At 37.8% G+C, this 72,089-nt stretch overlaps 3 protein-coding genes across 7 annotated transcripts in view; 1 reads left to right on the top strand and 2 right to left on the bottom strand.

The window, feature by feature from the left end:
- Positions 1–23,330: 23,330 nt before the first annotated feature.
- Positions 23,331–59,357, bottom strand: fndc1 (fibronectin type III domain containing 1). Of its 2 annotated transcripts, XM_058379050.1 has the most exons (22): positions 59,200–59,357; positions 49,844–50,038; positions 49,608–49,694; positions 48,614–48,682; positions 42,862–43,071; positions 42,501–42,599; positions 41,101–41,221; positions 40,725–40,912; positions 40,153–40,260; positions 39,718–39,906; positions 37,199–39,199; positions 36,993–37,108; positions 36,721–36,832; positions 36,265–36,624; positions 35,693–35,833; positions 32,305–32,541; positions 31,056–31,164; positions 26,972–27,051; positions 26,817–26,846; positions 26,494–26,655; positions 25,160–25,282; positions 23,331–25,065 (listed from the first exon to the last, which is right to left on the bottom strand). In XM_058379050.1, the coding sequence occupies exons 1-22, from the start codon at positions 59,270–59,272 to the stop codon at positions 24,950–24,952; spliced, it is 4,926 nt and encodes a 1,641-aa protein (XP_058235033.1). In that variant the 5' UTR covers positions 59,273–59,357; the 3' UTR covers positions 23,331–24,949. The 2 variants fall into 2 exon arrangements, with proteins under 2 accessions (XP_058235033.1, XP_058235034.1); XM_058379051.1 differs by lacking the exon at positions 49,608–49,694.
- A 2,240-nt stretch (positions 59,358–61,597) lies between these two features.
- Positions 61,598–65,367, bottom strand: cimip2c (ciliary microtubule inner protein 2C). The gene is made up of 3 exons (XM_058379728.1): positions 65,241–65,367; positions 63,160–63,433; positions 61,598–62,793 (listed from the first exon to the last, which is right to left on the bottom strand). Exons 1-3 carry the CDS (start codon positions 65,309–65,311, stop codon positions 62,692–62,694), a joined length of 447 nt encoding a protein of 148 aa, XP_058235711.1. The 5' UTR covers positions 65,312–65,367; the 3' UTR covers positions 61,598–62,691.
- Positions 65,368–66,326: 959 nt separating this feature from the next.
- Positions 66,327–72,089, top strand: part of otofa (otoferlin a) — a 57,724-nt gene continuing 51,961 nt past the window's right edge. For all 4 annotated transcript variants that reach the window (XM_058378556.1, XM_058378553.1, XM_058378555.1 and 1 more), the window contains exons 1-2: positions 66,327–66,659; positions 71,298–71,356. In XM_058378556.1, coding sequence (XP_058234539.1) covers positions 66,581–66,659; positions 71,298–71,356 — 138 coding nt within the window. In that variant the 5' untranslated portion in view covers positions 66,327–66,580. The remainder of the gene's footprint in view (positions 66,660–71,297; positions 71,357–72,089) is intronic.

The following is a 72,089-nucleotide window of genomic DNA, read 5'->3' as shown; positions in this document are numbered from 1 at the left end:
TCCTTCTGATCAGTAGGCCAATATTTTAACTGCTGAGCTGAGCTACTGTTTCCCAGTAAGCTGTCACTGAACATTCATTCGAACTCACAGTCTAACTCAGATCATTCAACATAAATCTTTTTCAGTTGGGAGCTATTACAGTCACGTAATGACATTTTGCTTTCATACAAGTACAAGATGGATCAAGACAAGATAACATATGACTTGCAAACATTTCCAAACAGATTCAAGCATTTGGACAAAGGCAGAATGGTGTGAAAGTACTTCTCAATTTCTCTTTAATTCGAGCAAGGCAAAAAAAACAGTAGTCTTTATTCACTGACATGCCTCAATGTGGTGTACTTTTTTCCTATTAAATGTTTCTGTCAACAGTTAGAGTTATTTTTGTTCAGAAATGCTTCCATGCTTTTGTTTTCAAGTGTAGCATGCCTTACTCCTTGCCATTGTCTATAATTATGTTAGCCAACATCCTGTTCTTTTTATTCAAGTTGGAGATGCATTAAACCCCCTCACCAGAGTGATTGTGCATTGTCCTTTTCAAGTCATTCCACACCATTTCTCTGTTGCGTTTAGCTCTGGGCTCTGACTAAGCCTTTCCAAAATGTTGTTTTTTTTATTTATTTATTAGGAACATGTGTACACCTGCTCATTTCTGCAATTATACAATTAGCCAGTTGCAGTCATGTTGCAGCAGCACAAGGTATAATATCATGCAACTACATCTCCAGATCTTTAATGAAATTTTCACCTCAAACATGAAATAAAAAGAAAAAGTTCCAAAAAATGGGATGTCACTGATGTTTGTGCTGTGACTTTTGCTGCCAGAAAGGCTGGTTTGAGTATTTCAGAAACTGCTGATCTGCTGGAATTTTCTGGAAGTTTACACAGTAGCCTTGGATTGCTGTTGTTATATGCTTCAATTTCCATAAAATCTTTCAACCCGGCATTAGAAGGAACTACCTTTTAGAGCTTACAATAAAGTAAAAAGTAAAGAGAATACCAGGATGCGTTACTTTCCGCCTGCTTCTGTGAGGACTCCAAACGTTCTTTTATTCCTGGAACAGAAAATCAGTGGAAAATATCTGTTCTGAATATGGAGCATATTTTGATTTCTGCCCATTTGCCCAGCCAGCTGCTACATTTCCCTGCTAAAGAAATGTATGACTTTGTAGGGCAAAAATAAACCACCGAATCACCACAGCCAACGTCGGCATAATCCAAAATCAAAATACGACGGTTGATTTATCTGTTTCTGGAGCAGAAATATATATTTTTAAAGACACTGCTTAAAGATCCTGCTCCAGAAAGAAGCTACAATACCAGACACATTTTTTAAAAATATTACACACATTATTATATTACCTAGCTGTCTTGCCCATTCTCCTGAGGTATCCACAAAATGAGAAGCAACTGTAGTAAGAGAGGATTGGTAGGCAGAGTTCATACTGAGATAGATGCAAAAAGACATAAATGTAGAGAGAATATGTTAAATTAAAAACATATGGTAAAATGCTTGCTGTGTTGACTCATACTGTTGGATAATTCCAAATTACTTGTAGGATCATTAAGAAGAATATTGCCTGGTCCTAGTGAAACGTCACTGAAATATTCTCTCTTGAAAAGAAATCCAAATTTTGGCTCCCAGTTCTCATGCTTGTTATGGGGTAGCACAAATACTTGTGTCATTTCCATACACCTGGAAGTGGAATTGTCTAAGGAGGCTGTAATATGAACGGAAAAAATGGATGGATCGCCTGCACTGGCATTATGAATTCGTCTGCACTGGCATTATCTCAGTCTGGGACTGTTGACTCTTCACATGGCAGTGTATTTGGGAGGTTCCACAGCTAAGGATCAACAACCACAGAGTCTCTTTGTCTCACTCACTTGGATCAATCTTTCCTGTTTTTATCCTGGCAAATCAAGCTGGAGATATAATCCCTTTAGATTTAATCATGAGGGGGAAATTAGGTGGATTTGGCAGCCTTTTTGAATCCAGCAGTACAACTTATGATAGAGGCCCCAGTCTCAATCAGACAGCGTAGACTGAGGAAAATGAAAAGGACAAGAAAATGGCATATACACTGTGAAGATGCTGAAACAGGATATGACGATTCCCAAGATGTCACACGCATGATGCTAGGACTCTGCCAAAGAATTTCTGTTTATATCTCTCATGAGGATTAGCTTAGAAACATCACCTAGTTTTGTAACTGTTGGGTTCAATTTAAATAATGTTTATGTCTAGTGGAAACACAGACCTCTTCTAAGTGAAATCTCAGTTCCAGGGCATGTAGACATTTTATATTTGGTGAGCACTGATTGAGTGGAAGTTCATTTTGTATTTTTGAAATACATGTCCAAATGATTTGGGAAAATCCGTCCAATGTCACTGTGGCTGAATTCTCTGGTTCTTCTTTGCCAATATTTAGAAGAAAATAAATATATGTGCTTTTTTGGCATCTGCCAACATCGTGTTGGGTATGGAGCCTGATTTAACAAGCATGGTGGTAGAAACCAGTAGTCTAAAACTTAAAGCCGTCTTAAACCTGGCTCGCTAAGAGAGTTGTTGGAGTGCTGTGTACAATATCAACACAGGCTTAAACCTTAATCAGTTCACTTTAGAATCAGTTGCAGGCTGTCAAAATAGTTATGTTACTATGCTTCCACATCGGCAGAGCAAAGAAGATAAAAGTTAGAGGATAAAGATGAATAAAGAGAATAAAGTTGTAAAAATGTTGACATAATCTGATAAAACATTTCAATAACAAGAAATTTAGCAAGCAGATTGGAACTGAGTGAATTAATCAGAGGATATTTCCCAGTGATGAGCGTGAACAGAGACCAGTCGAGTGAAGAAATGATGACAAGGCTTATGTTTAAATACTGCCAGTAAATTTTACCTCATGTGATGAGACAGATGCTGATAATCAAAGTGATTACTCATTTCCTTTTGTCCATTTTTTTTATCCGTATAAAGAGAGTACTTAAGCTATATAAGCACAAGCCAGCTTTCTGCAATAAAATATTGAAGCATTATCATTGTAATACTGGCCCTCTGAAAAACGTTGCTGTATTTAGCAGTAAATAAATGTTTCTTCTTGTTTTAAACTAGTTCCTTGCTAGTTCATTCAGAAGCGTACCACACAGACGGTGATCAATAATGAGGAAATGACAACTATTTCACATTTCTAACAAGTTTCTAACAATGATGCTCCATCATATCTATCACACGTGTGTTGTTTCACTCCAATGCAGGGCAGAATCATGGAGTTGATGGATATACAGACATAGGTGCAAATCCTGAAAAGAACCATTCCTGAAAAGAAACTTTCCCAACCCTTTGTCCTGGAACACCCGTTGTCCTGCATATTTTCTTATTTTCTTTCAATCCAAGACACCTGATTCAACTTACAAGCTAATTAACAGCCATTCCTGAGTTGAAGTGGGTGTGTTAGAGCAGGGAAAACACTCAAATATGCAGGACACAGGGTACTCCAGACCATGGTTGGGAACCTGTGGACTAACCTCATAAAAAGGAGATACTGGATTATTAATTCTGCAATTTCTAAAGGAAAATTCTGCAACGACTTGGCACATTTTAACACCTTGGCCCCAGGACTCTGTATTTATTATTGTCTACATACTGATATCAGTTGTTTCTTGTTCTCTCTGGCAGCTCAAAGCAAACATCTGTCCTGGCCAGAGGTGCAAGTTGAGGTGGATCTTGAGTCCACTAGAGACAGATAAAAACATGCACACACAATGGACAGGGATGCATGTGATCTAGGTGTGTTTAGCTCATCTCCTAGGTTATGTACTAAACTATGTATTAACCTTGTATAATAATACAAATGTATTTTAAATAAATAAAGATATAAGACTTTTTTTGACTGGTAATACTGGTGTCTCTGAAGAGACAAGAGAAGCTGGTAAGATTTGGCTCATTTCACTTCTTTTATGCATTGCTTTATGCAGGTTTAAAAAATAAATGTTATAATCAAGTGTGGTTGCTATAAATGGTCCCTGTGCCTAAGTTTATTGTTTTTCCTTTAGAAAAAAACTGGTACATCCTTTCTGTTTATGATGTTTGGTATTCAGAGGAAACATGACATGAACCCCAGAGCAGTACAAAAGGGAAAAAAAGGGAAAAAAAAAAGAAAAAGAAAAGGAAAAAACTTTAATTGTTTCATTGTTCTGCTGTTGATAGAATCGACATTTTTGCCTGGGTAGAACACATCTTTATGCTCATAAATAGATACTTTTTTTTGGGTTAAGTACAAAGTCAAACAACATTATGAGTGTAACGCGGAACGGATACATGCCTCACAAGTTAAATAATATTAACTTACAAAAAAATAGAATATAGAAAAATTTTTATATATTTTTCTTGCAATTGTGACTTATAATAGTGATTTCATTTTTATTCAGTTGAGTTATTTCATGCTTTCACTTATTAGGTTATTCCTAACCACTTTTTGTTTATTCATTGCGATTGTGAAATAAATCTTTTCTCAAAATGTTCCAAACATGTGAATAGTGGAAAAGCAAGAAGAAAGAGACACTAAATAGAAAGCATTCCTGTTTTCTTATAATCGTTTAATCTACTCCACTAACATCTTCACAAAAGACCATAGTGTAACTTCCTCATAAAATTGTTAATCATAAAACAAGTGTAAAGTAAACCAAAGAAATCTGAAGGACCTCCATGCAGAACAGTAAGCAGGATATTCCCACCTGACAGAAAGACAAGAAACGCAGATTTCATTACAAATAAATATTATCAAATGAAGTCGGATGGGGATTTATTTTTGAAGCCAAGCTACATATGTGAAAACTAAAAAGCTTTAGCTAATAAACTGCCGGGTTTTTGACATGGAGCCATATTCTTTAAGGTAGTGAAGCTTGGCCAAGCTTTCCTGTACAAATTACTCTTTTCCCTTAAGTGGAAAAAAGAACCTCAGCCTGAAAAACACTGGTGCTTACAGGTCACTGCAGAAAAAAGTGTAAAAAGAAAAATTTATATGCCAAGTTGTTTGAGTTTTTTGTTCTCAGTTTGGAGTTTATTTACTGTATTTAACTGGAACATATTAAGTGATTTATTTCATGTTACTGAATATCAAAGTATCTTTTACAAACAGGCACATAGGCACTTGATGGAAAAATGCTAACAATAGTCTTTCAATCCCTCTTTATTTCTCTGGATCGTCACAACCATCGAATTCATTTGTCTCTCTATTTCAGCAGTAGCCCTCCCCTTTTTCCAGTGCATTTGACGTTGACTATAAATATGGCTGTCAGTCCAGGTTAAAAGTTTTCCACAGGCTTCTGGAGTGGTCAAATTGCCCTCTGGAGTTTTTAAGTGTTTGGAAAACGAACTCATCTCCCAACTACATTTACCTATTTCCTTAGTAAGTCTCTCTCTCTCTCTCTCTCTCTCTCTCATTTTCTTTAAGGAATTCCATTTTAACTTAAGGGGATGAGAACATTTTATTAACCGTGCGCCAGGAAAAGAGTCACACATTACTGCAGGGTGTTGAGTAGAAAACAGACAGTGAAATTGAAACCATGCAGTCAAACATGTATTGAGTCAAACATACTTCATCATAATTTGCTCTAACACTGCCTTTGGTTTGTTGCCAAAATTCATATAAAAACGTTTGCACACTCTTTGTTGTAAGAGTACCAATTAATAATCCAGAGAAACATGGCCATTTTCAAAAAGGCTAGTTTCTCTTAGTATCTGTCGTCCAAGTGGGTATTCAGATCTGGACCTGGAAGTCAGGTGACATGATGATTCTAACCTTTGTATCCTTACCCTTGCATGATTTCACTATGGATTTGTTAATCTGTAAAGCAGTCATTTCACTCACAAGACCTGTCAGTAAGTGTCACTGCTAATGCATGCAAGCTTGTCTCTTTACCTGAGAATGTCAGGGTCAAGTGTTGTCTTGGGATGATTTACGATCCTGCTTGTGGTTCCTGCATGTTGTAACTTTGTGTGTATATCTATTTGTGTGTGAGTGTGTGATAGGGATTCTTCTTCACTGCCAGGGGATTTTCCATCAGCAGAACATTAGACAGAAACAGATGCTCTTCTAGCTCAAAAGCCAGGACATTGGAGTGGAGTATCAAAAATAACCCCTCAAAGCATTACAAATTTCTTTTTTCCTTTATGTTTTCTGCTGGCTTGGCTGTTTCTTGGTTTACCCATGTTAGTATTACTGGCTCTTCCATTTTATGTTTTATCAACTGGTGCGCTTAAACCTTCCTGTCTCCAGATTTTGCATTTCAGATTAATATTGCGATGTAGACTAGACATTTCCTGTTCTTGTTTGCACAAAGCATCAATTCCGTTCATATAGTATTAGAGAATTGGAGAAACCAACCTCACCTGCTAAATGACCCATTATTACCACTGGGCCCCATGACGCAGCTATGACTTCAGTTTGCTATTTCAGGTTTCTAAACATTTATGTCGTTTCTCATAAAGATTTATGCTCTGAGTAATATCACACCTATTGGGCACAGAGAAAATTTTTTTAGGGGTTGTTTCAAGCCATTCCAGAAACTAATTTATCTGGATAAAATATGTATTGATATAAACATTAATCGGTTCTTATGTTGCTGTAATATTCTGGCATCTGGCTCAAATATGGTATCTGAAGTTTTTTGCTCTATGCACTGTATAACTTTAATTGTACAAACATTTATATTATAAATACACAACCAAATGTTATTGAGTCCCTGTAATTATTGTTCTTCATTTTAAGTATGTTATGCAGCTACCTTCATGAAACTACAACTAAGAAACTAATAGGAAAGATATGTCGTTGCCAGAGTGAGGACCCATCAAAGAGTCCTTGGAGTTTAGGGGGTTAAACACCCAAAAGCGTACTATATCTAATGACCTAATTATCTCACATGTTGATATTGTGCCATACTGAAGACTCATTTCGGTTCACTCTAATTCATGATTTTCCAACAGCCATGTCCAGAGGTTAATGTGAGTCCAACCTGTACTCATAAAACGTAAAGCTGTTGTTCAAAGCCAGGCCTTGGGCCATACTCCAAGCAGTTAAACAAACCATCTTACAATTAAACCATCAGAGTTGTAGTTTAGGTTACGTTGAAGGCCATGGGTAAGATTAAGGGTGACATTTTCAGAACCAGAGGAGTGCCGACTGATACACGCTCTGTGCTATAAGTACCATAATTACTCAAGAGTTACACTTGATTATTAACATGTTGAACATGTTGAACTAGTTAAGCAACTGGCAGAAATGAAGTTGTGTCCTGGGTAGGTGACGTATCCGGGTCCAGCACCTAACATATTTCAGCACACAGCACTTGCTCAATCAAATTCTTTCCTTCTCCTAGTAACTAACTGATTTAGTTTTTGTTTTCTGTCCACTGTGTCTGGAGTGAGTCTGTTGGCCAGCTGGGAGCAAGATCTGCTTCAATCACACATTGTTCCAACACCTTGGTTCAGGATGTTTTCTAATGTGTGGATAATCGTTATTATGTTGTATATTACTTTTGAAACCTGTCTGCCAGGAAATGAAATGAATGTGTGACACTTTTATATTTTTCCATGTACCCTATGACGTTCCCGAAACTTAATGAGTTTTCAAGATGCTTTTCTGAAAGGAATTTTTCAAATTTAATAACTCTCAGCCATAGCCAAGACAGAGAAAGAGCACTGGGCTCCCAATGTCTATGTTAGGTATTATAAAGTATTGTCTTAATGTATTCCTAAAAGTTTAAATCACACAAAAACAGTGCCATATGTGACCATTTCATTTAGTCTCTGTGGAACCACTATTTTTAAACCACCTAATTTTATATTTCTGTGTATTACCAAGTATGATTCACTAACTGCTACTGTTATTCTTCCATTGCCATCAGATCACCAGGAACCTCTCAGGGAAAAATATGTGAGGTCCAGCGTTTCCCAGAATGTTTATCCGTCTGTCTCTCTGTCTGTCTGTCCTTTTCTCGATCACTCTTATCACCCTCTTTCTCCATCTTGCTCCCTCTTGCAATTTGTCATGGTCCATCTGTCTCCATGCACTTGACCGTAATTCTGGCACAGAAGCAAATCCTGATGGAAAACATTAAAATATAATTCATGGTGTGTGATGAGTCTGCAAGCATGCAGATAAGACTAATGTCTCTGCTACGTAACCGTCTGTCTGTCCAGATGTTTTTCACTCTTTTTTCTTCTCTATTTTAGCATCTGTTTTTCTCGGCTGTCCTCTGAACAGGATTATCATGAGTATCATTTGTATCTTGAGAGCGGAATGGTTTCATCATTAGATGATGCAAGATGATGCAAGTGGTGATTTCTACTCAGTGACTTCCTCACAGCTATATAAATATAAATATTTTTGTATTTTCCAAAAGCATTGTTTCAGTAAATATTACTACAGCGACTACAGTGGAAATACAGAGACTACAGTGATCATACATAAGTTATGTAGATTTGAAAGTAATTAATATAAGACTAGAGTCTCTGATCAGAGTTTATGGGGTTAAAACCTCTATGATTATATAATGCTTGTAGATGTTAAAAAATGGATGTGTACATTACACACTTAAGGGCTCTTTAGTGGTTCCTAAAGTTGTTACACTAGGCATCCTGTGGTTAACTCTCAGTAGGCCTCTATACAGAACTGTTATGAGAGAGAGAGAGAGAGAGAGAGAGAGAGAGAGAGAGTTTATTTACCACATATACATTTTCAGTGAAATTTCCAGTTCAGTGAAATTAGAAAAAGCTGGGGTCAGAGTGCAGGGTCAGACATGACAACAGAGGGGGTTAAGGCTCAAGGGTCCAATGGTGACAGCTTGGCAGGACTGGGCTTAAATCATCTGATCAGTTACCCAGAACCTTAAGCACCACTTAAGCCCCCACTGTCCCAGAGGCACAAGTGAAAATTCCTTCAGGGAATTTTTAAAAAGATTGTATAGAGAGTAAAAACAAGCAGTGATTTTAATAGTTAGTAATGAAGTCTATTGAAAACCAATATGTATTATTTTTCTATTAATTAATCTAATATTTGGTAGCATCTATATTTAATTTTCTCCGTAAAATATATAATCACATAAAATATGTCATTGCTCAAATAATGTTTCATATAAATGCCATAAAAATGTTACAACCTTTGCATCAACCCACAGCTTTTAATGATTTAAATTCTAATTTAAGATGTGCCTGATTCAGTTAATTTACTGTATATCCATCAGAATATGGTAATTGTGTGTGTGTATAGAGTTAAGGCGTCATAAAAAAAACAGTGTAATTTTGATGTTTATATGTTTGTTATTTCTTGAAAAATTTCCTCCCACCTCCCAAAAACATGACACTAGATGGATTGTTTACTTTAAATGGCCTGAGGTGTGAATAAGTATGGAGAGTACATGGTGCCATGCAATGGACTGGTGTCCCATCCCTGGTGTATTTCCTCCACACAGCTCGTGTTCCTTAGATAGGCTTCAAATCCACTACAGTTCCAGTGGTTACTGAAGATGAACAAATGAATCTCTTATGTTTTTCCCCCAAATATAGTTTTAGTAGTGCATTTATCCTGCAGTGTTCTTTTGCATTCTATGAAATTGCATTTTTGTTCATTCCATTTGGTTTTGTCAGGTGATTTTCCTCGTCATTTCTAAATAGCAACATTCTGTAGAGGGTTAACTGAAACATGAATGGAACACATAGCTAAAGCTGCTAAAGCTGGTTTGATACAGAACAGTGATTCCCTGCTGGGCCAGTTCATTCACCAGAAATGCTTCTGTAAATTAAATCATCTATAAGTGTCTAATCTGATCTACACCATTCAACAGTAACCACAGAGTACCTCAAGGGCAAGTAGCTCAGCCTGCAGAAATCTTACTTACAGGAAAGCCAAATGTACAGCAGTTCAGTTGCTCTGTTTCCACAAAGTTTAATATTTGATGTGTTAATGTCTGTGTGGTTTTGATAGAGCAGCCACCACTGTCCGTAAATCATTAATATGTTTTGGCTCTATATCACAGCACATTGTATTCATCATCAAACCAAGACATACAAGACAAGTAGCAAGTTCATTTAAACTTTTATTTCCAAATCGACTGAACCATAAACTAATTAAATACCATACAAAATAAGCAATAAGTAAAATAAGCAAATTTTTTAAAAAGAAAAAAAAAATCTGACTGCCAAATAAACAATATGAAACAGCACATACAATAAAGAGCCTTAATCACTGCAATGTGGTTTAGACAAACTAACACATTTCACATTACAAAACACATACATACTACACATCATATGCAGTATATAATATACATATTATATGGTCAGGATTGTGTTGACCTCACATTCTTTTGAGTTTGTTGAACATCCCATTAAAGATTTAGTCTCCGCTATGCTGTTATAATAGCCTCCAATCTTCTGGGATGGCTTTCTAATAGATTTTGGAGTGTGGCTTATAACAAACACTTCTAAAAAATTTTTTGTTGGTTTTTGTCCTTCTGTGACAACATTTATATAGATAGTTTCACTTTCAGAGATGATTTCATGCTAACAAACATATCCAATGTAAGAAGTACAATTTTTGTATAAGATTGCAGTCTGTGGTAAATTATACATTTTCTCAGGTATTTTTTTCACTCTTAGATTCATTGACACTGTACCTTGCAGTGTATTTCAGCATGTGAATATTTTCCTCTCTGATGTTATTATTTCAATTGATTTTGTTCACCTGTTCAATGATTCCTTATTTCCCGGACTGAGTTCACATGTCCCCTAATACCTTGTCTCCTTGAATGCACTCTCCCCATTCTTTGATTCCTTGTGGTCACCTGTTCGTTTATTCCTTTATTCCCTGACATGTTCACTTGTTCCCTGAGTTCTTGCTTCCCTGTTTATGTTCACCTGTTTCCCTTGATCAATTTAAACAGTTCCTCCCTCTGTGGTACTCCATGTCTCTTGTCAAATACTGTCTATTCCTAGTACTGTTTAGGTTTCTGAGTTCCTTGTGGGTTTTTTGAACCTGGCATGTTCCTTTGTTTTTTGAGCATGGATTATTCTGTTATCTCTGTCTGTATGTTTTTGACCTTTGCACTGAAATCTGGCTTCGATTTTTGGATTGCTTCAATAAAGCTTATGGAAAGTCTACACACACATCTTGTCTCTAGAGAGTGCACGTGGTAAATGTGCAATGAATGCATACGCTAATCTATTGCCTGCTTCTACATATTAGAACAAGGACAAGAAAATCTCTTTGTGGCTAAGGTGCAAACAGCTCAGTTCATTTTTTATTCCTGATAGACAAGTATGATGATGGACAGTGTGTGTGGAAAGTGACGTATAAGGCTAAGGGTGTTTGTAACTAAACACGTGGAAGAACTTTATGACATAATTATACTCCTGCCACTGAATGTTTAGGAATCCACCCACTAACACCTCCTAACTCTGTGAGGTTGATTCATTCTCAAAGGCCTGTTAAATTAGTTGACATGACATGTAAGAAATGGAACAGGATATACACCTTTTGTGTGCTGATGGCATGAGACTCTGAAGAAGGAGCGAGTGGTAACTGTGGGGCTCATGTGATTTACTGGGCAGTAACGCTAATATTCCACCTGCAATGCATTTAAGCTATGGGCAGGCATTTTGTTGGCCACTCCTGTGTTTTATTACTCTGACAAAGACCAAGGCAGAAAGAGGGCAGCCTGTGAGTTTTTCCATTTCTCCTTACAAAGAACCGGCATCTGTGTTATGCATCTGCTTGTCATCAGATTACTAGAACTAGAAAGTGGAAAAAAAAACCCTGATTAAAACCAGTCATATGATCTTTAGTGGAGTGCTTCATGCTTTTTTATTTTGCAGAGAAGATCTATTTCCAATAATAATAATTATTTCAGGGGTCAAATGAAGGCAATTCATTATTTAATTAGACTGTGTTAAATAAAACCAGTAGACAAGTATATATCAGCTAAGGTGTCTTTTAATACTATTTTATGACAAATTGAGCTACATAATTAGTTCAACTTGAGGGAAAAATACACAGTTTCTGACATTATTATTATGGTTATTATGAGATATTATACACACGCACATACACACACACACACACACACACACACGATTCACTAAATATCTTTTCTCTCTCTCTCTCTCTCACACACACACACACACACATACACACACTTTCTTTTTTTCAGTCAAATAACACACAATAGGTCCAATGAAATATCATGCCTTTCTTCATCCTTCATGGACTCTTAAGTTATAAAGCTGCTCTCTCTTTCTCTCTTTCACTCACTTTCTCTCTCTCTCTGTCTCTCTCTCTCTCTCTCCTTCTCTTCTTACTCATAAAATAAACATACATGCCAAAATCAGGTAGTGTTGAAGGAGATTCTTTTAAGGTTTTTATGTCTCTGTAATGTCTGCTGTAGGTCTACAGGGATCCAGAATATGGCTGTGTTGCCACTATCTCACTCATGATTTCAGAGCATCACATTGTGATGACATAAGGATTTCCAATTTCCTTGAGAAAAGTTACTGTGACTGAGGTAATGAGCAGCTATTACAGGACTCTTTGGGAGGCATAAAGGCTCCATTTCAGGGCTAAAGTGACAAGACCACAGCAGACATCATTTTATTTGACCATTATATGACATTGACCATTAGGGTCTGAGCTTATTATACAGTTTTTCATTCTAAGGCATATTTTTAAACAATGATTATGAATTATTCCATGCAGTGAAACAAATAGAAAAAGTATGTCATTGTGAGTGTGAGGAATTCTCGACCACCAAAAGATCTTGAGAGTTTAAAGGGATAAATTATACAAATCTATTAAAATATATTCAAATAATTGGGGGAAAAAAAGCTCTGCAGGAAAGCGGAGGTTCACTGTGTAGTCTGTCTGCTTTTGTGTTGGGGTTATTAAGGACAGCTACTTCACAGTTAAGCCTGCTGGAGTTGGGCTGGCCCTCATTACAGAGAGGCTGTCATTCCTTCCTAATGATTTATAGCAGTTGTTAAAGAGAGTAAAAAATGAGCCTCAGATCAAAGTTAAATAATAAGAAAAGGTGAAATGAAATAAAAGGGGGACAAGAATACGAATTTTCTTGTATGTGTTTCCCAATCTGAGCGAAGTTTAAAGTAAACTGTCAGCATGAATTCCCAACCAAAACATCTTTTCTTTTCTTTTTTTTTACAGCTCTCTCACAGTCCATTGTGCTATGATTCATAATTTATTGTGCTTTAATGCCACATTTCAGTTTTGTAGATCCTCACACTAAAATCTTTATTTTCCATCACTTGATTAATATCTGGTCTTAGAAAGGATAACATCTTGGTAGAAAATGAGGTGCAGGATGGAAGTAAAGCCAGAGCAGAAGTCATCCACAACTATTTTATGAGACCATAAAGAAGCGGTAGTGCCCCGCTGGTCCCTGTATCTCATGTTGTAGGTCTTGTGCCGGATTTTCCTCATACACAGCACCACCAGAGTAGAGACAATATGTAGACGAAAGTAAACAATGGAAAAGTTGGGGGTGAAATTAGTCAAACATTATACTCTTAATTCTAATTTAATTTTTATTCTTTTAACCCCTTGTAGTAGCACATACACAGATCAGCCTTAACATTATGACCACCTACCTAATATTGTCTTGGTCCCCCCTTTGCTGCCAAAACAGCCCTGACCCGTTGAAGAATGGACTCCACTAGATCCCTGAAGGTGTGCTGTGGTATCTGGCGCCAAGATGTTAGCAGCAGATCCTTTAAGTCCTGTAAGTTGCGAGGTGGGGCCTCCATGGATCGGACTTGTTTGTTCAGCACATCCCACAGTTGCTCGATTGGATTGAGATCTGAGGAATTTGGAGGCAACACCTCAAACACATTGTTGTGCTCATCAAACCATTCCTGAACTATTTTTGATTTGTGGCATGGCGCATTATCCTGCTGAAAGAAGCCACAGCCATCAGGGAATACCGTTTCCATGAAAGGGTGTACATGGTCTGCAACAATGCTTGTCAATGTAACATCCACATGGATGGCAGGACCAAGGATTCACAGCAGAACATTACCCAAAGCATGACACTGCATCTGCCGGCTTGCCTTCTTCTTCTCATAGTGCATCCTGGTGCCATGTGTTCCTCAGGTAAATGATGCACACACACCTGGCCATCCACATGATGTAAAAGAAAACGTGATTCATCAGACTAGGCCACCTTCTACCATTGCTTCTGGTTCACCACTGTTCCTTCCTTGGACCACTTTTAATAGATACTGACCACTGCAGATCGGGAACAATCCACAAGAGCTGCAGTTTCAGATGCTCTGATCCAGTCGTCTAGCCATCACAATTGTGAAACTTGCTCAAATCCTTACTATTTTTCCTGCTTCTAACACATCAACTTTGAGGACAAAATGTTCACTTGCTGCCTAATATATCCCAGTGGTCATAATGTTATGGCTGATCTGTGTATATTTACCAGTGGTTTTTTATTCTCTATATATAGCATCACACAGTCAGTGGTCATAATGTTATGGCTGATCTGTGTATATTTACCAGTGGTTTTTTATTCTCTATATATAGCATCACACAGTCAGTGGTCATAATGTTATGGCTGATCAGTATACAGTTACCAGTATTTTTGACTCTTTCTATATAGCATCACACAAGTTCTAAGGTATTTTCAGCAAATTTATTTTAAACTATATTAAATTTATTTTTATTTATTTTTATAACATATGTTATACGAAATTGAATTGGTATTCAAATGGTATCTCATTTACCCTTTTAAAATTAAAATTGTCTTTTGATTTGCAGGAATTTTGGGAGCTTGGTGATGCAGCAGGTTACTGTGCACTGTTTTCTCCTCCCCCAAAATCAATACAATCAAGCATTGGTTGGATGTTCAGGGCAAACAAGTCAGATCCATAGAGGCCCCACCTTGCTTCAGAGGTCTTGTGGAGTCTGTGCTTCGATGTTTTTTAAAGGCACAAGGGAGACCTACATTATTACATTAGCATTACTACATTAGCAGGTGGTTTTAATGTTATGGCTGATCAGTATATGGCACCATTTTTCTGTTAATAAAAGAAAACACAGCCTTTTAACACATGTGTGAGAAGGTGGAAATTTAAATGGCCTAAACAACTGAGCTAATTATACATGTATTTATTTGAACCTTATTATTTATAAATATTTATTTTAGATAGTTATGAGCTAATTAGGTGAATTTGGAAATAGAACTAATTCAAGCACACAGAAAGCTTATGTCTCATGGGAAAACTGTGCAGATGTTGTCTGTGTGTCCCACCTAATAACACAATAATAAATAGCCATCTGTCTACTGACTGTAGTGCAGTGCTTATATCCATGTGTCTGGCAGCTGTGTTAGGGAGGGGGCAGTTGGTCGATTATGTAACACAGCACATAATATCAGTATCGCTGTGTGTACACAGACACAGTGCCTCCACATTATGAACATCCATCTAAATGAATCTGTTGGTGCGCTTTCCTACAGCGTATAGGAAAACATATCTGAAACAGAGTTCTTTCAGTCCAGGTTCCTTTTCATGTTGCATTACTAAGTTGGACAAGTGTTTCTAAAAGTTGACATTGTCCTGGAAAAATATCTGGATGGAAAATATCTACAAGCATAAACATGAGGAAACATTGTCCATCATTTTTGTTTTTCGAGGAAGAAATGGTTACATGCTTTTCTGTTTGAAATAATCATTTAAAAATAGATATAAAACATATGAGGTTTGAAAACAAAGATAGATAAATAGAGATATGTAGCAGAGAAAAGAATAAATCAAGTGTGAAAACAACATTTTATGAATGCAATGTTTTATCTGCAGTGTTTAAAATGACATAGTTTTTCCCATTGCTTGGCCCAACTTTCTGATCCTATTTGGCCATCATCTTGTGTCATCTAGCCTCAGTCCAGGGTAGCCATATATTTTTCACTCTGAGACCCTACGTAATTATTTCAAGCCTGAGAATCTAATTTCTGCACTTGTGGATGCTTGTAGACTGGACAACAATGGAAAAAAGTGGAAATAGACTGCAAGGAAGGAACAGAAAAGCAATGATGGCAGAACTAAATAAAATATGCAATAAGTAAATGAACCTTATAGATCGGCTGCTGGTGATACTCGGTGTTGAGAAAACAAATACTCAGTGGCATCGACTAATAAGCTAAGTAAGGCTGAAGAATGATTATTGTTTTTTTGTAGCTATGAGGAGTGAAGGTACCAAAAGTGAAATGATTAAAATCACTTAAATCGGTGCAATAGTGCTATTTTATACAATATTCTAGAAATAAAGATTTATATTTTCTATCAGAACTTTTTTTTTTCATATTTATATGATATATATGATATATATTCAACCTAAAGCATAATATTGAATGAAAGGTTTAGGTATTTTCTTTCAGCTCTTATCTGAAAATTGTAGTGCAGTCTTTTTCGGTTTCATCCTTATGCAACTAATTTATGGAGAAGCAGTGGTTTGAATTTTGGTCATAGGGCAGCACATGGGGAGGTGGTAGCTCATGTGGCTAATGCTCCGGGTTGTTGATGGGAAGATTGGGGTTCAAACCCCAGCACCGGCAAGCTGCCACTTTTGGGCACTCTTTGGGCAAAGGGACGCTGCATCATGGCTGACCTCCAAGGATGGGATATGCGAAGAAAGAATTCCACTGTGCAGTAATGTATATGTGACAAATAAAGACAACCCATTTAGCTCAGAAGAGATCTTATGGCACATAGGAGTAAAATGGGAAATGCAACAAGCACTAATGGAGAAGAATCTAGCCAGCTATGTATCTTGTGAGCTGTGTGTCACAAACAGAGCAGAAACACAGGTGCAACTGCAGGTCAAAGCTTTAAGGAAGATAAAGGCAGAAAAATCCAAAACTCAGGTGTGGGTCTGTCATTGTGCAAACTGAGTGTACTAAGCAGAAACAAACCAGAAACAGGCAAAGATTTTAAAAATAATCAGAATAGAGGAAACACAGGCAAAACATCTTGGTTAAGTCAGATACAGAACACAAACTGTTTACCTTGAGGAGAGGAAATTTTGCTGAGGGAAAATTCTGCTGAGGGAAATTTTCTTGTTTAGTGAGTGTGACAGGAAACCGGTGCTCAGGTGAGTATGAATGTGCAGGTGGAGGGTGATGCTGAGGATTGTAGCCTGTATTGGCCATGTCTGTAGACCTCATTGTGCACTGAAAAGTGGAGTTTGTGGCATCTACAGACCTGGCACTGTGCAACTAGCTAGCCATGTCTTTGGAGTGGCCCAGTGATCAGTCCCAGAAAGCATTAGATTGCATTTACATTTCTGGCATTTGGCAGATGCCTTTATCCAGAGTCACTAACAATTTATCATTTTTTTTATACAACTGAGCAATTGAGGGTTAAGAGCCTGGTGTATCTGGGATTTAACTCACAACCTTCTGATCAGCAGTCCAATGCCTAAACCACTAAGCTACCACATCACCACGTTGTGGCAATTATTTATAAATTTATAACATTTGATTAAAAGTTTTGATTTAATTTTTTTTATATCTGAAAGGACTGTGGGGTACATTACTTTATTAGACATTTCTGGAGGCAAATGAAACAGTAAGGCGATAGTGTTATATCAGAAAAGTTTGGTTCATTTTGTTCTTGAATTTTTTTGGCCTATTCATCTGTTCCAGGTGGTTGCTGTCTGTTAGACCAGACAACTGTACCTTTTTCTGTTTTCTTATTGAATTAATGCACCTACTTATATTGTAGATGATTATAGAAGTTCATTCAAGTCTTTGACTTTTTATTTCCTATTACAAGGCTAAAATTAAATCTATAGTAGCCTATATGTCAAGTCAAAGTGTGAAAGACTCTTAATTTCATTTTATTTCAAAGATGTCATTATATAATGTTGCCCTGACCTATCACTATGCCCTTCCCCCTGCTATGCTAAATCTATGGTCATCCAATAATTCTGTCATTCAGAGTGCACCAAATATGTGAAACAGCAGGTATTTGACATAAAAATATAAAGATGGTACTTTGCACTTACAAAAGGGGTTGAGTAGCCTAAAACACATGCATTGTGGTATATCATGATATTGCGGCATGTAAAATCCATAACAGCATTTGGCTGTTTACCTACCAAGTACTGGAGCTGAAGCTCAGCAAAACCCTGAAATGTTGCCATTTGATTTGCCACCCTTGCACACTTTAGAGGCATCATAAATATTATATAGTGCGTGACATGCCGTGTTCCACTACGTTTCACTGTGCAGTGGAACAATTCATTCCCATGGTATCGCTTAAGTGCCACAGAAAACAACTGACACATAAACATGATTCACATGCAGCTGGCATAAACTATAATTTTACAGACTAGTTTATATACTTAAACATAACTTGAATAAAAAATTAACACTTCATTCTTATCCACTAATGTGGTTAGTTATATCTTAAGCAGAGTTAAAAAGCAAGTAAACACACAGATGTCAGGGAGCACAAAAGGTTTAATTATTTTATTCAAATAAAATAAATGTAAATAAATAAATAAATAAATGCCTGAACACAACTGCTGAAATAACAGACTCCTCTTTGTCTATCTCTCTTTCTGTCTTTACTTGCCTCTCTCACTTTTGACCTGAAACTTTCTTTCTATGATTTAATCCTCTCAAAACGAATGGTAAGATTTTCCAGGCATGGTGCATGACCTACTTTTAAAAGACATAGTTAAGTAGCATGTGGAAAACAGTTAGGATCCTGCTTGAGTTTATCATGCCGGACTGCACATGTGAAGTGACACTGTGGTTATATATTTTAGTGCGTTTTTAGAAAATGCACGTAACATCCTCGACACTTTGGTGATACAAGGAAACAGTGAGTACCGCATCGTTGTGCTTTTACCTGGAAGACTTGCATGTGACTCAGCTATGCAGTATGTTGGAACAGAAAATGGCCTTGTCGTTTGTCTTCAGAGAATGTCATTAGTGAATAAATCCATGCACCCAGTTACCAAGAGAGTCCTGGTGTGTCCTTTACCTTCTCCCTCTCTCTCTCTCTCACGTCATGATGATGTGATATGGACAGACATGCATGTTTTCTGCTTTTATTAAAAGCTAGGCAGCACAAGGGCTAGGCAATACTCAAAACATGAGACCGGCAAACAAGAATACAGTAACAAGACAAGATTAAATCAGTGTAGGCACAAAACAAAGGCCTACAGCTACCACAGGAAAGATGCAGGAGCAAGGCTTTTACGCAAAAAATGATTTAGTTTTCCTGTGAGGAAAATGATTTTCATAAGAACTGTTTTTAATTAATAGTATTTAATAAATACAAACACATTTCTATTGTTGAAACATATAAAATCCCATGAACTCTGCTGTTGACTTTGTCTAAATATGATTTTGAACAAAAATATAAATTCTTTTGTCATTCATCACCAAGGGGAAAAACAGAATGCTCTGCCAGGAAGGTAATGGATATAAAATAAAGTTGAGTGTACTATTACTGAAAACCTGGCCTGTAACGAATAAATACAATTTCAAAAGTCTGGTAAGCAAGCTCCTTTGGACTAAGCAAACTCCTTTGGATGGAATGTTCCGGTGTGATTATTACCTTTGCCTACTTCCTCACCTCGTTAGTGGTTTTCACTCTGTTGTGTCTGATCTTCATTAAAAACCTTTATCCTCCATGATATTTTACAATGGATTATTGAAGCTTTTTGGCTATATTGTGATTAGCGGTGGACGGGCCCTTCTGAAGATTAATGGCATCAGGAACTTTGCTAATTACCCTGATGTTTTTATCCTGAAGATTTGGTTTAGAGTTGTCTACAGATGCATTTTTATAAAACATTATGACACTCAAATAAACACATGGAACAAATCATCACTGGTTTGTAATGACTGAATCACTCGGTGGAATTAAACCTGTGGACTGAACTGAAGAGGGAGTTCACTTTTAGCAAATCCAGTGCGAATGTGTGAAGTGAAGTGTGAAATGTTTTACATTGTTGAGTGGACTAAAATTCATCTCTAAGCATCTCCCACCTTGTTAGAGACACATTAAAAAAAGATGATTAATTGTAGGCTTATGGTTTTGAACAAAACAAAACATGTGAGTTTCTGGTTGGCGCAACACAAAACCTTCACAAATATGACTCCTGACTGTGGCACAGTCATTAGTGGTTGGGAGTACAAAAGGGAAAAACTCACCAAGCTCCTTGGGTGGAATCCCTTCTTTTTAGTTTCTCCCCTGTTGAATAGAGTGACACTAGCAAATCACAGCAGTGTGATCATGTACAGTATCTCACAAAAGTGAGTACACCCCTCACATTTTAGTAAATATTTTATTATATCTTTTAATATGACAACACTGAAGAAATGCCACTCTGCTACAATGTAAAGTAGTGAGTGTACAGTTTGTATAACAGTGTAAATTTGCTGTCCCCTCAAAATAACTCAACACACAGCCATTAATGTCTAAACCGTTGGCAACAAAAGTGAGTACACCCCTAAGTGGAAATGTCCAAATTGGGCCCAAAGTGTCAATATTTTGTTTGGCCACCATTATTTTCCAGCACTGCCTTAACCCTCTTGGGCATGGAGTTCACCAGAGCTTCACAGGTTGCCACTGGAGGCCTCTTCCACTCCTCCATGATGACATCACAGAGCTGGTGGATGTTAGAGACCTTGCACTCCCCCACCTTAGGGTTTAGGTCTGGAGACATGCTTGGCCAGTCCATCACCTTTAACCTCAGCTTCTTCTTACCCTTGCGGCCCAGTCTCTGAAGGGAGGAGATCATGCTCTGCTTCAGTATGTCACAGTACATGTTGGCATTCATGGTTCCCTCAATGAACTGTAGCTCCCCAGTGCCGGCAACACTCATGCATGCCCAGACCATGACACTCCCACCACCATGCTTGACTGCAGGCAAGACACACTTGTCTTTGTACTCCTCACCTGGTTGCCGCCACACACGCTTGACACCATCTGAACCACATAAGTTTATCTTGGTCTCATCGGACCACAGGTCATGGTTCCAGTAATGTCCTTAGTCTGCTTGTCTTCAGCAAACTGTATGCGGGCTTTCTTGTGCATCATCTTTAGTAGAGGCTTCCTTCTGGGATGACAGCCATGCAGACCAATTTGATGCAGTGTGCAGCGTATGGTCTGAGCACTGACAGGCTGACCCCCCCAACCCTTCAACCTCGGCAGCAATGCCGGCAGCACTCATACGTCTATTTCCCAAAGACAACCTCCGGATATGACTCTGAGCACGTGCACTCAACTTCTTCGGTGGATCATGGCGAGGCCTGTTCTGAGTGGAATCTGTCCTGTAAAACCACTGTATGGTCTTGCCCACCGTGCTGCAGCTCAGTTTCAGGGTCTTGGCAATCTTCTTATAGCCTAGGCCATCTTTATATAGAGCAACAATTCTTTTTTTCAGATCCTCAGAGAGTTCTTTTTTCAGATCCTCAGAGAACTTCCAGTGACCAGTATGAGAGAGTGTGAGAGCAATAACACCAAATTTAACACACCTGCTCCCCATTCACACCTGAGACCTTGTAACACTAACAAGTCACATGACACCGGGGAGGGTAAATGGCTAATTGGGCCCAATTTCCACTTAGGGGTGTACTCACTTTTGTTGCCAACAGTTTAGACATTAATGGCTGTGTGTTGAGTTATTTTGAGGGGACAGCAAATTTACACTGTTATACAGGCTGTACACTCACTACTTTACATTGGAGCAGAGTGTCATTTCTTCAGTGTTGTCACATGAAAAGATATAATAAAATATTTACAAAAATGTACTCACTTTTGTGAGATACTGTATGTAGAAGAGGGATGTGGTAGCTCACTGAAAATGTTGGGTTAATGTCACATGCTCTTGTCGGTTTCTTCTGTACAGCATTAGAAGGATTTGGCCATTTCTGTCCACACAGGCTACTCAGGTGCTTGTTCAGTCTCTTGTCATTTCGAGACTGGACTACTAAAACTCTCTACTGGCAGGTCTACCTCTGAATGCAATTTGTCCTCTGCTAATGATCTAAAATGCATCTGCATGACTTGTTTTCAAGCTGCCTTGTGAGTTCTCACACACCACCCCACTGCTGCTTTTCCTCCCCTGGCTTCCGGTAGCTGCGTTAGATTCAAAACTCTGACGCTTGTGCAAAAAGCCAAGAATGGCCCAGTGCCCTCGCTCCCTCAGATCTACTAGCACTGCTCGACTGGTCCCACCATCTCTCAGGGTAAGAGGCAGGTATACATCAAGACACTGTTCTGTTCAGGCACCGGGATGGTGGAATGAACTTCCCCCTAGATGTCCATACAGCCGAGTCACTGGATGTCTTCACACGACAGATGAAGACTTACCTCTTCCTGAAACTAGCTCTTATTTTCCCGGTTTGTTTTGTGTATTGTGTATCCTGGGATCCAAATCCCAGGATCACCAGGCTGCCACTGCTGAGTTCTTGAGCAAGGCCCTTAACCCTCAACTGCTCAGTTGTTTAAAAAAACAAGAGAAAAATGTAAGACGCTAAAGCTGTAAGCTTGGAAAACATTCGATTGCTTCATGTGTCTTGGAAAAATATTGCTTTGATATAAAACTATGCTGATTTCTCATATGTTTAATCTCAGAATATCAGTAAAAACATCTGCTATTCACTTCATACGTTACGTTTAGTTCTGTTCATGAGACATGCCAAGAATTCATGAGCTGGCAAACAGACAGAGGAAAAGTTTAATGCAGGAAAGTATGCAAAGTGTTGACATATTAGAGACAAATAAAAAGGTTTCAGCTATAGTAATAGGTTGATATTACAGATTAATTAGAGCCTACATGATTATGGAGGATGAAAATAATATACCTGACCTGTCTGGGAATAACAAGTGTTTTTATACTCTGCATGCAAGTTTGAAACCCTAAACAAACTGATTCACCAATGTCCTCTGTGTGTCTCGTTATCTTAATGAGCAAAACTCTTGAATCGTATTTAAAGATGGCTGCAAAGCTGTTGGCTGCCAAAGTTTTGAGATTATTGCCTAAGTTTTTGAGATTATTGGGATATTGTCTGGATGTAATTTTAACGTTTCATCCTATTCATCATTAAAGTTTAAGCCTATTTCTTCACAATAATATAATAAAATTAATTGCATTAGAAAGATTTGTTTGGATTCTTTAATCGAAATTTTGCTCCATTTTAACCAGAAAACTTTATCTTTTATTTAAATATTTCAATTTGTAGCCCCAGCTAACTGCAAAGGTTGCTGTACAGTACACTTTGACACTCTTACATCATAGAATCGTGAGGTTTTATTCATTACTGGAGGTTGATGTGATTATCTCCAGTATTTTTTTCTTTTACATGGATTGATTGATAGTGACAAGCAGCACATGTAGTATTATGTAACACAAGTTGTTAACTATTCCAAACCATGCTGTGCTTCATAATAGCAATATGGTCCCAGACAACCTGTTTAAACAAAGCGGGATAAGAAACAGATTACCTCTGGAGCATGTCTTTATTCTGGAGTTGAAATTAGTGCAAAATATGCTCCATTTTTCTATGGCCCATCCTTGAAACAAAACAATTACTGTCACCAAAACCAACGGAAACAACGGCTGTCCAAAAAAAAGATGATTGAGCTAGTTAACCTCCGATTTCCCCTTTGTATGAACTGCTGGATACATATTTTCCCAAAATTCCATGTAAAACACAAATGTTTTTGACTTACGAGTTAACAAACTGCTGGTCCTTGAGATAATATTTTCCACACAGAAGTATGAATATCAAACAATTCATAAACTACATGATTGCATGGGAGTAAATATAGAAAATTGTTTCTGTATGTGGTAGAAATGGTGTCTATAGACAGTATGAAATATATTTGAGATATTATTTGAGATGCCTATACTGCTAAATATCAATACATTTTAATCTCTAATAAATTAAATATATACTATTCTTCTTACAATTTGGGCACATGTGAAAATAAATGACTTGCAATATTAGTTTAACAACTTGCCGTTAATGATGATGTTATAACCTTATCATTTCATTATTGTGTGTTCAATACAACCAGAACATATAAACATCATTGTGTTAATGACCGACTTGTGAACTTTTCTCCCACTTGTTCAAATTACTTGATAATTCATTTATGTAATGAGTACAAAACACACACATCAGTAATTTTGGCAAATGTCAGATGCTAGATGATCAGCAACATGCAGACATATAATTGTATCAAGCGTCCACATGAACATTTCCCTTCACTAAAGTAGTATTTTGCTCACATTTTGATATGGTAACATTATTTTGTCTATGTAACATAAAACTTTAGCGACGTACATGTATCTTTATTCAGTATTTGACCTTTCCTGAGCATAATAAAATTACCTTTGTTTATCTGCCCTAATATGGGCAATATTTCTAAGCCAACTGCCATCCAAGATAAGAGGATAGAAAACATGAGTACAAAATTTGCAAAAGTTATTACCCAAAAAATAATCACAGACAATTTGTTACATCATTATTGTATAAGTCATTGCAATTGTAAGGCTTGTGGTTTGTATCAAACTACTTAATATTACAAGCAGTAATAAGAAGCCATCACAGCCATTGTCACTGACAATTATTCAGGATACAATGTTCCTGATAATGTTGTTAATAATTTGAACACACATGCTTGTATTTCCTTATATACAGACCGCTTTTAAAAAGTGCTTGATATTGGAACAGTTATAATAAAAAATGTTACTTTAAGTATTATATCCTCTCGGAGAGAAACCGTATGTTGGTTTAGGCTGTAGTTGCTGCGGTTGGCAAAAGTTCATTTATTGACTTGGCAAACAGAGAGGTTGAAGTAGGATGAAATGTAGCTGCCAGTGATAACTGGCATTCAGAATGTCCTCTGTTACCATTTCCCAGGGATTGGGACCCCACACTCATACCAGCCCACAAACTGATGAGGCGTACGTCTGCCGATGGACCCAAAATTTACAGGCTCTTGCCTATATGAGCGATAGTAACCTGAAATACAGAAAAGGTTACATGGTTTGTGCTTCTGCTGGAAAATATGTACTGATGCCAGAATAAAAAGCAGTGAATGTTGAGAGATCTGTACCTTGAGCTTGGGGTAGGTAAGTGGAAAGGGTTTGTGGTCCTGTTCTTCCATCCATATGTGAGTCTACAAACTGACAATGGTCTTCTCCATTGCCAAAAGAATCAGCAATACTGTAGAACGTTTCTGAAAAGGTAGGAAAGAGAATAAGTATTGGTGCCTGAAATGCAACAATTGCAAGCTGAAGGTGATACAGGCATGGGAATTTAAATGTTATTGAAATATGAAATGTACAGACCTGACTAGATCAGTGGTGTCAAACTTTGCAAACAAAATTTGTCTGGGCCACATCTATTTGTCTATTATTTGGCATATTATCTAGTCTATCCAATAAAATAATCCAAGTTCTGAATGTGATTGAATTTACAATGCTGACTAAAGTTTTTTAATATGTATATGCTAGAAAATACATAATAATAAGAAACAGATTTGAAAAGAAATACAATAAGCACATCTCTGCATACAAGTCTCCATTTCTCTTGTCTTTGAGCTTCAGCCATTTCCTTGTACAACACAAGGGTGATACATTTGGAATCGATTAGTGAATCATAGCACAAGCCAACACCCAGAGGCATAGGGATGGATTTTAGGTGTTGACTATTTTAAAATATTTTTCTCAACATTGTCAGTCAAATATTGTCATGATATATATATATATATATACATATACAGTCTTATGCAAAAGTTTAGGCACCCCTTGATAAATAACAGATTTTGGTGATTTTTTAATTGAAAAGATGTTAACACAGTCTCTCTTGGAAATGGAAAAAATGCACAATATTTTCAGCAAACATTGATGCATAGTTACTTCTTATGCCATAAATTGAACAAAAATAAAAAATAAAAACATTATTGTGTATTTTATGAATACCTATATTCATAAAAGCTATATATTTAACTCCCCCAAACATAAAATGAATGTTTCTTTAATAATATTTCTTTGTTTAATCAGATTTTGAGAGAGTCTAGAGGTAGCTAGAGCACAGAGATTGATATTTTCCTTATTACTGAATGTTACTAGTGCTAATGTTTAATGTGAAAAGGTTCTAAAGGTATTGTATGTATTAGCTGATAGCTGATGCTACATATACCATTGCTAATACTTCTGTCTGGCTTTCAGCCAAAATACATGAGTGTGTTTCCCTTATCATTATAATTGGGTTTACATAGAGTCACACTTTTTGTATGAAATAAAACTGAATAAAATGAGGAAGCAGGTCTTGAGCTTTAAACTAGATGCCTGTAGACTAAAGGTTTGGTCAATGCAGGTGAAATAAATTGTATTGCAGTAGAGATGTAAACATGTGCAAATAAAAAAAAATAATCATCAGTAGTACCCTTCAGTCCATCTCCCATAAAGATCTTGTAGCGCAGTGAGTTGCACAGGACCACACCCACAAACTTCCTGTACCAGGTACGCTTGACAAATTGACTTCCTTTACAGGAACTGTGGGCAGGGTTGTACCTAAAGGAAAAAGGTATCCAAATAGGCTCGCCACCTAGGAGGAAAACAGGAATAATGTATTCAACAACAAACTTGAGTTTGTTAGAGACATGAGACTTGAATTATTGTGCTAAAAATATCATAGGGTTTTTATGTTAAATAGCATCCTTTTATAGATCCCTAGAGTGCTGTTTCTGTGCAATAGATGTCTTGTACCTGGGGGTCTCTCTATTAGAAGGGGGTCATCTGTAAAAAGGACAAAATAATAGTTATAGACATTTAAATAAAGATAAATGTTTTCTATTTACAAAATAGTAAAATAAATAAAATAATAAAGACAAAGCTTTCCCAAACCTGGAGAGAATACTGACCTGATTCCGTAACATAACTTATTGTTTCGCTGATCGGCCCCAGACCAAAAACATTCTTTGCTTGAACTCTGAAGTAATACCTAAAAGAAAACAAAAAAAAAAACATGCTCAATGATACACTTGGGTAGTCAACAGTTGTTATTTATTTATTTATTAATTTATTTATTTGTTAATTTAATTTAATTTAATTTAATTTAATTTAATTTAATTTAATTTAATTTAATTTAATTTGATTTGACTTTTAATTTTTTTATTTGTGGCAGGTAGCAATTATTGTCACATAGCTCGGGGGTCCCAAGTTTGAACCTGAGCTTGGGTTGCTGTCTGTGTGGTGTTTTACAATTTTTCGCCATATTTGTGTCACTTTACTGCAGATTTTTCTGTTTCCTCTCAACACCAATATGAATTAATGAATGATTGTTTATAGTCATGTGTGGCTAAAGAGAATAAAGTCCAACTAGAGGAGCATGAAGAAGAAGGAAAAGGGAAAACTGACAAATGTCTTGATTCAATTTACTTGATCGAGTAGATAAAGATTTCATACAGGAAGCAGAGAAAAGAAAAACCCAGTGAGGTTTAAGACACACACACTGAAAGACGAATAAGAAAATCAACCACTTTCCAGTGTAGTGTGTGTGTGTGTGTGTGTGTGCAGAAGGTCACTACCTTCACGCTTCGCCTCTTTTTATTTGAGACTCATTAAATGACATAATATCTGTGTGGCTGGATCAGATTAGAGAAGCTGGAAACTCTGACCAAAATAAAGTGGGAATTACAGGGACAATTCCAGACAGCCTGGGATACAGAGACTTGGGGAAGTGTATGTTTGTGACTGTGTATTTTACCTCATTCACTTGACAGTAAATCTGAGTACTAAATTAAAGTTTTACAAAGTCTCCGACATCTGTATTTAAAAAAAAAAAAAATTCACTACTCTGTGTTTTCTTAAGTCAATATTTCCCTATGCTTTATTTTTTAAAGGTGGCAGCTGCTATCGTCAATCACGGGGTTCTGAGGACATGCAAAGAAAACATAATCTACACATACACACACACAAACGCAAAATCAAGCAAAAACACTCTTCATTTCTACATTCCAATCTTGTGAACTATCCACATTCTGACATCTGTAATGACTGTGTGCAAGCACATCATTTTTAAAATAGTCACCAGATCAGACAACTGCCGTCGGCTGATCAGCTTAAGTCTCGATTGCCTGTTTTTGTGTGCACAAGGAGCTTAATGTGAAGGAATGTTACACACGTGCATTCTCTTGGAGTGGATGATGTGTTTTAGGTCAGATCTGGTCACGTAACATCTGGGAGAAATGTCCATGCGGGCCATAAACATATTTCAGATCTACAGCAGCCATGACTATAAAGCACTTCTATGGCCACCTTAGAAATCAGAATTTTGACAGGACAATGGTGCGTTCCTGTTTGTGTGCACTTGTAGGGCTCATAAGAGAGACACAACTCATAGATCAGTGAGTCTGAGTAGAAAAAAGCCTGTTCTAAAGGAGCTGCCAAGGCCTAGCGAATGGGACATATGCTCCATATTAGCCACTTTCTGCAACATAAAATGCCAGTATTCTTTAGCTCGTTTGAAGTGAATCACACGTGTAATCTTGTTCCTTTTCAATTACGCAGAGGTGAACTGACTGCTGTCCTCTCTCGATCATGACAGACAGATCTATTATCAACATATGCTATGCCTAAAGACATTTATACTGGCAGCTTGTACATGTGATGTAAATCTCGCACCTTTAGACATGGTGAGCGAAGCACTGCGCTGAAATCTCCATTGCTTTTACTGTTAAGTGCTATACTCTATAGCGATGCCTGAAAATTAAACACAAACACCCACTCCAGGACACCAATCAAAACAGTTTATCACCATGTTGACTCTCTCTCATCGAAAGGTGAGTGGGTGCTTCAAAATATTTGCATGGAACCAGATGATGTTTAGGCTGAGGTTTGATCAGAGAATCATGGGTTTGATGTGCCATAAGATGACATCAGCTCTACCTCAGTGTTGATATGACCGAGATCCGTGAGTCATCTGAAACTTTAATTCTCCGCTCATTCTGTGCCATGCTCAATGAATTGTGGGACATTTGTTTGTCCATCAATCATTACAACTGTTGAATGTTTTATACCTCCAACCTTGAGACTAGTAAAAAATGTCTCAGTGCTGATCACTGCTGCTTAGGCATAAAAGCCAGAAAGAAAAAGAAAAAGAAAATAGCTCAGTTACCAAATAAAGTGACAATCCCAGTACACGTCTGATTCCGAGTAACTTAGCACTTGAGAAAGCAATGCTCAGGAAACATCTCCAATGTCTCCGTAATCTGAATAGACACTATATATAATTATTATGGCATTTTAATGACATTGTCCTAATGGTTTTTTATTTTATTTTAGCTAGACTATGAGCTATTTATTTCTAGTGAAACTAAGCAACAGAAATCATGCACTGGCAATGTAGGAGTGAGCTCAAAAGTGCTTTAGATGCAAAACGTTAGGTGGTATTTAAGCTAAATCACATTAAATAATGTAACTCACTAATACATTAGCCATACATCTATGAGACTGACTATTAATCATAAAGCCTATTTTTTAAGTACTTTTCAAATCTGTTATTGTCTGTTATTAATGTTCCTTAGAAAAGTATGTAATGTAAATACTCCACCAGCTTAAGATCAGCAGCTTTCCTCAGCAGAGTGAAGGGTTCAGCATGGGCTATATTGTTTCGGGAGTTCAGAAAGATATAGCCGAGCTAAACTATTTAGAGTTTTAAATGTCATGAGCAGTACTCAAACCGACTCATTGTGCTCGCATTTGCCAAGCAGCTGATGTAGATTAAATAAGACTGGGGTAATGTGCTGTTTTTTTCTGATAAGGACATGGGCTGCTGCTTTTGAGCAAGGATCAGTCAGCAGGGCGGTTTGTCCAATCTAGAGGTTATGAAAGCATGCACTAGTTTCTAAGCTCTGTTCTTTGTGTAGGGTTACACTATTACTTCTGTTTCTGAGATGTTAACAAATGTTTTATAGAGAGTTATGTAAGAATGACAAACCAGAATATAGGGTTACTCCTAGGGATTTAACTGACAAATTATCGTCCTTATTGTGGACCGATTAAATATTATTTTTGAAGAATGTAGTTTCCATGTATCTAAGTTGTATGTCTTTTACACAAGGCCAAACTGACAAATATAATTGTATCAGTATAAATGAAAAAGCCATCATATGTTTACGAATTAAATGTACAAGAGGTTAGATGGTATAAACAGAAAATATGGCACTTAAAAACAATATATGAATGTATACAATATAAATATGTATTGTTTTAGGTTTAGTTTATGTTGCTTATGTTTGTGTAACTAATTGGTAACAGCCTTTCAAATAAAATGTAATCCAGGCAAGAACTTGTCTATCTACTCTGACTGTTTTTTTTTTATACGCCTTTCCATTAAAATATGTCCATTAAGAATGTCCTAGTTCTGATATTTGATGTGAATGTTCATTGAACCTCTTGATTTGAATCTACATGGGTCTGCGTGTATCTGCATGCATTGTTCTGCTTCCGGATGACTGGCTGATTAAATTATTGCATGAATGAGCAGGTGTACAGGTTCCTATTATAGTGGCCGGTGGGTGTATATTTAGTCATTATCTGAGTGAAGGTGCATATTTAATTTAGATTCGTGAATACTCACAAAAACTGTTTATAAGAAATGGGATAGGAAACGTTTGCATTGTGTTTACCAAGAAGGGGTTTTGTTCGGTAGTAACCCAAAATGTGGACCAAAGCAGTTTCCAAAATACCACTATTACACAAGACTACTGTGACTGAACCAGAACAGTTTATCATTTATCAGTTAAGCAAAATATTTATACAGGCTAATTGTGATTTTCTACGCATGAACATACACCACGATGGAGGCATCCTTACACCATAATGCTTTTCAGAACCTTGACCAAACACTGGCCAAACCAGTCATAGCTATGTATATACATAAGACTTATCTCTACTCATGAAAAAATCTTGATCCGAGCCATTTACATAAGAAATAAAGTTCACCTGGAGTTTGGCTTGAGGTTCTCCACAGCAAGGTGTGTGCCAGATGAGAGACTAGATGACCATCTGTTGTTTAGGACATCATCATAGGAGGCACTATGCACCATGTACCCTGTAGAGAGTGATGTATAGAACAGAGCCATGAGTGATAAATAGAACAGAGCAAACGTCTTTCAATCAAATGAATAGGTTTGAAAATATTATTGTTTCCACATCCTAGAAAGTCACTACAGCTATGCATTATTCTAATGCTGATGGAGTTGTTGATAACCAAGCACCAGCTCTGTGCAGAGAAATGTGTCTCTCAAATGATGCCACCTATAAGTATTAAATTTCACTTCAGGTTAAGGCAAAGGCCTACTGAACTGTATATGTTTTTAAGACATTAAGTGTGTGTGTGTGTGTGTGTGTGTGGTCATATGTGTGTATTTATGTCAGTATGGTACTAAATTAGACAGAGCTGGAGTTGCAAAAAAGAAAGAGGAAAGGGGGAGAGAAACAGTATGGAATGAAGTTATGCGGGGGAGAGGAGAGGGTGAGGAAAACAACTACTATCTGTTTTAGACATCATGCAGTCTCATGGCTGCTTCAGATCTCTGCTCCTCTAGTCTCCTTAAAGCGCACCGGGACTCTCAGTGATTAATTCTGACAACGAAATCCCGTAATCTTCTAGACTCCTGAGCTTACCTGGTCTCATAAGTCATAAGAGGGACTGGCCCTGTTTATAAACTAAAGGTGAATCAATGATACTGTTTAGTTTACTGGTAGCAGTGAAACATATAAAGCCCATACAGTTTTCATAGAACCATTTGATGGAGTGTCTAAATGAGTACTTAGGTGTACTTTTACACTCCTTGAAAGTCTCTCCAAAAGGTAAACACACTGTTACAGCAGTTCTAAACAGAAGCTTTTATGGATCTACCTATAAAATTAAGTGTGTGCTTACTTACAGACTATTTTATAGACAATGACACATTCATAGCTTCTTAAAGAGGTTTCTCCCAGAGAGACAAATCCTTAAGTGCTATAGAAAGTTGTTCTGAGGGTAGCATCATGGATTCCTAAATGGTTTCTACTCCGTCTGTGATATGGATACTGGATACTGTGATATAGATGTTGAGGTTGATCTACAGCCTCTTTCCAGAGAGACAGCTGAAGGATTCTATATAGATCTGAAGTACATATTTGCTTTACATTAATCAGAACCAAAATGTATTTGTAGGGTCATGCTATATTTGAGCAGAAATAGCACCTGACACCATGTCATCCTTCAATGGGCGAGCCCAGTCCAAAATAACAAATGAGTGACATCCTTCCATGGCAATCACAGTGATGTTGTGTGGCTTGTATTTGGGTGGCTGCTTTTGGCTAGCTATAGCACTGTCTTTTTCAATGAGGTTAGCCAGCACATCCACCTGCAGATACTCTAGTGCCTCGGTCAGCGAACATGGAGCACCAGGATCCTTCTGGATGTAATTCACATACGGAGCTGAGAAAAAGAAAAAAAAGAGGGGGTGAAACATATTGACTTTCTGTCCAGTCATCAGCAGCACACTGTATTAATACGTTCCACATTCTGCAGTGAATCAAGAAATAAAATACTTTTTTTAGTTGGGTTTAGACCACGTGTCTTACATTCCTGGTATAGTCTAGCTGACTGAATGAAACTTCTGACTCATTGCGGTTCTCTGGTTTGTTTGCAGGGTAAAAGGGGTTGTTACTTGAGAATTTTGTTTATCTGTTATCTGTTGGCAGTTCGGTGGTGGTTCAGTAGGCTTTGTCTCTATTGCTGGCGCATTGTGGTTCTGTGATTGCTGTAGTCTGACAGCTGGGAGTGCTTCCAGAAATTTGATTGGGTTACAAGACACACACCTGGATCTAATCAAATGCTCCATGAGACGTTGCAGACCAGAACAAACACGTGCAGATACAGACATATTCATGTCACACTGCATTGAGTTATGATCTAATAACGGCCTGTGTTTCATGTGTGATAAGAGAAGATGCTTCAGAACAAACAGATTACAACACACATAACATAACATAACATAACATAACATAACATAACAGAACAGAACAGAACAGAACAGAACACACACAAGAACATGCACAGGTTTTGCAGCTGTCATTGGTTAAATGTGACAGTGGATGTACTGGGGTTCCTGGGTTTAAAGGAGATTCCATGGCCTTGACATAGTGTTAAAGCATGACAAAGCACGACACGCTCTCCCTTTCACTTGTGCTATTTATAATGGTCATGTGTTTAGTTCAGGAGATTTTCTGCACCCACATTTTACTGAACCACTGCCGAATGATTTAGTTTAACTTTACTTATCATGTTTTTGTTGTTCCCAGGGTGAGAATAACTGGGCAGATGCCATTAGAAATAGAACAGTTTGAACTCACACAGAGTTCGTTTTGGTTGTCTATTAGAGAATTTTCAAATGTTATGAGAGCAGTTCTGCACTGGTGCTACTGGCTCCACTGGTATCTGTGGTGTTGACATCTGTGCTTGCTCTCTGAGTCCAGCAAGCCTGAGGACCACTGTGGGATTCCTTTGTAAAACAACATGGGGCTGGCTTATTACGCCACTCATTTTTTTGACTGTTTTTGTATGCTTTTCCCAGACAAAGCTGTTGATGTCAGGTTGCTGCCAAGAAAAGCACATTCGAAGAGCCATGAGACACTATGAACTCTCACAACATGGTTGAATGTTCAGAGAAAGAGGCTCTCCAGGTCAGGGCCATTTTCAGACATGTTTACACCTTTGAATTGTAAGTAATCATTTCTTACATTTATTTATAAATTTATAACGTAATTTTAGCTTAAACCCTTGTGCTCTGTTTCCCATGCAGGTAATGAATAACAAAGATAATGATAAGAAAATACAACAGAACAAAAGAGGTTAAAATAAATTTGGGCAAAACAGCTGATCAACAGGTCAGAGTAGCTGTCGACATTTGGCTGGATATAAAATTTTATTGAATGACTATATTGTCTTTTCAGCCTCCTTCCTGTGGTTAAATTTTCATTAAATCACAGCTTTGGGGGGAAAAACCCACTTCAGAAAAAGAGAAAGTAAAAAAACCATTAAGCAGAGGGTCCTTGGCCGTCCCACCATGAGTCACATGCCTTGAACTGGCCTCAGATCAGAAGCTTGAGCAGGGCAATGTAGATGAGCGAAGCAGACACACTGATGTTATGCTAACAGCATACTTTATCTCTACAGACTGTGCTGGAGAGGAAGTATTGGCTAGAATAATGTTTACTGTAAACTCACACCACCTTTTCAGCTTCTAACTTCCAGCCCTGCACTCAACATCTGCCCCAGGTTCTGTATACAAAAGACTTAATCAGGAAAAGATTGCAGCAGTGAGGAGAATAATTTACTAGAAGTCTACAGGCCATGAAGAGAGAATCACCTTTAAACTGTACATACCAAATCCAGACATCCATTCCAAAAGCATCCAGATGAATTGCATTAACCAAACCATTAACCTTATCAACTACAATGTACAGTGGGGTCCAACATGCAGTCCGCACTATTTCTAGGTCATTTATTAAATTTAAGTAAACTTGTCATATTGACAACTACTTTGTACAAAAGGTCAGATTTTCCTCAAGTCTTATCCCTTACATCAAAGCACTTTGACTCTGACTCTGATGAATTTAATCTTACACAGATCATGAAATTTCTGATTTAATTTACACACACTTGCAGACTCCATGCCAGATGGAGTGCACAGTGTCATTAAAACCAAAAGGGGATAAACCAAATATTAGGAAACTGTCAATTTCATGCAAGATTCTATTTTTTTTTATCTAATTATTGCTGATAACATCACTTAAAATAAATTTGTATCAAATTATAAAGATAAGGATGTTGTAACCTGATATTTCATGCCTTTTACAACAAAATACTCTTTTATCATTTTGAAGGTCTGATTTATAACTGATTATGATCTTAGGGCAGTGGATTGTTTTACAGTTTTTTTTACAGAAAATACAATATAGAGTATGATATGTAACATTTTAGGCAGGAGTACTCTTTGTGCTAACATCTAAAAATAAGTGTATTGTTGTTGTGAACAATAACTAAGCTAATAATTATGCAAACAAACACAAGCTCTCTTTGAGATTAAACTCTCTTTTAAGAAAAAAGTATTTAGTAAAGCACTGCCAAGTTTAGTGTTTTTCAGTGTTAAAGTACAGCCATTACCTGTAAATATATTTAACTACTTTACACTAAATGTTTCATAATTATTACTGTAAATTTATACCGCCACCCTCTCTCTCTCTCTGTCTCTCTCCCTCCCTATCTCTCCCAGTTTGTGCAGGAAGCAGCATGCCACAGGTTTTCCACAGATTATTGTTAATCCTTCCTCTCAGGAATTCAGAGACATTCTATAGGATATAGAAGTTACCCCCCAGTAAATTAGCTGAGCTATTAGATTTTGTGATGTCAACAACGTTCTCAAATGGCACACTCCTACAGAACAAATAAAACATGGGCCAAGACTCATATTACTTGCTGAGAGCCATACTAAGGTGAATTATGGTAGTCATGGTTATGAACCTATAAATGCAAAGGAAACTTCAAGGCAATTTTTGAGATGTCTACACACGCAATGATACATTACCTGTGAAGCGTTTCTTGCCGGTAGCATCAAACTCAGATGATGGGCTGTTGTTAAATAAGCGGAACTCAGTTGTTGGGGAATGAGTAGTAGGGGGCAGCTGAGTGGTGGTAGGGATCATGGTGGTCTCCATCCAAAATTCATCTGTAGGATAAAAAGCACGTAAGTCATTACAATAGAAGTACTATGATAATATAATTGTACATATGCTTTTTGTTGATTGAGCTGTTTATTAAGGCAGCAACATTTGTGTGCATACAAGCTTCAATTTCATTTAATTGAGCTGTTTTCAGACTCCTTAATAGAAAATTCAGAATTGTTAATGTATAATCTACAATATAATATGGTATGGTGAATCAAACCCTTTTTAATTTCATCTTAATCCTGGTTACATTGCCGTTACATTGTGATTAAATGACATGTCCAGACCATCTCATTAGTAAAATTTGCTTTAACAATGTTTTAAAAATCTTCTTAGGTATGAGGCCATATCAATTCTTTTACTGTCTCATCGTTGAATACATGTTTTATTTCTCATGTCATGGAAAAAGTGAATATGTTTGTACATAGCTCACCACTTGGGTAGCAGTCCAGTATTCCATAATCATCCACCATAGGATTCCCATTCTTATCCAGCTTTGCAAATGTTCCAGGGGGACAGGTAGGCAATGCGTCAGTTGTGTACTCTGGAGTAGTAATTTCTGTTGTTGTTGGTTCAGCAGTGGTTGTAGTGGTGGTTGTGGTTGTAGTCGCAGTTGTGGTTGTGGTTGTGGTTGTTGTGGTCGTAGTACTGGGTGTCGGACGATCCAGGCCCACCAGTGGCTTCCCTCCAACAGTTAGGTACTTATCTTTGGGGTTAACCACAGGTCGACTGTCCCTCCCATGACCAAACAAAGCCATACCATCCTGGTTTACTAACGGGGTACCCTCCTCATCTAATGGATGAACAGATAAATAATATGAACAGATCATATGTTAACTATTGAACAAACAAGCAAGCAGTAAAGTAAAGAACGAATAAGAAATCATACCAAAGATAGTTTTTCCATCTTCTCCAATGACTACTTTCCTGGGCCGGCCTCTAGAATCCTGCAAAACCTTTCCCTCTTCATTCATCAGGACTCCTTTATCCAAATCTACAACCTAAGGAAGGGGTTACATTTAATGGCAATACATGAGAAAGATTCAAGCCACAAGAAAAAGACATCTCTAAAGAGAATGTTTTGAACTTTCTAAAGTTGTTGGCCTAGCAAGGCTCATTATATACTATCTTTCTTTATAAAAATGATTAAAGTAAACACACCCATCTGGTTCCATCGGGGCCTGTAATATATTTGACTCCGTTTCCTTTTGTATTTTCATTTGATGTAGACACAATTTTGCCATTTGTTGCTGTAAGATTTGGTCGCCCATTCTTGCCTGCACAAGCAAATTAATACAAGAAACTGTAACTTTACAACTTCATTCACACTTATGTATATATTTACTTGTAAATAAAATTTCATTTACCTTGCCCATAACTAGGTTTGTGTAAGGCGACTGGGGTTTTTCCTCTTGAATTTTTGTCAGATCTGCTTGGATAGCGTGATCTCACCACTGGATTTCGAGCTGGAGCTGTTAAAGAGGTCTTGAAATCATTTGGTGTGTCACCACCAGCAGGTTGCTTCATGGATGAGCGTGAGACCAATCCCACAGTTGATCTAACATTAGCATTTTGGCTAGCACCTGTGCCTTGATCTGGAGGTGAAGCTTTGTGTTCCGTGGTCTGGGAGGCAGAAGAAGACGAAGAAGCCGAAACAGATGATGACGAGGAGTTTTGTTTAGCAGCAGAGCCCAGTTGTGTATTTTGTACTGTCTGTAACCTACCACGCAACCTTAACTCATTCAGGCGACTGGCTAGGAGAGCAGAGCGAACCTTTCCATTGGAACCCAGACCAAGTCTATTGAGAGTCATATAGGATGTGTGAGAGCTGTTGTCAGACGTTTGACCAGACCGCTGAATCTGTTTAACATCAGAGGCAATTTTTTGGGGGGAAACAGTTGGTGCAGAATTCTTTATCTCATGGGTTTCTTTGTTGACCTCAGAGAGGTAATCATGTTTGTGATCATTGCCTGACATTGTGTCTTCTTTGTGATCATTAGAGGTTGTCTGTGCGTTGCTTGCAGCTTCTTGTCTGCTCTTTACAGTGGGTTTTGCAAGGTTAGAGTCAACCAAATGCTTTGTGGTGTAGGTTGTTGGGGAGGTTTTGTCTTTACCACTGGCATGCTCTCCTGAGGCTGTTGGATTGGAGGGTATTCCTCTCAGAACTGGCCTACCTGCTCCTACAGAAGAAGCAGTCCTGCTCCATGGGATCCTGCCATCTTTTCTATGACTACTTCCAAATACTATCCTGGAATTTCTGTTAGACAAGGAGGAACCATGTCCTGGACTCGCTGTAGAAGGAACCTGAGATGAAGGCAAATAACTGTTAACAGCCTTGTCTTTATAATTATTGTTACCAACATCCTGTGTATTCTCTTCTTTGATTGAAGGGGGAAGAGTAGTGGTATATTGAATCTTTACTTTAGGATCATTTCTACTGTTATGTTTTGTATCCCTATCGTCAGTACTGGAAACTGTTGAAGATTGTGATAAAGCAGATGAGGTTAAAGCTGTTTTTTGTCTTCCTGTCTGATATCTGTGACCTTTACTGTGACCTACTCTTCTGCCATTTGGATAAACAGGAGCAGGTCCTGACGTGCTACCATGACTTATTGGGTTAGAAATTCTGCTTGTCCCAGCTGATGACAATGATGATGATGACTCTCTGTCTGTTTCTGTCTTGGTTTCCTGAGGTGATGGGGTGGATGCTTTTGCTACTGTACTACTGACTTTGCCTTCAGGATATAAGCTAGTGTGGACATTCTTTGAGACTACAGGGTCTTGGCTGTTGGGTAAACTAGAGGATGCTCCATTCTGATTCCTTTTCCGTGACCAGGAGGTACTTGAGGGTGGCTGTCTTACACGGTTGCCATTGACAACAGAGGATGTTCGAGGTGTCAGTGACTGAGATTGGTGATGGCCCTCTTTGGAAATTGGAGGGAAGGAATGTGTTTTGGGTAATGAACTTTTAAGAACAGAGCTTGATTCCTTAGCTCCTGGTGAAACTTTATGTTCAGTTCTTGATGGAGCATTGTTAGTACTTTCAGGTTGCGTATCCTCAACAGCTTCATTTGCGGTTGCTTCATCTTCTTTTGGAGTGTCTGTTGGTGTGTCTTCTTCATCTCCTTCTTTATCACTGGTTGTTCCAGAGCCTGAATTTCTTACCGAGCCCCTTAGTTTTGAAAAAATGCTGTGATAAGACCGTGTTTGAGAAAGCGGGCGAGATTTCTTGTTTGTGGGTGGAGAAGTAGTGGTATGGGTATGAGATATTTCTGTGTCATCTGTATCTTGATCCTCTAAGTCATCATATACAGATGTTCTGGAGGAGCTCCTGGACTGAGTAGAATGCCGTGAGGCAGTAGTGCTGGCTGCCAACACAGAATGCATAGTAATTTTAACCTGTAAGTTTTTGTGAAACTTATGTATATATGAACTCTACAGCTGATTACAGTTGACAGCAAATTTAAATAAATAAAACCTCTGTAATCTTCTCTGAAATTTCTGTTCCCAGATTTCTGAGGATTTAATGTCAGACAGATGCATGTCATTAAAGGCAGACTGACAAAACCCTAAAAAATCTGCCAACATCAGAGGTTAGGTTATTCACAGCTAATTTTAATTATTGCAATGAAGGAGATGATCCGAATTTGATGTTACATACCTGAAAATGCCTACTCTGCATGTAAATACTGATGTATCTTTTGAACAAACCTTACTATATTTCTCTGATTACAATCATAATGATGATGGCCATTGCAACAAATAATATTTTATTTTAGCTAGATCTTTCAATATTTTTATACTTTTATTGCTTGGTTCTAGCACAGTAGAGAATAAGATTTTTAGCCTTAATTTTGTTATCATAAAGAGACAATTTGGGACTTACTTCCTGGCATTCCAACACTCAAGGTTTTAGACTGTGGTCCTTGTCCTTTTCTGTTAGCTGCTCGAATTTTGAAGATGTAGCGATCACCAGGTGTAAGCCCATCTATGGTGGCCGATGTAGTAGTGCCACGATATGTTACTGATTTTGCTCCGAAGGGTTTCAGGGCTGGCGCATAGGACAGAATATATTCTGGAAGAGAAACACAGAGTAATGCATCTGGTCATTTATATCTAGATGGGATTCCATCCTCTTTGACTAATAGAAAGCAGCACATTGACTAATGCAACATGTAAAACCAGAAAAAATGATTTATTTTTATTTGTAACTTGCCAATATACTAGAACAATTCTTCACTGCCAATTTGGCTACACTCCTCACAGATTAAACAAGATAGAAGCTGTTATATTATAAACAGCAGTGCATTGAAAGCCTCACCTCTGATTTTACCATTGGGTTCATCAGGTGGATCCCATGTTGCAGTGACGGCTGTGCCTTTCCCTCTAAGTGGTTTCACTTCAAAGTTCTCAGGAGGGCCAGCGGGTGCTACAGAGTTATGGACATGATGACAGCTCATAATTGAAGAAAAGATATAAAGGGCCAAAGAGAAGGATAAATACAGAGATTTTGCTCTAGAACTCGTGTTCTTCCCACCATGTTTTTTCATTTTGAAAGCTTTAGGTTTTCCAGGAAAAATACTAATGAAGTCATCATTGGTTTTCCAAGCAAGCAGGCAGGGACACCTTAATGATCCATTACACAGAGGCTGTTATGACATGCTGCATGATTTACACAGCTCCGATATAAAACTTTGTTCATTGTGTGTACGCACATTTTGGCTTGAGTCTGTGTGTGTGTGTGTTAATGTGGTGAGTTATTGTGATACACATTAAGTTGTCCTGCAAAACAAATCAACCATATAACAAACATCTGGTGTGTAACGGCAAACTGAATGCACAACACAAATTTTTGGAGATTACTCATCCCGAAGAATCCTCAGTAATCTATACCTGATTCTGGGGTCCTCTGGAATACAGATACACTCCATTTTCCTTGTTGGTCACCTTGAGTGATTCGAACAGAGAATTCATACATTCCATCGGCAGACAGCTTCTCAATCACGAGCCGCTTCTGTGAGGTCTCCTTATATTCCCACCGAGCTGACTCTCCCTTCTCTCTATATCTGACAGTGTATTGCCTACAAGTAATGGACATTTATAGTGTCACATCAAAAATCCATCCTGAACGATTCTCTTCTTTCTTATTTCTTACTAAGCACCATCACACAAAGCTTTATTAATATAGCACACAAGTCAAGTTTACACAAGACATATTACATAATAGTTTTTTTTTTTTTTAACAAAACCAACCTGATGCCTTTCCTACCTGGTACCTTCAGGGAAACTTTTCTGTTTCTTGACAAGTGGATCCACCCATGTGATTACAACAGACTGGGGAGACAGTATCCTCACTGTGACGTCTTCCACCTCCTCTACTTCATCATGCTCTGATAAACATGGTTAATGATTAGAAACTTGATTTCCCAAAAGACAAAGACTGTTTTAGAGTAACAAACTGTAAAAGTATCATATCATTATAAAACCATTAAACGCAATCTTAACTACACAATGTTTCTGAGCAACTGAAAAGAGTTGATTGTGTGTGTTCCTCATGTAATGACATGCCATTTGAATTATAATGGACGAGCTCAGTGGAGTGCTGGTTTATTATATGGGAGATCAAAGTAAATTCCTCAAATGCACATTTACACCATCTCCCAACACACAAAACAGTCTACAAGCATGACCACCATTGGCTACACTTCCTACACTGTTTACACTGAAAATATACTGCATATTGCTTTTAGCTAGCTAGCAGGAATCTTTATTTTTGTCTCATGTACATTATAGCACAGTCAAAGTCTTTCCTTCACATATCCCAGCTTTGGAGGTTGGGGTCTGAGGGCAGAATCAGCCTGGATACAGCACCCCAGGAGCAGAGAGGGTTAAGCGCTTTGCTGAGGGGTCCAGCATTGGAACTTGGCAGTGTGGGGCTTGAACCTTGACAGTCCAATATATAACCAAGAGCTTTAACCACTTGACCTACCACTGCCCCTTGCTAATGTCAGTAATATTTAATGCTGCTGTTGTCAGCCATAATATTAGCTAATTGTAGCTTAGGTACTAGTGTATTTCTATATTGTACCTGCAGTGAGCACAGTATATATTTAAAGCATTTGGCTGACACCCTTATCCAGAGCGACTTACATTTATCTAATTTTAAAAAAAAAAAAAAAAGTAAGGGTCTTACTCAAGAGCAGCCTTGGGGGACCTGGGATTTGAACTCATAACCTTCTGATCATTAGTCCAACACTTTAAGGAAGACTTCCCAGACTGTTTTTTTTTATTACTCTTATGTTGCATATGTAAAACTGTTACAGGTATAACTTACTGTCTCCTCTGGCTTGCTGTACTGAGACTGAGACTGTTCTTCTCTGTCAGAGTGTAAATGAAACATGGATGTTGATTGGCCGCCTATGTTCTAGTCATCATACATTTATCCCTGACACTGCTTGGCTGGCAGAAACAACCTCATCAAACCAAATTCATCTCTGATTTTGGAAACGTCCTCATTTTTCTAGTCTAACACCAAAAACTTTGGAAAATTAAAATAAACACCACAGATAATAAAATATACACCAGTGAAGTTTATGTGGTTAAATCCTTTTCAGCCAGATAGAGCCTTCTAATACTGAGGTCACATGGTGCTACTATAACAGCTTCTACCTGGAGGAGGGCTTTCGGTATTGACAGTCTTGCTTGCTGGTACAGTCCTCTGTGGGGCTTTCTGTGCCTGCAGTGATACCACATAGATGGACTCAGAAGCTATGAATAGAGAAATATCAGATACAGCCATGTATCATTATATACACCACACCATGCTATTCACAAACTGAGCATGCATCTTAACACTATATTGTTTGCAATTCATACTAATTAACTCTTGTAGTTTCTAGGATCTCACTGTATTATAAGAGCACTAAGGCTCTATAATAAGGCAACAGAATAAACAGAGATAATAAACAACAAAAATCTCCTGGAGGAATATTAAAATTTCAAATGATCAGAAGATGTCTCTTGTACAAACCTAGTTTAGGTTTGTTAGCATTGCGCTGGTCAGCTTGAGGCTGACTGAGGTCCACCCTATGTTTGTTTTGAGAGCGAATGGGCAGGTATCCTCCTCTGCGTGGAGCTTCAGGGCCTGAGGAGGACTGAGGGGCTCTCTGCCGTAACACCCCTGATCTCTGAACTGGAGTGTGAGGGCTTATCTTAGAGGAGCGCTCAGATGACCTCCTACCTAACAAGAGACCAAGACAATACTGGCATTAGAGTTCTTTGTTTTGCTTTACTTGAGTTCAAATAAACAGGTCGTTCGTAATAAAAAATGATAATATATTAGAACAAATACTTGAACCTTGCAGCTGGACAAACTGACCTAGGCATGCAAAGAACCATTCAGTAGTGGTGTGGTATTAAAACTATCTATCTATCTATCTATCTATCTATCTATCTATCTATCTATCTATCTATCTATCTATCTATCTATCTATCTATCTATCTATCTATCTATCTATCTATCTATCTATCTATCTATCTATCTATCTATGTATATGTGTGGATATATTGAGTTAAGTAATAAAAGGTGTATCTTCACACAAGACAGTCATAAGACAATAATAATTTATAACAATCTTTTTTTTTTTAACTGCTTCAGTCATTTCTCAGAAATGTTATAAAAGTTTGTTGCAAGTCTTTAAAAGGCTGGGATTTGGGTTAATGACCATTTATATGATGTTATTCATTAACTTTAAGATCTTCGTGACTTTCTTAGATGATCTGTTTTTTGTTGTTCTGTATTTATGTTGCTTTTTTGGGGTTTTTTTTTGTAACGTGGCATCAATTTGCCTGTGTATGTCATACCCTGGCTACGAAAAATGTTGATTAGATCTTTTAGCAAACAAATGTGATCTTGAATCTCATACAAAATGCTTGCAGAATACAGAGAGAATTTAGCAACCCATGTTTATCCAAGCTTATAGCCATTCAGGACCACACAGTCCTCTGCTCTCTCTCTCACTTCCTTTTTGCTGTTTTTCTAGTGTTATTCCCCATATGACTGGAGTTGGCCAGCAGACAGCCAGGCAGTTTTTCTTCCCTTTCCGTTAAAGCATTGATTTCTCTCCCATTTTTCAATGTCCTACTTTTTCTTCTCTCTTCTCATTGCTGTGCAGTCTAATATCATAGACGGTGTAATGAAAAACATCCTCATGAGCCTTTCCTCTGTCTCCTTCAGTAATCAGATGCAGATGATAGACTGCGGTCTAATTTTGTCATTGGATACAGTGTCACTGCATTATGAGGGTTGTGTATCAGACCAGAATTGAATATCTTAATCAAGGTTTCCTAAAGAAACACCAGGCTGAATGCAAATGAGAGATATTTTGATTTAGCCAGGAGTGAACAAAATCTAGTCCTTAAGTGCTTTTGCTCTGCATCATTTAGTGTTTTCTCTGCTCTAGTTCACCACATTCATGAATGGTATAAAAGTCTGCAGTCTCCTGCTGGTTGTTTCAGCAAGGCAAGATTTCTACATTTCATTATATAATTTTTTACGTTACTATTAAAGTATCTCTTTAAAAATCATGGGGACTTGATTTTGGTACTTTAACTAGACTAGAAATGCATCATTAATTTAATGCAGCAAAATCGAAAATAACAAAAATGCATATACTAGAGTTGAATGCTAGTGGGGTGAATGAGTTCTAGATGGAGAAACAGGTCTGGGAGAAGAAGGAAAAAAATGTGTGTGTCTGTCTATGTGTGTGAGTGAGTGAGTGAGTGAGTGAGAGAGAGAGAGAGAGAGAGAGAGAGAGAGAGAGAGAAATACTATGTGCTTTGGCTTAATTCTGGATCATTTTTCCACTCTGTCTCACTTTTTAAGAGGCAGCACTTTATATTCTGGCACAATTGCTGAAGGTACGGTACTATCTCTAAAGAAATAACTATCGTACTAAACTTCTGAAAGGCACTGGACAAGCCTCGAAACACACTTAAATGTCAGCAGCAGGAAAAGGAGATGCTTTTACTGTCATGTTGATGTGTTTTTAATTATCTGTGGCCAGGTGTTTCAGTAAGACAAGATTCCTCTGGTTTATTTTTAAATATTAACTATTACCCCATGACCAGCATAGTGTGCAGCGGAAACCTTCACAGCTTTAAGGTTCCTCGTTTGATTGTATGTCTGACTGGAGTTTTGCATGACCACGTAGATTTCCTGCAAGGTTCTGTGTTTTCCTGTCACTTTCCGAAATCATAGCTGTAGGTGGATTGATGGTATTATATGCATGTTGACCTGTGATGGACTGCAATCCCATCCAGGGTGATGAATCCCTACCTCATACCCAGTGCTCATGACCACCATGACCCTGAGAATGAATTGGTTAATGAAGATGAGTTGTTACCTGTACACTTCTCCTTTAAAGGCAAGAATTCAGGTGATACAGCTGAATCAGGCTCACGCATCATTCGAAAGACTCTTTCTCTCTCCTTTTCACCATCTGTTTCTCTGTTTCTTTCTTTCACTATTTGCATCCCCTTTCCTTTCCTAGGGCTTTTATGGTATTCACCTCTCCGCACTCTGTCTTGCTTTCTGGCAGGTGCTGGATGAAACGGCCAGCTCTAGGGGCCAGAGCAGCTGACATAGTCCAGTAATGTGTACACTCAGCTGGGTTTTACAGGACCTGGCTTCTAACATCTGTTCACACATGGTAATACAGAAAGGGCCAATTAAGAATTCCTACTTGTCATATTTGAGTGTTGTTCCATCAACACTTAAGCGTAACATAACTTGGTGCACGCATCACAAAATTTAAAGTAAAAAAAAGCGAGCCAAAGAGAGCTAATGGGTTCAGTTTTACTAGTTGCAATTTAATGAGATGATGATAATAAAACCCAAAGCCCACCATAAAAAAAAATGTCAAATTTCTATCAACATTTCTGTGCATGTGGATCATCAGTTAACAGCAAATAAATGGAATGTTTAGTTATTTTGGGGATTTGCATAGCTTACAACATTATATTAAATATTGAACACTAGTACTACTACTAATAATAAATAAATACAGTATTGGCTGTGATATCAAAACTTCCAAAAATGAACCCAGTGCACTCAGGTAGACTAACTTATATCTCTTATTAGCTCCCAGACAGACAGTTTAGAGTGCAATGTTATGGCAACACCATGGCATTTCCAAGGAGAATCTAAAACAGTAGTGCGTCAGCATTATAGGAATGCTAAGCCAATGCCAACTATACAGACGTCAATCAGTTGGGGAGAAGAAAAAAACCCAAAAAACCTCTTTTAACTCAGCCTCTTTCACTGTTATCTCTTCATCTTTTCTCCAAGCCTTTGCTTTATCTTTGAAAAATAAATAAGTGTAATCTGACATAATGGTATCCTGCTGTGGTAACTTAATCCACTGAAATGCTTAAATATCCCAAGAAGGGAGTAATAATATAGTATGTGCATGTACATTTATTGCCATCTCCATACAATTACAAAGGCATTTGGAGACTAAGCGTGGTAACTCTATCTGATAAAACACCCCCAGTGCTACTAAAGCTATCCGTTTTGTTTCTCTTTTACCTCATTTACTCCTGGGAGTGAAGGAAACTACTGTCATTTGCATTATATAGACAAATTCCTTTCCTTTACCCTGGAACAGGTAACACACTCAGAGTTTGGCTTCAGGCAAGCTTGGAGGATTAAAAAAAGAAATACATTATTCTAACAAATATATAACTATAAGACTATCTAATATCAAATAAGCCATGTGTTTACCTCTAGTGCTGCAGAAATTAACTAAAGGAATCTTGCACAGGAAACTCATATGGATATTTTCCCACGTCTAGTTTTTTGAGTTAAGTTATTATTAGAAAATGTAGAATAATTTATTAGGAATCCCGAAACCTATAAACAGTAAGGTGTCCAGGTTATATCTGCAGTGTGAATCACAGACTTTGGGGTGGCATTAAATAATTTTATCCAGTACTGCAAACTGCATTTGCAGAGTATCTAGTGTGATATTGCTGTATTGGCTAATAGCTCGACATTTATACAATACACAAATAACCAAAATACGTCTCTGATGATTTTAATGGTCAAAATGTGTACTGTGCCTTTAAGGTCTAGATTCATTTAGCATATGCTGTGTGTGACTACTCTTTCTGCTGTCCAGAGGCTATGCAGTACAGACAGAGCAGATTACAGTTACTAGACCTGTCAGTATTTGCATTAACTTTGTAATACTCTTGCTTTACCCTCTGTCTCCTTTATTTATATGAATAGAGCATTAGTAGCCATGAGACCTGTCTTTATATGGGCACTGTAGTAAAGAAAGCCATTTTTTCACCTATGCTTGTGTTACTGCCCATTTGCTCTATACCAAATTCTCTTTATCACAGATGATCTGAAGCACATCTCTTCCTGGGAAAAGAAATTATTAATAAATTACTCAGGAATAATGTTATACCACTAAAAAGTGTGAGAGGAGTTGGGTGGCAATGCTTAATTCTTACTAATATGCCATTTAATAATAGCAAACCGTAACTACACTATACAGCCAAGGATAGACACCTGACCATCATACCCATATGTGTTTCTTTTCCAAAGTGTTGCAAAGAAGACAACTTCACAAATAAAAAAAAAATGCCATGTCTTTGTATACTGTAGCATTAAGATCTCCAGAACTAAGGCGTAAAAAAAACAAGTTTGCCAAAGTTGATGCAAAAAAATCTTCAGTGTCCTGCACAGAGTCCTGACCTCAACTCCTTTGGGATGAACTGGTACACCGACTGCACACCAGACCTTCTCCACGGACATCAGTGCCTGATTTCACTAAAGTTCTTGTGTCTGAATGAGCACAAATAACCACATTCTAAAATCTTGTGGAAAGCTACCCCTGATAAGTGTTATAGCAGCAAAGGGGGCTAACACCATGTTACTGCCCATGGTTTTAAAATGGGTGTGATGGTCAGGTCTTCACATACTTTTGGCCATATACACGAGCTCATTAAACTCCATATTTTGTAGCTACAAGAACACCACATGGAACTTTTAAAACTGCTTCATTTTTGTTATTTTGACTAACCTTACCTAACATTAAGCTAGTTAGCAAAGCTGGGCTATTTCAATAATTTACTTTTCAATAGAGTTTGAATGCCAAACCTTTAAACGGTATCTCAGATGTCTGTTAGGTTCACTTCTCTACTAGAGGACTGTTTTAAGATTTCAGTTTGAGAGCATAATCTAGGGCTCCTGACTTGTTTTCTGGGCCACCCTGATCAGTGTTTTTTACCATCCCTCATAAAAAAAATAAACAAGTTGTACTATGAGTATGAATCAGAAATTTTGTGATGTTTGTGTATTTCTTGGATGTCATGCACATGGGCACCATCTGTCCTCTAACCAAAACATAACTGTCTTTGTCTGAGGGAAATAATTTTCTTAAAGAATCCGTCTGCCCCACCCCAAGCTGTTCACCAGATAAAAACTCCATAGCAGGTTGCATTTTAATAAGCTGGGGAAAGATACTGAATTCTGTCTTCTGAAAACTTCAGATTTTTTTCTCTGAGTGAATTAAGGTGTGGTGCCTTCATGCTTCATGACTCTGCAACAGATGGTGAAGGATGAAGCTAAAGTGCTGACATTCTAATGCATGATTTCTTCTTAGTCCATTGACTCTCTGTATATCTGCTAAATACAATTCAAAAGTGATATTGTTCTTTAGTGAACTGACTTTAGCTATTGAAAATAATGATTAGATTGTCGGAGATCCTACCTGGTGCGGAGGTGTTTGCAGAAGATCCTCCTTCAACAGCAAAGCCATCCAGCTTTACCAATTCCCCACCTGTAGTGAAAAACAAATGCAATTGTGACCATATGTACTTATTGTGATCAAAGTACCAGCGTTAAACTAACAAACTAGAATATTAAAAGAATATAAAGCTTTTACTTAATCTTACACTATTAAAATAAAATGCTTTGACAAACAAATTTATGGCCTATCCACGTCAGTAATGTGTGTACTTATTTATTAATGTGTGCCTGGTGTAATGTGCGTGTCCTGGAAATGCAACTATACACACAGATGTTGTTTGTTGGTGGCGGAAGAGGAAACAATTTTGAGATTTATGTGGCATAGGAATGCATTGGAAGGGTGACAAGCTGCCACCAAACAACAGCCTGGTTTTGGCTTTGGGTCTGACAACACAAAGCTTGGTATTGGCTTTTTATGGTGGAATACGATTCCAGCTGCTAAGGAAGGCCAGCAATGGAGGAGAATGAAATAATTAGAAAAGCAGACTGGACTGATTATATTCTGTACCATGCTCAAGTGTGTGTCATTTTATTAGTCTTCCATCCTGGTTTTAAAAGGCAAGATTAAGAATAAGCAGAGAGACCATGAAGTTATAAATATTTTCTGTGTAAAAGTTCAGAAATGACTTTTAGCCACAAAAGAACTCTGCTGAAGTGTTGATTGACAATGTAATATTGAAATAGTATTTCTGTTAAGTCACTTGGATGTGTAAAGCTTTTATTAAACAGAATTGCTGTGCATTGGTAAAACATTAAAGGAATATACTTTTGTGGGTTCCTGAAGGCAGTCAATTAAACATGCTGAAAAACTTCCTAGCTCCTTGAAATAAAACCAAGTCCCATAATAGCAATAATATGAAACAACGGAAAACCGTCTCATACTTACACGTGCATATGCATATGCAAAGACACACACACAAACACAAACACACACGCACTCACACACACACACATACCTCCTGGAGTTTCTGCTCTGTAGACTGGTTTACTCATTCCATCCTCATTCTCAGAACTGATCTTGAGAAAATGCAGGACTCCAGGCTCTAACACACACACACACACACACACCGTGCAAATTAGACAAGTAGAGCATGCTGTCGTCATGCATTTAATACTTGCAATTCATTTCCATCTTTGCATGACTATTGACTGTCAAATCTGCAGCCAGTAACATAACATCTATCCACCTTACCTACGTCCTCTAGTACCTCGGAGCGGCGGTCCTTGTCCACCTTGATGAAGCGCAGAGACCTCATAGACTTGCCATAGCCAATACTGTATCGATCCACTGGCCGACCATCCAGCTCGTTAGGTGGGTCCCATGTCACCTTTAAGCCTTTCTCCACTGACGTAAGCTTCACATTGCGTGGATGGAGTGGTTTAAATGCTAAGAGAAAGCCAAACAAAATGACTGCCAATTTACACATGCTGTCAATACGAAGATGGATTACGTTTATTTACGTGAATTGGGGAGCAATAATGAACTGCTTAGCATATAACGTATTTCAGGCTTCAAATTCTCGCCAAAAGATTCCACTAGTAATGTGAAATGCGCAGGTTAAATTTCTCTCAATTTTGGTTTTTCATTATTCACGCAATTAAGTAAACAATTTGATTGATTATTTGATTGAAATACTTGGCTCACCATTCAGTATTCTCTGAATAATTTGAACAAAATCTGAGTTGAGAAAAATTGTGACTGGAAAAACTCTTTTCATATTGAATCATGAACAATGCAAAACACAGTATATTTCTGTCCAAATAAAACTGTAATGGCTATGACTATGGCTATAAATTTTAAAATAGCTATGAACAACAAAATGTACTAATGTTTCACCCTATCTTGATAAATAAATGAATTACTATACAAATTCTCCAAAAATGTATCCATTAAATAAACAAAGTCTATAACCTGGAGACGGGAGGGCTTTTCACATTGCACTGTTGTTTAAACCCTGCATTTAACCCCAAGGGGAGGAACGTTTCACACCGGTAATTTAGAAGCAGGGTTAGCACCATTTTTTACTCAGGGTCATACAACCATGCTCTGAAGCATTACTTTGTATTGCAATGTTAATCCCGCATTGTGGTGCCAAAAATCTACAATGTGAACCGTACAGTGTGGTGCAACAGACACCCAATCAGAAACTGAACAGTGTGCAACACTTAACAAAAATGGCGCGATAGCCACAGTCGGCAAAACAATTAACATCACAGACGTGTGTGCCGTAGTGAGGGGAAATACCTGCAGAAGGTGGATACCAATAAATGCTTAGTCAACTATGTGACTAACTAAATAAAATGGTCAAAAAAGATTAGAAAGCTGTGAAAGCTCACTGTGCAGAACAGCATTCATATCCTTAGTTTGAAGTGGAAAAGCTATTATTTAAACCATTAGCGGGCTGTGTTTATGGTTGCTGAATACAATGATAAGCAAATATACAAAAAAGAACATTTACCCAGGGGTTTTTATAACTGTACAGAGAGAAATGTGAGATGATGAATACCCAGGATTAACTGATAATCCCAGGTGAAGTATGAGCAGTGTGAAACATGAAACAAAAATAACTCAGTGCTCTGTTTGCCTAAAATTTAGAATAACCCACTATTTTAAGTTTGGAAAGCCTTTTTGAGTTCCCCTGCAGCACATGAAATTGTCATTATAACCAGAAGCAGAGCTAAAATGACTGAATTCCGTGGCTCTTTCTTGTGCGCCGTAAATCACAGAGGTGTTTGTTTATATGGTCACGTAACAGTATAACGTTAGTCATTGTGATCATTGAGATCAATGTTATCAGACTTTCGGCCACTTCGCTAGTGCAGATGACTCCTGCTTTAGTAATGGCGTAAACTCTCCATGAAAGAATGTAGTCACGTGCGCAGTGTACTGTGTATTTACCGCATTTTAACTCTTTGGGTTGCACAAATTGGGACCTCTGGTGTTCAAGCAGTGCAATTGCATTAGACGCATAATTAACAAATTACTGATATCGTACATTTTCCATAATTCACATCATCACATTTTTTGTATTGCTTTGTATCATATCAAAATGTACACAATGTACTGTTTCACCACGATAACACAATACATTAAACACAGGACAAAACCCTCTTTCCTCTACTCTTCTGGAATTTGAATTATAAATCCTTCTGGTCACACATCTATAACTGACAAACCAACAACCCTCAAAGGTTATTTATATACAGTTGGAGTAAACGTCACAACTTTTTCCCATTGGCCACAGATCCAGCAACAAATGAAGCACGAACTGATTCCCAAATGATCACTTGTTTATTTCTACCTAGTGCCAGAGCAAGACCAAGACTAAAGAGACGAAAAATTCTTCCAAAATTTCTTTATAGTTTACAGATCCCAAGCCCTGCTGTGAGTAGACTTCACTGTAGCAGCATGAGAGGGCAGAGCTAGAGGAGCAGGAACTTGCCCTGCCTTGCCTCGGTTGTTAAGACTGTCATGACTGTCATGGAAGAAGAGGAATAAATGTTCGTTCAGTCTGTTTGCTCAAGGGAACACAGAAGATAATGGCTGACCTATGCTATGTCCTTAACACTGCAGCATCAGTTTCTACCCTCTTGAGAGCCAAGGTGCAAACTCAACCATTGCAAATGAGTTCCAGCTCCAGTAACTTTTTTATTCTTTAAATAGCAAGGGATATGAACTGCAATACTGTTTACTGGGCACTAATGCTAATGCTAGAATGCTAGGATTATACAATATGGTATGCCATTATGTTGCTTCTAACTAACTACACTAGCTCTCTAACAGGATTTTCACTTGACAGAGTTCTTAGACCATGACCTATATGTTTTTCTCAGGATCATATAGTTTTGATAGAGATTACAAATCGATTCTGTAAGCCTCCCTGAATAAGGACACCTGCCAAATGTTGTAAGTGCAAATGCTATAACAATAATTTCACAAATATTATTTAAATGTACAAAAATCATTTATGAATTTGAAGTAGAATTTTTGGTCTAAATCAGTTTTAAATTTGTTTATGAGTTATGGCCAAGATCAAGTCCAAATGGAGATTAAGATCAGGATGTTGTGGTCTCATGACTAGCCTCAAGAACTACAATCCTAGTGCACCACTAGCCCCAAATTTTAAAATGTATTTATTTTTTTAGAACTATCCAATGGACATTCAGTGCTGCATATCTCTAATACTGCTCAAGCATGTAATAGTTAATTAGGTGCATTTGGCTCATCCTAAAAAACTCATCTGCCCAGTAAAGGACTGGCGTCAGCGAGTGCACGTGAGCGGGGATGTTGCAAGCACAGGCTGTTTATGTCATGTTCTGCTGTGGTTTTGGGCTCTGTTTATTGGAAAATACTTTTTAAACTACTCGTTTCTGAATGTCTGTGTTTTATTGTTATGGAAAAAATGTATTACAGAAATTGACAGTTTTATAGCTGTTAAGTTAACTTTGCAATTTGGAATGGAATTGACGTTAGGATTTCTCGCCAAGGAATAGTTATAGGAATAGCACCAAGCACTAAGCTAACACAGATATCTCATGATATCACCTTATAAAAGGAATAAATTTTGTTTTTCTTTTTTTTTTTTTTTTTGCCTTGCATTGCACCTTTTGGGATGGATTATAAAGGTGATCCTGTACATCATCACCATGACAAATACAAGAGATAACCATCAGCAGAGATCACCGTATATAACACGAATATGGATTTTTCTTAATCATTGTATATTTATGGAAATAAAAATCAAGAGCTACTGTACACTATGGAAACTAAGCCCCAAAAAACGATTCAGTAAATACAGTTACACTTTTTTCATGTTGCCAATACAATAAACACACATTAGTAGAGTTTCCAACGTACACACATACACACAAGCACATGATCTTTAGTCTCTGAAATTCTTCTTAAATTTTAACACCTTTGGATTAGCTCAGTTAAACTAAACAAGAGGCCTTTCACCTCAAATAAACAGTTTATAGAAAATAACTGAGACAACATAATTCCACTTCTAATAAAACACTAATTGATGGCAAATGAACTGAGTCTTCTATAAGCCAACTTTCCAAGAAGGCATTGGGAGCTGTTGTAATTTTTGTTTTTGAACAATAAAAGTAGGTAATGTTGTTTACAAGCATCATATGATTAGTGTTTTATGTGTATTTATGAATCATAAATAATTGAAAGCATTTATTTATGATTAAACTTTATTTGAATAGTGAATGTAAATGGTGCATATGATGGGTATGGAGAAGGTATGCGATAAACAAATGGACCAGGGTGCTGGGCAAGTTCGTTCCAGTTTATTCTTCCACACCCTCATACCTTCTTCTCTCGCTTGGCCACCTTGGTGACGTAGCAAATTCACATTTCTAAGATTTCAAAGGAAAGAGGTGGCTTTTTCACCATTTAACTAGAAAGGGCCACATGTAGGTCACAGATAATTTTATAGTGGGATGAAAGTGAGATAAGAGGCTTGTGAGAATGTTATTAGGTCACACTGCTGGGGAATAACCGGTAGTGTGTGAGTGACTATGCTCGTGCCTGCCATCGTAGTGTCAGTGGTATCCAATGGTTTTTTCTGTAAAGACTCATGGAAAGAGCTTCGGGGCAAGCACCTGCCGTTTAAACGCCAGAGTGTCAGTGAAATATGTGAAATTTATGCATCACCACTGTACTGAAACCCACACAGAGACACAAAGCACCTACCTGAATATTTTAACTGTCATTATTGCAATAATAATATACACTGCAACATGCATAATATATCAAACACTAAATCATAATTCATCAAACACTAAAGAACCATGAAGTATAATGAACCTCACGTAGAGCATTAGTGCTTGAAAAATTATGTGCTGGTCCTTGTAAGCTGGATCAGATGTTTTAATGCAAGAAAAGACAAAATTATTAAGTGTGATTTCTTCTATGATTCAACTATATACAATGCATTCAGAATGACCTTTTCATATTTTCCTGCAGACCTGTTTACTCCTTAAATTTTAATACAGACATAATCTTCAATAAAGAAGCATAAACAATATTAATGATCTATGCAATTGCTATTAATTATGTAAGTTCTGTAAATCAAAAAGAAGAAATTGAAATATAACATGAACACAAGCATTCAGACCCTTTATTTGATACTTTTTCTCAACAACATTCGCAATGAATTACATCTTTAGTTTTGCTTAGCATGAAGTTTTAAGCTGATCCCATTTAGATTTTCTCAAGCTTGATCTGTTTAAATGAGGAGTGTCATCGTACCACTATTTTCAGATCTCTTGAGAGATGTTCAATTGTGTTTAAATACCCGCTCTGGCTGGGGCACTCAAAGACATTTCCAGACTTGTCCCAAAGCCGAGGAACTGTCTTGGATACGTGTGTCATTTTAGTGTTGAAAGATTCTGAGCTCTCTTGAACCGTTTTCCTCAAGGATGTCTCTTTACTTTGATCAGTGTATCATTTCCTTAATCCTGACAAGTCTCTGATGTCCCTGTTGCTGAAATATAAACCCTGTCAAGACCCTGCCTCACTGTATGGATGGATTTGGCCAGGTGATGATCGGCGCCTAGTTTTATCCAGATGTAATGTCTAGCATTCAGCCCAAAGTTCAACTGTTTAGTTCTTGGTTTAATCAAAATCTTTTATGGACTGAGAGTCCTTTAGGTGCAAACTCAGAGTGAGGCTTCTTGTGCCTTTTACTGGCAAGTGGTTTTCATTGGCCCACAGTTACAAAAACGCCTGATTCTTCAAGCTCTACAGATAGGGTTTATCCTTCTGCATCTCCACATAGGAACTCTGGAGTTTGATCAAAGTGACCTTCAGGTTTTTCACTACCTACTTGCTAAAGCCTTTCTTTACTCATTTGCTTAGTTTGCTTGGATAGCAATTCTAGCCTGAGTCTCTGAACTTTAAGGAAGATTGAAGCCACCCAGTTTTGGTGCCTTCCACAGATCCATTCATCAACACAATCCAGTTTCAGAAGCCTACAGACAATTCCTTTGACTTTATGCCTTGTTTGTCTCTCTGAGATCTACTGTCTCTGTAACTGTAGCTGTTTATATAGATACAGGGGTGTTTCCCAAAGCCTGATTGTCCAGAAAATTGTAATTAACACTTAAAATTGTAACTATAAGTTGCAGGAAAATCTAAAAGCTGATTACTTGAAACAGGAGACTCAGCTTCAAATATTAGTGCAGGGTCTGAACATACATGTAAATGTGATTTCAGTTCGGTATTTGGCAATCATTTATAACTGTTCTATATGGAATATTTTGCTAAAACTATGATGTGACCAACTGAAAAGTGGAGCTTCACTTTAGGTCCGCTTCACACGGACCTAAAAGCAGCTGTTGCTGTGACAAAGAGCTGTATCGAGGATGAGAACTGCACTCTTGTTAATTGACATGCATTGACCTGTGACTCCTCTCGAACTAGAGATGTAAGCAGCCTTGTTATCTTCTCTCCAGCTTTATATTGTATTTTTCCAAACAAACACAATGGAATTCAATTTCTGTTGCTGGTTACAGCATGATTTTTCTCTTCTTCTCACTTAACTCTGTTTTGCATGCACATTTTACCTCACATTTAACCCTCCCCCTGTGTACGTATCTGTATGTGTCCCTTTTCTCTCTGTGTCTTCCTATCTTTCTTCTCCTGTTCTTTACTTGCCAGAACACCACCAGATGTGTGTTTAGGTATGAGACTGAGGAAAAAAACACTCATTTTTTATCTGTGAGGCAGATGTGTGTGGCTGATGTTGGTCACTGCCAAAAAGGATGATAAAATGAGTAAATATGTTGAAAGGAGAGCCATGTGATACTCCATAATGTAAAATCCATAGTATGAGAGAAAGTGCAATGAGCTTGTTGCTCTGTATTTTCTCCACATTTTCACATGGGCTTCTTCCAGTTATCTAATTTCCTCCACTTCCCAAAAAACAAGCACACAGATGGACTGGCTAGTCTAAATTCTGCATAGGTGTGAATAAGTGTGTGTGCAGAGTTCTGCATGGACTGCCATCTTATCTGCATTAACATCCTGTCTCACACTCACTGTTACCAGGATTGTCTCTGGTCTCACCATAACCCTGACTAGGATTAAGTGGTTACTGAAGATAAATGAGTTTTTGTAACGTTGTTGGAACTATCAAAACTGTGGCAGGATTCGGGAAAACTAAATCAGATTTTGGAAATATTTGGAAAAATTTTTGAAATAGAGATACCTCAACTTTAAGAAACCATACTGAAATGAAAACTTGCCCAGCTATCTTCCTGCAATGATCATGTTGGTTAAGTGGCTAGATTAAAACCTTGCTAAACAAGTGCCATTTCCTCACACAGTTCATTTCATGCTCAAGTTAGCAAAATCGACATAAGCCTAATGAATCCTGTTTGCAATTAAACAGAAGCTGTCAACTTCTCAGCATGTAATAACCAGTTTCACCAAGTTACACCATGTTTTTCTAAGACGCCACGCAATTATCGTAGTTGCCTTAATTGTCATATAGTGTTCGGTATTGTATACAGAAATCCACTTGAATGTTCATTTGATCTAAATAGGTTTACTCTAACAACTAATAATATAAAAAAACAAACAAACAAAAAAAACAGGTATAAATAATGCCATCACAAATCTTACTGCCATTTTCCAGCCTAACCCTAACCCTGCCAAACCCAGTTGAAGTACTTTAAATATTATACTAAATGTTACACATCTACATTAAAAATAGTGTAATGTTCTGGAATAAAAATACTTTAATGGCTACAATGATAAATATGATGGTATAACCCTAGACTTTTCTAATGTGACAAATATATGCAGAGTTTAATAATGTTCCTAATATAAAGCCGTACTGCAATCAGAATGAGACCATAATATATTTTACACTGAAAGTTATGCCTGGCTACATAAAGAATGTTGCTGTAATTGGAATTGTCTGGACTCTCGCTAAGGAAAGGTCAGAATAAAATACAGACAAAAATAAAGAATATAGATGTATGAACAATAAACATGGGGAGAAAAAGCAGATGTCCAAATAGCAAATCAGATTACTTCTAAAGGTTCATACAGGCGCTCGTTCGGGTCAAGCAGGGAAATTCAAAAGAATATAGACTGAGAACAGACGACAATACACAGCTGCTGACAGCAGTCCCAGGCTGCACTGATTGACCTCATTTAGAGAACCACTTCCAAAACAGAAAGATTGAGAGAAAAAGAGGAGAGAGAAAAAATGTCCTATTGTAACGTGGCAAGTTAACTGTGCTCACTGGGAACCAGCCACTTCCAAGATTCCTCAGCTATATTGCTCTTTCCTTAGTGCATGGAACCGGGGTAAAGGAAAGTCTGGGCAAAATGGATTTCATAAACTCAGAGTGAAAGTCCAGAACATCTGCAGCATAACTTGTGAGCTCTCTGACGGCATGTTAAAGCTAGTTCATTCACTGTCTTCAGGATGGCTCTAAAATCCTGAAATTCATGCTGTTCTGTACACTGCTGTATATTGTTGCACTTTGCTTTAACAGACTGTGCTCCTCCTGTGCAGCCTCTGTGTTCTGTGGGAGCTTGGCTCTGTTCACTGGCTATATGGTGAGATCACTCTTTATTTTATTTTTTTTTTGTTGCTTTTTTGGCATACAGCTCTCACTTTCAGAGCATTTTCCATGAGAGTGTTCTAGACAAACAGTTCCTTCACGATTCCCTATAGCGCAGGGAATCAAGTTTAAAAATGATGTTGAATGGCACATTAAAATTCAGACACATAAAAAAAAAAAACTGTCAATGTGCATAAGCTAATGCTAAATTTATTAACATTCAGAAGCTGATGATGAAGACCAAATTTATATAAAAGAAGTTTATTCCAAACAGTTTTTGCCAGATCATTAATAGTGCATGCATGCTACATGAATACTACTGTAAGCCAGACCAAAGCACAGATTAGAGGCAGACCTCAGGCATATTAGATCAGCCCCCTGGCACAGTCATGACAATGTCTGGGTCTCATTCTAGCCATGATTTATTATATTTGTTATAAATCTTAAAACGATTGCAAAGTTGAGGTCAGAAAAGCAATATCAGGTTTTGCAGTAAACATATAATTTACTGTTGAAATGTAATGCATATTTCATTGTTTACTATTGCGCATAAATGAAATGTCCATTAATCAACATTGTATATGTCCGGTAGAAGAATACAGAAAAAACACAGTCATTTTTTTTTATTTTTTACTTTGAGGCTAAACAATCCAGTCTGGTAGTTCTTACTGCTACTTCTTTACTTTTATAATATACATATGATCCTCAAGAAAGCCCAATAATGTTCATGCTGAAGCTTCCTTGCCTGGTCAAAATACTGCACGTGATTATTTGGTCGAGTTTTTAAAAATGTTTTAAAAATCATTGATGGTAAAGCGCAGTCACACACGTGCCGACAGACTGAGATATGTGTGATGAGCAGCCTGAGGTGTGTGCGTGTGTGTGTGTGTGTGTATGGATGAAGCAGACCTATGCTGAGCAGCCTGAAGTATGTGATTGTGCGTGTGTGATGCCTACCTGTGAGCATCGGGCTCAGGGCGCAGAGCGCGAGCAGGAGCGCAGGGAGAGCGCGTGCTGCCGGTGGACACATAGCGAACAGAAGTGGTGCAGCTCGCGCGCCGCTCCGGAGAGCGCGGAAAGAGGCGGGGGCCGCTCCCTACCTTATGGCACAAACCCAAAACCACACTGCTTTACTTAACGGCATATGAAAACTCTGCCTCACCGCAAGAGGGAGACACAGGCTGAATCCGAAAGCGCGTAATTTTGAGTGCAAACATCCGATAAATAAACTATGCAGTGGTTATTCCACTAGCCAGACTTGTGCCTCCCTGACTTCAGTTACATTTTATACATTGTAAATGTCTGTCTATATTTATACAGCCACTGGGAGTCATTACATGAACAATGCGCATAATAATATTACAGGCGTTGACCTGGATTAATTCAATACATTTTGTTTTAGCACTTATAATTCTTATGGGACTTGGTAGTATGTCTATCAAATATTCACATAAAATGCCCAAATTCAACACCTATAATCATATCACAGACTTCAAAAATCGATGTTTAAGGAGAAATACATGCACGCAAGGCACAACATGATTCTCTAAACTATGCTGATCCTTTTGAACTGGACTATTTTCATATAAAGTCCTGGCCTAACTCTGTACCCCACCGAATGAGTTTTAGACAGACAGCCTTGATGCATTTTCCACGCCTGTCCTCAATTGCTCCCTTTGTGTGTGGTTCATGGCCTTCCCTAAGTGGGCATTATTTATTCATTATTTGTTTGTTTGCTTGCTTGTTTAAACATGATCTGTTTTATTTTGTGTGACATTTGAATGCGCTGAATACTTTCATCCAATCCCTTATAAATATTGCTTGATTAAAAATACAGTCTGTATTACTGCACTACTATAGGCTGTTGAACCATTGAACCAAAGCACTTTAGGGTGGTTCAAAAGTTTCCCTTTCTGCAGTCAGTGCATGGTCTGGTCTATGATACTCATATTGACAGAATAAGGTGAGCAGGATCATTAGTCACATGAACTTCTTCTTGATGGTTCAGCAATGCCAGATGACATTTTCATGTTTTTGTTCTCAGCAACTTTTCTAAAATGTTGGATACGGATTTCATGTGTTGTCGTAGAGATTGTTTGTATGCAACTGCAAGCATTTAGTTTTCCACTGGTGATTTTTAAGGTAAGCCAACCCAGTTGTTTGTTTATGTGTATTAATAAAAAAATTCTAGTAAGGAGTTGATTGCTTCCATGCGTGGAATCTAGGACTGTTTTGGCCAAAGTTTCCCAGCTAACAACATCCCCACTGAACAAGGTTTAAAAGAATCATGTGCATCCAGAATGCAAGCCACAACCACTTTCTCTGTTCCTGCCAAAAGTGGAAAAGAATTGCTTCAACTTTCAACCAAAGAAACAGCCAAACCTTAGAGCTTTTTGTTATACTTGTCTTTTTACATATTGAAAACAACCATGGCACCAACTGCTTGTGTAATTTCTATTCTTATTTATTTCAAATGGTTTGTTTGGAAACATGATACGTAGTGACACTGCTGGTCACCTGTGCTCAGAGAACAAGTCTCACATGACACAATTGTTTAGTGAGGTCCAATCTAGAAGTGCCGGATTCCCTCTTCATGGGTATTATGTTCCTAATCCCCATAGTTAAAGCAAACATAAGCATGTAAACATAAGCATCACCAAACATAATAATCTAAATGTAATAAAAGTGTAAATTATGATGATGATGATGATGATTATTAGTAGTAGTTGTGCAGCAGCTTTCATACATAAAAACTCAAAGTATATCAAAAAGAAATTAAAAAGACAAAAAGATAATACCAATCAAGTAGTGACATAATATGAGCAGCAACAATAATATATGCAGTAAAAAATGCAACAACAGGAAAAAAAAAACATGAAAAAAGAGGAATTAATATCTAGAAATCAAAGAATATTATTAAATAAATACAAGAGCTTTTGAAATGATGTACTGTAGTTGCCTGTCTGACTGAGATTGATAAACGATTCCATTTCTATGTGGATAATGACAAAGAAGCTTAACTACAAAATTACTACAGAATTAAACCTCTCCACTTTCTATTGTTTTCTTACCACTAAATCTAAGCTGTTCAAGGCAAATCCTATATAATTTCTCCAGGGATGCCAGAGCACCAAACCATAGTTTACCAAAAGTGCTGTATCAGCAAGAAACCCTGAAATAATCATGTGGTAACTGCTTCAGGGGATTTCTGAGAAAAGGGACAGAGAGAGAGAGAGATAGAGAGAGAGAGAGTTCACAGCAATTGATACCAGATATCAATTACCATAATACAGAAAAATTCTAAAACATTAAACACAGATGAAAATAGGTCACATACCCTAAATGTGGGATAATAAAATCTGACATAAATTAAGCATAAAAGGAGGAAATCTAATTATTACTAAATATATAGACAGAAAACATTAACGAACTTTTATAAACGTAGAAAAAAACAAGAAAACATGCATGTTAGTGACGTTTGTGGGCAATATATCCTAACCTATATGGCCAAAAGTATGTGAATACACCACTTAATAAAACAGTTCATGTGTTTCAGCCACATACATTGTTAACTGGTGCTTAAAATCAAGCACATAGCTATGCAGTCTCTATAGAAAAACACTGGCAGTAGAATGGGTCGTACTTTAGAGCTCACTGATGTAGCACCGTCATAGAGATGGAATCTCTATCACAAGTCATTTCATGAAATGTCTGCCTAGTTTCAACACTTTTTATGAAATGATTGTGAAATGGAAACAGCTTGTATCATCAACAAGTCAGTCCCAAAGCGACATCCACAAAGCTGCAGACCACTAACAAAGCAGGGGCTGCTGAGCGCTGCAGAGCACAGTGTGAACTAAATCACCTCTCCTCTATTGCATCACTCACTAAGGAGTTACAAACAGCTTCTGGAATCAACAGTACAGTCCAACAGGAGCTTTATGAATTGGGTTTCCACAGCTGAGCAGCTGTACACAAGAAATGTTGAGCATTGACTGAAATGAAGCAAACCACACCACCACTGAACTCTGGAGAAGTACAAATGTGTTCTTTGGCATGATGAAACCATGCTGGCAGAGTGATGGATGCCATACAAAGACATTGTAGACAATTATATACCTCAACCCCAATGAACACTTTTGTGATGAACTGAAACATTAATTGTGCTTGATCTCCAAAGTACTTCTTTGACTAAATCAGCATGACATCCCATAGACATACTGTAACATCTTGTAGAAAGCCATCCCAGAAGAGTATAGAATGTTATAACCATAAAGAGATTTTTGAATAGGATGTCTATCAAGCTCAGATGTCCACATACTTTTGACCATGCAGTTTAGTTTCACCCCATTAAACCCCTCCAGGTCCCTTTCCATCACCTTTTCCATTATGTCACTAAATACACACACATTTCTGCCAGCAAATGCAAAACTTGTCTTACACGAGGGCTCATAAATACTTCTTATTCTCCGTCACTTTCATTATGAAGAAACTCACAGGGTGTCGTGTGCCAGTCTTATCTTTGTAGTGCTCCCTGTGTTTCTGTGCCAGCTGAAGGACAAAACAAACCATTTAGGATAACACTGACCATGCATTCACTTCATGAGCTCATGCATTCACTTTCACTTTTCTTCATGGTCTCTCTCTCTCTCTCTCTCGCTCTCTCTCTCTCACACACACACACACACACACACTTTGTGTCTCATGGGTTCTCTTTCACTATGGATCACTGTTCCTTGCTTCTGTCTTGTATTTCCTGCATTACTCTCACATGCCATTTTATACCTGTCAGTATTTCCAGTTCTTGTCTGTCATTTTGCCAACATATACAAGATGGAAACACTCAAATTGCTATATGAACCCAGTATATTTATTGACCATAAACAGAGAAAAGTACACCACAGTTCCATTGCTCACCTGATTAAAAAGCTTTATCTCTCCTTGTCGTTTGAAATCCACATTGTAGCGTGCCCAGTAGGTTGGACAGAAAGCTGGGTATCTGTTGTGTGAGCGATGCACTGTGATCAGAGACCCATCATTCGAGTAGATACAAGGAAACATGCCACCTTTACTATATTCACTTGCATGGGAAGCCATGGAGGCACAGCGGACATCTTGTAAATACTTGATGCTTGCCTTCCCAAAAGTGTCCCCATACAGGAACTTCATGGAAGGCACATGTCCTGTAAACCTAATGAAAACCACAATTCAGTCAGAGCCAACATATTTGGGGTTTTTTTTAAAGAGAAAAAGCAAAAGTGGTAACAGTCCTTTTCCTCACTGTAACACTGTGGCAAAAAATATTTGTTTTACTCAGCATATCCACATATTGACCATGTTACTGCTTAACGTTTCATATTCTCCTCACTAAGTCTCTATTTATTATTTCCTTCTGTCTTTAAGGGAAAAGTCCACCCCAAATACATTATTTATGTTTAAATTGTTATATTTGTGATGTGTTCAGTGATTTGTGGGTTTGTCCTGTATTTTTGTTATTCCTGTGAGAATTTAGCAGTTTTACAATAATGTTTAATAGGGATAAAACAATACAAACATAAATGCTAAATTGTGAAATCTTGTTGTTATTTCCTGACAACATAAGAACAAGAGCTTCTTTTCTCAGTCACCATTTTCCACTTATGCTTAATGTCATATTCCTAAAAAAATCTAGAAATTTAATTTAATAAAGAAACGACTGAGCCTCAATTCGGCTAGTTACCTACAAGCTGACAAGCACAATGGTGTTAATGGCAGTATTAGTTTAGAAATGGGTGCTTTGGAACGGCATGTGAATGTACAGATGAGGAGGTGTGGAATCTGGTCGTACTAAAATACTGAAGCACTGCTGCATCAGTCTCATTAGGTAGAGACGAATTCTTACTGGCTATACTATGTCCAAGGATTTCCTGGCATTGTGGGTACTGTGGGAAGCCAAAGTGAAAATACCTAAACATGCACTATATTGCCAAAAGTTTTGGGACACCCCTCCAAATCATTGAATTCAGGTGTTGTTTTTCAGGGGTTGGACTTGGCCCCTTAATTCCAGTGAAATGAACTCTTAATGCTTCAGCATACCAAGACATTTTGGACAATTTCATGCTCCCAACTTAGTGGGAACAGTTTGGGGATGACCCCTTCCTGTTCCAACATGACTGCACACCAGTGCACAAAGCAACACATAAAGACATGGATGAGTGAGTTTGGTGTGGAGGAACTTCACAGAGTCCTGACCTCAACCTGATAGAACACTTTTGGGATGAATTAGAGTGGAGACTGCGAGTCAGGCCTTCTCGTCCAAGATCAGTGCTTGACCTCACAAATGCGCTTCTAGTGGAATGATCAAAAATTCCCATAAGCACACTCCTAACCCTTGTGCAAAGCCTTCCCAGAAGAGTTGAAGCTGTTATAGTCCCTAAGGGCAGGCCAACTCTGTATTAAGTTCATGTGCATGTAAAGGCAGACATCCCAGTTTTGGAAGGGTTCGCAGTTTCCTTTCAAATTCATCCGAAAGGTGTTCTATCGAGGTCAGGACTCTGTGCAGGCCGGTCAAATTCCTCCACACCAAACTCGCTCATTCATGTCTTTATGGACCTTGCTTTGTGCACTGGTGTGCGGTCATGTTGGAACAGGAAGGGGTCATCCCTAAACTGTTCCCACAAAGTTGGGAGCATGAAATTGTCCAAAATGTCTTGGTATACTGAAGCATTAAGAGGGCCAATCCCAGCCCCTGAAAAACAACACCTGAATTCAATGATTTGGAGTGATGTCCCAAAACTTTTAGCAATATAGTGTATTTATGAAAGAAGTTAAACAAAATGTTTGACTGAGAATTTAGACCAAAAAAAGGTGATAATAAATATTGATATGCAAGAGTTTTTTTTCATCAAGCAACTATAGTGTCCATGTCATCTTGTCTGTCTTGAATGCACCTTTACGCATGTTTAATGTTCCCTCTAACATTATGTACAGTTATGTAATTATGTGATTAGTTAACCTACCCCGGTATCAGAGGCGATGGGATGTAGGTCGCATTGCTGTGTGTGATGAGAGTGCCGTTTCTGGAAGTCATTGCAGCTATGTTCTCGTACACACAGTTCACAGAGAGGGATCTCAGCGTTGGTTCCCCAGCGCTGCACACTTAAAGAGACAACACTGAGTTGCTTGGTAACCACTAAGGTGCTCATGTGACCCTGCGCGCGCTCTACTGTTCATTTATGTACAACGTGAAGGCTATTACATCTAGCACATGATACTTCCATCATGTATGCGTCATTGCGTCATATTACATGCAGCAATTGCATGAAATAAACACTGTGACATACCAGTTTTTGCACGCGAATACGCGAAACGCATGAATAGCCTACTAATTAATCAACTTTCATTTAATTAACTGCTTGTTTAATTAATCCACATAATGACTGATCAGTCAGTCTCATGGAAGTCTCAGTGAGCAGAACCTGCCATTTATTTCCAACATGGTACGGAACGCTGGCTATTTGAGTGTACACACTTTTTTTTAAAGGTTTTCTCATTTCGTCTGAGTGAAATTCAGCTCCATAAGACCCTGATGTGAATGGCCTGTAAGTGTTGCGGTTTAAGCGCACTCTTTGTACAAATGCTGCCCCCTGTTGGGGCTTCGGCGTCTCTACCACAGCCTGAGCAGCGCGGCTCGCAACACTCACGTTCAGTACGACTCGCTTTAAGGAGTCGATTCCTAACTACATGTTTAGGTGAATCGAACTCTGCGAGTTTATAGTCATTTAACTGATCACCGATTGGCTTTCAGATTTGTTATTCAACAAAGTTTAACCTTAACAATAATTCAAATTGACGTATTTAGTATAAAAAGCCTACGAATCTAGTAACTTTCAAAGATACATTCAATAACATATAACATGTTATGGTATTTAACCTTGCAGGAATGTGGAGAGGAAAACTGGCGTCAAAAGCTAGTCAAAAAAAAAAGTCAAAAACTAAAACTTTTCTCTGTCGAGTTTATACGAATCGATTTATTCGATTCCCTTGAAAGAGTTGTTTATGGAGAACCGGTTCGTTCTCGATTCCTCACATCACTAGTGCACATCAGCGGTAAAGGGGCGGAAAGCTGTGAGTGTGTATCACTGACCAGACCAAGGCAAACATGAATGTACTTTAATTATTCTCGGATATTTTTAAAGTCAGAAAATACAGTGGACGTTGACGTTTTGTTGCTTGATATAACGAAAATTCATAATTTAAGAGGAGGTCCGCTTAGTCTATGGCACGTTTATATAAGTAGGCTGTACTTTGTGGGAATTTCTTTCGCTCGTGATTTCCGTGATTTGAATCTTTTACTGTCATGGCTCTGGTGGTGTATCTGAAATCGGTATCGGAGCTTCCCGGTAAAGGAGACCGACTCGCCAAAGTCTCATTCCGAGGTATTGCTACAAAATATTTACTGATTCGTGCTTTATACGCATGTTGCGGTTTGTTTTGACGATTAGACTAGGCTTAATCTTTTAGTTTGTGTGCGTGGGTGGGTTTAGGGTGAATCATACCTGAGTGCTGTGGAAGATTCCTGCTGAAAGTTAGGGATCCCCCTCTCACACTCTGTAGAGCTCAGAGAAATCCCGTGTTGTAAAATCTATATTGTTAAATGAACAGACACAATGTCCAACAAAAGTCCAACTGGACACTGTATGAATAAATCCATCTCTATAGCTGTTTCTGTACCACGGGGGATTTCCCATGAGGGCTACATTCAAGACCGCATACTGTACTGAATATGATGTAAAAATATTACACATGCGGCTTTCTGTTTTGACAAATATTATTTATGCACATACAGGCACGTGGACCCCAGGAGATGCTGAATTTATACACAAGTGTGCAATAAGCACCGTGCAAATTCTCATCTACAGTGTTGGGTTTATTCTTGCAGTGTTCATGAGTGTCCTCTTTCACTGAACACTCTGGGGATTTGTTTTAAAATGCCGGTTTTATTTAGATATTATATTCTGTGTTATCACGATTGAGTTGAGAATTAAAACATGCATCATCTGACTGATTTGGTAAAGCCGTAGGCGATTCAACAGTTAACTGAACTCAAATTTGTGTAGGCTAAAGGCTGCTGAACTGAAGTGCCCTGTGCAACTAAAAGGAACAACCTGATTTTATGATAGAATAGAGAGAGAATATATGATTTAGGAAATCTCTCTCTCTCTCTCTCTCTCCCTGTCTCTCTCTGTCTCTCTTCATAATGTTTGTAATGATGTTGCTTTTAATTCAGCACCTTGGACAGCACAAGGTTGTCCAGCAAGTCAGAAACTGTTTTATAATTATTTAGTGGTGTTTTTATAATGCCCACCCTTCTTTTGTAGATACCTGAAAATGGTTTTCCAGAGCTTCCAACATTACACGAGTAAAATAAACTGTGAATTTGTGAAAACAGAGCTTGTACCCGAATGTAATAACAGCTTGTGTTTTAGTTCCTGAAGACTTGGCTTTGATGACAAGCTTCCAGCAAAACAGTAGTGCTGTATTAGGAAACTGGGTGTGTTGATTTTATTTAATTTCTCTGAAAATAGATGGTGTAATACTGAAAGAGAACACATACAGCCGCTTATTAGTGCTTTGGTTAAAATTAATGATCTAAGGATGCGGTGTAAAAAGCAGCATTTCTGCTTTGTTTGAGAATGTTTCCAAATTTGTGTCTGGAGCGGAAGGTCTTCAGGAAGCACCGTCTCAGCTCAGGCACATCCTGTTCCTTTCAGAAAGAACTTTGTTACAATGCAGAGATCTGATTTTTACCATGCGCAATCCAAAATTAATAGAGTGCAATACTTATTGGAATACTCAGTGTCATTTTGATCAAATAGGGACATGCAGAGCCATTTAGATGATCAATAAAGGGCAATATCTGTGCCCTCTCAAGTTACAAATATAGGCATAATTGATCAGAATTTACTCCTAATTACCAAGCACAAGTACACTAGTGCAGTAAAAGTGGGCTTTTCTCTTTTCATTTTTAGAAATTTTTCTAGGGTATTATACAATTTCCCTCATATAAAGGACCTCTGTTATAAGGCTCTTTAGGACATTAAAGCATGTTATTTTTTGCCCTCTTATCATCAACAATAATTCCAGTTACCCATATGCTGTGCTCAACATAGCATCACACTTATGTGTGCTTTCCAACTGCGCACCACACAGTTTCAGCCCTGATATTTCTGCCAGCAGCAAATATTGAACCATGTTTCTCTCCAAATCATAAATCTTTATTGAAAAACCCGAAACAAACAAACAAACAACAAAAAAGCAAAACAATTTCTAGTATACTGACATGCATGACAAGTACAATGTGGAACAAAAACAAGAGCACAAGAGGAAACTCTGCTGGAACACCCAGAACAACAACAATGACGAAGTGAATGCAAGAACCTAGGAAATGGAGGGGATTCATTTAAAAATCTGGCAACATGTATGAATTTGTAATATGCAGGTGCTGAATTGAACACTAATGTTTTTTTTTTTACTAACTGGAAGTATAAGCCATTTCCCAGTTGATGGCAAATGATGTCAAATGCATGAATTGTGAGAATACAGTGATGTTGAAATATAAAATCACACGGGCCAATTTAAAAGACATTTGTAAGACGTCATGTTCACCAGTGACATTGGCCATCTTGAAAATCTTTTCTCATACAGTGCCCGGTAGCCCTGCCCCTCCTCCACTACAGAAGCAAAGCTGCGAGTGTTGAGTGCATGAAGTGTCCAACATTCCACACTTTTCTTTTTCAGTTGAATAAGTGGAGTACTTGAAGTGCACTTCTTGTTGGGAATTTCAGTGTGAACACACCACTCACTCTATTTATACTACAATATGGCATAGAATAGTGCATAAGTATGCGATCTGGAATACACCTACAATCAGACAAAAACAGAATTTCATACTAATTGAAAGGGTCAGATGATGGACAAAAACAGAGAACACTAAATGATAGACAGACAAACAGAAAAAAATGGAAGACACTCAGTAATGTATTAATCACATGTAATGGAGTGTAATGGAGTATAAATGACAACAGGAAGCATTAACCATATTTAGTAGTATAAGTATTGGGCCTCATATGATCTTGAAACTCAGTTTTGTGCAGATGTGATCCATATAGCGCACTGATATCAGAATCATATGAAAACTATCACAAAATTTCTACTTCTTTGATATTAAGTATGAAAACTCCTATTTGTATATTCCATTTTTATATGAGTACATAAACAACAACGATATGGAGCATTAAGCTGTTTATTGAAAGCGAATTATATACTGTATATTGTACATGCCACATGAAAGATCTTTTCTGTGGTGGTGAGTCACATGATAAACCTTTTTCATGTTTTCTTTGTATGAGTTTAGACGCTTCTTGTTAGTGATCCTTCTAGGTGAAAAATTCTCAAAGCTGTGTTGTGTCTATGAGGCATTACTGTAACTGCTCCACTGCATTCATTGCGTCCGTCTGTAAAAGCTAGCTTAACGGAGAGCAATGAGACAGAGCTGCTTTAGGGCTTCTTTCATCATCAAAGGGCCTTTTGTTTATAGTCTTTAGGGGATTATATAAATTTATGTGTCTAATTCAGCTGTCCAGAAAGCTTGTTGTGTGTTATCAGTCACCCTGACTTGAATGTATTTATTATTCTGCTGTACCTTAAGTGGGTGGAATAATGGACTTAATCAATGAAACTCTGAAGCTAAATGGGCTATTTTAGCACCACCAGGTATTGGTCTGACTGTAGAAAATGTCTCATGTGTTGAGCTTCAACAATCCACCAGAACATCTTGGCACAGATTCAGCACACGTCTTTTATATCCGCAGGGATAAACTCCATTTTCAGCTAGATATTCACTCAGTTGGTTTTTAATGATGGTGTTGAAGGATACTAACACAAGATACTCACTCCAGAATCTCCAAAGGTGTCTAATTGGGTTAACATCTGGTGACTGCAACAACCTTAACAAATGAATCACAGCATTTCATACTCATCTTCAGTGAATGCAATCAGCAAGGCTATGAGCCGTGTGGGGATGGAAGAGACAACTCTCATTCAGATACAAATACATAATCACAGGACAGAGGGGATTAGTCAGAAAAACTTTGTATTTATTTGTAGCACCGCCTCCCTCAAAGGGAATATGTTGAGCCAAACTATTCCGGGAATAAATGTCCCAAAGATTGAAGGAGCCGCCATTTTTTCTTTTAATTTGTCACCTGTATGTAGATTTCAGTTCTAAATTAAATTAATATTTTAAATGAACACACTTTGTCCCACAGCGAAAAGAAAAAAACAAAAGCAGGCTGCATATATCATATTTCTCTCTTGTTTTTATTTTGTTAGATCTTTCCTTCTTTTGTGTTTTGTGCTTTTGTTAACACACCTGCATTATAATCCCTCATGCATCCACAATCCAAATGCCCTGGCCACTTATATGAAAGCCTCACTTGTACTGTGATACAAGCAGATGGGCAAGAGGAGCTGCAATTGTGACTTAGTAATAAGCTCTCTGGTCTAATTTAATGTGCATTACAACATTAGTTTCCATTGATTATTACCGCTTGTATATGTGCGTGGGCAGTCATGCTTATGCTGCATTTGTGTTGACAGTTTATGTTTGCTTAGCTCTTGAATATGGTGTTTAGTGCTTTTATATTTTCTAGGGTATAACACATTCTTCATACTCATCATATTATGTACTGATCCGGAAGTGATCTATTTAGCTTGATTTCTTCTTGGTGTTCAATCATCATTAACCTGTCTGTGTTCATATTTTCTGTTTGCATTGCTGGAGACGGTTTAATGCATCTATTTAAAATGCTAATTAAACAGCACTATTTGACTTGGTGAATGTTGACCTATCTGCCCTGGCTGTCTCCTGAATCCAATAAGAAACATTATAAATGAGTTGCGTTTCATGATTGTGGTAAATATGATCCTGAGACATTGTTAAATACTGTATATGTGTTCCGTTTTCTCCAACTGTATTTGAACAGACAAGATTTTCTTTTTTTCCTTTTCTGTAGGTCAGTCCTTCTACTCACGTGTCCTGGAGAACTGTGAGGATGAAGCCAGGTTCGAGGAGGTCAGTGCATTTATTCTCTGTCTCAGTGTCTGTCTCAGTCACTCGAGTATGAAAACAACACTTAAGCTTGCACTTTCAAGCTCAGGAGGAGTGAAAGCAATATGTGGATTTTGATTCAGGGAAGCCTGCAGTGTAGGCAGTGGGGAACTAATCAAACGGCTCATCTGTGTTCTAGCGCATCACATTTAATGTTGTTGTTTCCTAGCGATAATAGAACTGAGAAGGAGGGGGTAAAAAGTCACCATAAAAAGTAACCATAAGAGTTTGACTGCACCCAGTAAATTACCCAAAGTCTCTGTATTTTGCATGCTTAAGCACTTGTGTCTGTTTGCAATAGCTTGGCAGGATGGTTTTTATTTTATTTTTTTCCTGTGATCCAAATGAATATATATTGAATGCGTCATTGTCTGTCTTTACTCATTTAACCTGCAAGGTAGATGGACTACACTTCAGCTCGTTCTAATGGTAAAGTTTGTTCAAGTAAAGTTTCTTAAACAAAAAGAAGTGAAAAGTTGGTGGATTTCTGTTGCTAATGAATTTTGTTTACACACATGCTTGACATGCTGTAGTAATTAACTCTGAAGGCTCTTAACTAAAAATGAATTCTGCCCTTGCTAACTTCTTAATATGTTTTTATTAAACCCATGTTTATTAGCTAGTATGCATTTAATGTCTGTTGCCATGTAGAACAATAGCAGCACAAGCTTTATTCTGGTTAACTGGACCTTGTCTC

Source organism: Hemibagrus wyckioides, linkage group LG25 (genome assembly GCF_019097595.1).
Source record: "Hemibagrus wyckioides isolate EC202008001 linkage group LG25, SWU_Hwy_1.0, whole genome shotgun sequence".
In the NCBI taxonomy this organism is placed as follows: domain Eukaryota; kingdom Metazoa; phylum Chordata; class Actinopteri; order Siluriformes; family Bagridae; genus Hemibagrus; species Hemibagrus wyckioides.
The sequence above is the reverse complement of the archived record's forward strand: the minus strand, read 5'-3'. Positions and strand labels throughout refer to the sequence as shown.

What these genes read in the sequence shown, in the direction of transcription:
- fndc1 (XM_058379050.1), bottom strand. Translation starts at nt 59,272, where the DNA reads ATGTGTCCACCGGCAGCACGCGCTCTCCCTGCGCTCCTGCTCGCGCTC. An exon ending in GCCCCGATGGAACCAGATGG is followed by an intron (nt 36,833 to 36,992) that starts GTGTGTTTACTT and finishes CCCCTTCCTTAG; the next exon opens with GTTGTAGATTTGGATAAAGG. An exon ending in GAAGGATGACATGGTGTCAG is followed by an intron (nt 31,165 to 32,304) that starts GTGCTATTTCTG and finishes CACTCTCTACAG; the next exon opens with GGTACATGGTGCATAGTGCC.
- cimip2c (XM_058379728.1), bottom strand. Translation starts at nt 65,311, where the DNA reads ATGACTTCCAGAAACGGCACTCTCATCACACACAGCAATGCGACCTAC. An exon ending in CCATCGCCTCTGATACCGGG is followed by an intron (nt 63,434 to 65,240) that starts GTAGGTTAACTA and finishes GGTTTTCATTAG; the next exon opens with GTTTACAGGACATGTGCCTT. An exon ending in AGATAAAGCTTTTTAATCAG is followed by an intron (nt 62,794 to 63,159) that starts GTGAGCAATGGA and finishes TTTGTCCTTCAG; the next exon opens with CTGGCACAGAAACACAGGGA.